This window comes from Sminthopsis crassicaudata, chromosome 3 (assembly GCF_048593235.1).
Source record: "Sminthopsis crassicaudata isolate SCR6 chromosome 3, ASM4859323v1, whole genome shotgun sequence".
NCBI lineage: Eukaryota > Metazoa > Chordata > Mammalia > Dasyuromorphia > Dasyuridae > Sminthopsis > Sminthopsis crassicaudata.
This window is the reverse complement of record NC_133619.1, coordinates 315,899,127-315,971,215: the sequence shown is the minus strand read 5'-3', so window position 1 is coordinate 315,971,215 and position 72,089 is coordinate 315,899,127.

Below are 72,089 nucleotides of genomic sequence, written 5' to 3'. Positions count from 1 at the left end.
GCCTATCTGCCACTGATCTATTGCTACTAGAATGTGCCAAGCACATTATTGGGTCCTGGACCTGGCAGATTGCACATAATTTGGGGCCTTCCTTGAGCACATAGAATTTTTGCTGGATTATTCAATCCATTGTACTACCTAAATTTGTTCTTCAAAATTTGCATCCTGTTGCTTGGCCATACATTATTGCATTCCCTTCTTTTCAGCTAGATATCTTGTGAGAAGGATATAGCAATAGAAGAGAAACAGAAAAATGTCACAACATACCATGGATTTTATTTTTGAAGAAATAATTCTTCTCTTTGCTTGGGTAGTAGTAGTTTGAAAGTTAACCAGGAGAAGTATGAATGAAAACAAGTCTAGGGCAGCTTTCTGCCTAAGGAGAATGCTTCTTAATTGTTTATTCAAGTAGCATTAATTACTTAATTCAGATAGAAAGCCCTCCTGTGGAGTATTATAGCTTTGGGTGAAAATACAATCAAAGACTTTAATGATAAAAGAACACAAATTTACTAAGAAAAACAGTCCTATAAAACTAAGGAGCTCATTTCATGGATTTAGAGCTAGAAGCCACCTATTGTAACTCATGTGAGGAATTGAGGATGAGAGAGTTTAAGTGATTTAAGTGATTTATCCAAGATCACATATTCAGAGCTTCATAAAACCCTGAGTCTTCCAATTCTAAATCCCAGGCTCTTTTCACTGTACTAGACAACTGTTTACCCATCATATCTCACTATGTGAGACATATCAACTGATGCTGAGTGAAATGAGCAGAACTAGGAGATCATTATACACTTCATCAATGATACTATATGAGGATGTATTCTGATGGAAGTGGATATCTTCAACATAGAGAAGAGCTAATTCAATTCCAATTGTTCAATGATGGACAGAATCAGCTATACCCAGAAAAGGAATACTGGGAAATTAGTGTAAACTGTGAGCATTGTTTTGTTTTTCTCCCCAGATTATTTTTACCTTCCAAATCCAATTCTTCCTTTACAACAACAACAACAACAAAATTCTGCACATAAATATTGGATCTAGGATATACTATAACATATTTAATATGCATGGGAATGCCTGCCATCTAGGGGAGGGTGTGGAGGGAAGGAGGGGAAAAATTCAGAACAGAAGGGAGTACAAGGGATAATGTTGTAAAAAATTACCTATGCATATGTAATGTCAAAAATGTTATAATTTTAAAATTGATAAAATAAGAAAGAAATGGTAAATCACTCACAATATCTTTGCCAAGAAAATCCCTAATGGAATTACATATATTTGGACACAGCTGAAACTGAATAACTGGAGAAATAGATATGAAGCAAGTTAGTCCATAAAGACATTTTAAACCAGGTACCTTCCCTCCAAAGGGCTTAAATATTTCTTTCTGTATATTCTTATCAGAATCAGAAAATGGTAGTAAAAATCTTCACTGTATTATTATTTAGGGGACAGAATAGGGTGCTCTGGGATATCTTGTCTGCCTTTCTTTTGATTTGTTATGATAAAAATGATCATCATTATTACAACATTAATCACAATTATATTATAATCTTATCACTAGGCTTGTAGCTGAGCAAGTTAATTGAAAACTTGGAGAGAGCTAATTGTGGGTGTTCATAATTTTTCTTGTGTGCCATTTGTATTCTCCTGTGAGCATCAGGGAAAATACAGTTAGTGTATCATCCTGAAATGACAACTATAATAAAAAAAAACAAACCCACAAACTACACATAAGTGATGGAGGCTCTTTTATTTCATGATGTTTTTAAGATAAGTACTTTTTTAAAAAAAATTATGCACCTATGTGTCAATTATTTACTGCAATATGGTATTGCTTCCTGGGGGCCACTAACCCAAATCTGTTTTCAAGATCATTGTTCTAAGATCAGGACATTAAATCTAGAGCTGGAGAGAAATCTGAGACCATTTAGCTTAATAATATAATAATAAACTATAGCAAACACTTATTAAGCATCTATTGAGTCACTGGGGATATAAACAAGAAAAAAAGAGAGAATTCCTGTTCTCAAAGGGACATGTAACCTAATGGGGGAAGACAACACATAAAAGAAAACTGGGGAGAGAGTGAGGGTTAACCAAGAAGGGACATAAGGATAATCAAATTAAATTCAGGCTTCTCAGTTTTGTTTTATTGAGGGTTTTGAGAGGTTTTTTTTTCTATTTCTTAGTTCTCCAGTCCAAGATATAGAAGAAACTGTAGGCCCTGATGAGGTGTGAGTATCAAAGCTGATGAAACCTATGTCATGATAAGTTTCCTCTTTGTGAGCTTTTCCTTGAGTTAGGGATTAGTTTGGAGGGGGCATGATAATGGTAGAACTCAAAACAGGCAGTAAAAATGGTAGAAATAAATCCCTGTTTATAGTTTTTAGCTGAGGAAACTAAGGCCCATAGACGTGATGAATTTGCCCAAGATGCATGGATTCCTAGTTATGATACTGACAGTTATTTGCAACTATAAGACTCATGCTGTGGGGATCTTAGCAGTTCTCAAAATTTAATGTCTAGTATAGGTTGAGCCCTGATCCAGGTTGGTCTGATGCTATTGATTTGGAATTGGAATTGGAATGAGACATTCACAGATTTTCTGATACTGAACTAAAGGAGATTTACTTAGCAATAGCAAGGATATAACATTAGGTCAGTGAGTCACAACTATTATGTTCATCTAAAAGTCTGAAATCTGAGAAAGGAGTTGATGAATCCTTGTGCACTAGTTCTTTTATACTTAGGCCACTAGGAAGTTATATTAGTAATAAGGTATTATTTCTTGAGCTTATAAAATATCAAGGATGGTTTTTTAATACCTTTTAAGGAAAAAATTAAACTAGCCTTTCTATAAGATATTGCTCCTAGTATACTAAAATTCTCTCTTTCTTGCTTCCTTCATTTTGTTCATATATTATCACTTGTCAATTTACTTATTTACTTGTTCTTCTATTAATTTATTTCATCTATCTATATCCATCCATTTCTTTTTCTTTCTCTCTCTCTCTCTCTCTCTCTCTCTCTCTCTCTCTCTCTCTCTCTCTCTCTCTCTCTCTCTCTCTCTCTCTCTCGTCTGATTTTGGAAGTTCAGTGGCCTATTCACTACCAAGGTCACTGTCAAATGGTATGGAATAACTTAAGCTATTCTAAGTAATTTAATATCTTTCTAGTTTCAAGGACCAAACCATATTGATACTAGACTTACTACAGAGACTCAATCAACTTTAGCTTAACTGTAGTTCAGGAACTTCTGAGCTCAAATAATCTACCAACCTCAGTATTTTTTGTGTAAATTGTAGAAGGAATTATAGTCGAGTGAACGATATCTCTTGAAAATTAATAATTAATACACTAAAATTTTTTTATTCATTTTTCCAAATTATCCCCCTCCCTCTCTCCTCCACTCCTTCCCCCCCGATTGGCAGGTAATCCCATACATTTACATGTGTTACAATATAACCTAGATACAATATATGTGTATAAATACCATTTTCTTGTTGCACATTAATTATTAGCTTCCGAAGGTATAAGTAGCCTGGGTAGATAGACAGTAGTGCTAACAATTTACATTCGCTTCCCAGTGTTCCTTCTCTGGGTATAGTTATTTCTGTCCATCATTGATCAACTGGAAGTGAGTTGGCTTTTCTTTATGTTGAAGATTTCCACTTCCATCAGAATACATCCTCATACAGTATTGTTGTTGAAGTGTATAGTGATCTCCTGGTTCTGCTCATTTCACTCAGCAACAGTTGATTTAAGTCTCTCCAAGCCTCTCTGTATTCCTCCTGCTGGTCATTTCTTACAGAGCAATAATATTCCATAACCTTCATATACCACAATTTACCCAACCATTCTCCAATTGATGGACATCCATTCAACTTCCAGTTTCTAGCTACAACAAAAAGGGCTGCCACAAACATTTTGGCACATACAGGTCCCTTTCCGCTCTTTAGTATTTCTTTGGGATATAAGCCCAATAACAGCAATGCTGGATCAAAGGGTATGCACAGTTTGACAACTTTTTGGGCATAGTTCCAAATTGCTCTCCAGAATGGCTGGAATTAATACACTAAATTAATAAATTGAAAAAAAAAAACACAACTGACCACTTCCTTAAAAGCATGCAAAAGCAATTTATTAGATACCTTCTTTATGTAGTATGCTGTGGTGGGTATTGGGGAAGATGACCCTGGGCAAATCACTTAACACTGTTTGCCTCAGTTTCCTCATCTGAAAAATGAGACATAAAAGGAGATAGTGAATAACTTAAATATATTTCCCAAGAAAACCCTACATGGTGTTACAAAGAGTGAGACATGAATAAAAAAAACTGAGCTATAATTTACCTCTTGGTTTGTATTTATATTGACAAAGACAAATTATATTACCTTTAAAATGTACCTCAGATTGAAGGCCTAGAAGCAAAAGATAAATAATGTTATCTTGTTGTAAAAGCCGAAAAGGAACGACTGTGGGTTATAAAAAAGACATCCAAAGTTTTTCAGGTAGTAAGGCTGAAAAATCACTTTGGCAAATTATGTAGGATTGATTGCTGGGAAATATTGTTGTACTGGAAGACAAGTGTCATAACAAGCCAAAGATGACAAAGACCAGAAACACAGATTTGGTTTTGTGGGTCAAGAAGTATCAAAAGTATTGTGAAAGAAGAGAAACATTGACATGGTATGTGATACTCGGGCCACCAAAAGAGTCAAAATTGAGTGTTTAGCCTAGGGAGGTGGAAGAGAATGAGGGAGTAGATTAAATTGTTTTGCTTCTAAGAACCTTTGGAGCAAAATGGAGAAGTTGTATGATTTGGCCATCGAAACTCAGAGTCAATTTGGATTCCTGGAAAGAACAGAGAAAAATGAGTGTCAGACATCCATATGCAGATGGTCACTGAGGTTTGGGAATGGAACCAAATCATTAAATGTAGAGACAGAAGGGAAGGAGGCCTTAGAACACTGGCTCAGAGTCATATACCATAAGGTGACCACATGCCCCAGTTTGGCTGAGATGGTCTTGGTTTATGATAATCTATGCTTGTATAGCACATAGAGAGTTTTTTTGGAGGGGTAATTTTTGAGGAGAATGAGAACGAGAGTGAGTGAGACAGAATTATAGAGACAGAGTCAGGGAGGGGGAGAGGGAGAGGGAGAGGGAGAGGGAGAGGGAGAGGGAGATGGAGAGGGAGAGGGAGAGGGAGAGGGAGAGGGAGAGGGAGAGGAAGAGAGGGAGAGGGAGAGAGGGAGAGGGAGAGGGAGAGGGAGAGGGAGAGAGGGAGAGGAAGAGGGAGAGGGAGAGGGAGAGGGAGAGGGAGAGGGAGAGGGAGAGGGAGAGGAAGAGAGGGAGAGGAAGAGAGGGAGAGGGAGAGGGAGAGAGGGAGAGGGAGAGGGAGAGGGAGAGGGAGAGGGAGAGGGAGAGGGAGAGGGAGAGGGAGAGAGGGAGAGGGAGAGGGAGAGGGAGAGGGAGAGGGAGAGGGAGAGGGAGAGGGAGAGGGAGAGGGAGAGGGAGAGGGAGAGGAAGAGAGAGAGGGAGAGGGAGAGGGAGAGGGAGAGGGAGAGGGAGAGGGAGAGGGAGAGGAAGAGGGAGAGGGAGAGAGAAAAGAACATTTTGAAGTGTTATTAATTACTCTCTGCATTACTTTACCTAAATTTCCCCACCACCAGCCCCTTTCTTGGAGCTAACAGTAGGATGGTAGGATGTCTACAAAGTAAATATCAGTACTTAAAATCATTGAACCACAAAATCTTAGAGGTGGAAAGAACTTTAAATCTGAAGTATCAAGCACTGTAAGCCTCTTGAGAAGTACAACACACTTTACAGTGAACCAGAATCAGTTTAAAATGTAATTAGGAATTTTTAAAAATAAATAAATAAATAGCATGTAAGTAATATTAATCTGTGGTTTTCTAAATCAATAAGTGGTTGTCAGAAATCTTTAAATATGCTTGTTGAGCAGTTGTTTCTGACTCTATGTGACCCCATAGACTTTTATTATGGGATTTTCTTGGCAAAGATATTGGAATGATTTGTCATTTCTGTCTCTAGTATGTCCCCATTTTAGATATGAAAAACTGAGACAAATAGGAGTTAAGTGACTTGCTCAGGGTCACACATCTAGTAAGTGTATGAGGTCTGATTTGAACTTAAGTTTTAGAAAAAAATGTTTTGAAAGAATTTATATTATCTTCCTATCCAAGCACTCATTACATCTATTATCACACATTACAGTTTTGTATAATTCTAATTTTAGGAAGATCTTTATACTAGGCTGAAATCTACCTTCTTGTTATTTTTATTCCTTGGAACAAATTTGCACTAATGCCCAGAGAAAAGCTAAAAAAGAATCATCTTTTTCCCCATTCAAATGACATTCCTTGAAATATTTGAAGACTGCTATCATATTCCCTGAAGTCTCACCTTCTCTTGGTTAATCCACAATTCCTTCAACTAATCCTTGTATGGAAGGCATTGTTGGTGCACCCAGTTATTGGCTGATAAAAAAATATGACCACCTAAGTTTTCCATCACAGTGTCTTAAGGAAGAAGTGTATCTCAAGGAGGAATTAGATCAATACTTTTAAAGTCAGGAAGAATAAGAATATTACAACAAGGCAAGTGCACGGCCCGTCTTTTGTCCAGAAGAGCAAGGAAGGAAAAGATAATCTATTTCCTACATAATACTTTCACTGACTGATTCATGCATTCTGCAAATAATTATGCAATAATTTATCATATTCAGGTACTGTGAAGGAGAGATAAAAACAAAAGGGAGAGAGTCCTTGACCTCAAGTACCTTACATTCTATTAGGGGAATGATGTAATACTTGCACACATAAATAAACACAAAATAAAAGCAAAGTAATTTGGGGTGAAAGTACTAGTAAATGGGAGAGTAGATAAGAATATGCCTTGTGTCAAATTTGAGCTAAGCCTTTAAGGCTGAGGGATTCTAAGGGATTCTAAGAAGTGGAGCAAATGATTGTATTTCAAGAATTAGAGCAGTGGAATTTATAGGATATGATTGATATTTGCAGAAAAAGAAAGTGTGCATTTAACTGAAAATGAAGGATTCTGAAAAAGGGAATCATTGTGACTTTTTATTCCAGTTTTTGGTATGGAAACCATAGTAACATGCATGCATGCATGTGTGAACATATATATTTATGTGTATATTATACATATAATTATATATGTATAATATACACATACATGTGTATGTTTGTATATATGATGAGGTCAGGGTAACAATTCCTAATTCAAAATAAACATGGGAAATTCACAATGACCATTCTCTTTTTGTCAAAGGGGACATTTATTTAGAAAAAGTTACAGACAAAATTAAGAGACAAAATAGGCACCAGGAGCGATAAACGTGAAATAGATTTGGGAGAGCAATAGGGTTATCAAGGAAAGGAGTTTGAAAAGATCCAGTAAAGGAATACTCCATGAGATGTGAATGTGCTTTAACTGGCAGGCTAAATCCAAGAGGAGTTTAGCACCCTAGAAGAGTTAGTTAGTTGTAACAAGGAGAAAGACATAATGATGGAAATGATGATGGGACCCAAAAGAGCTTCATGGTTTAGATCGTGGGCAGATTTATAAGGGAAATATAATCTCAGGGGAGTAGGGGAAGTATTGGGAAAGAATCTGGTAGCTCAGAAGGAGGGATCAAGGAAGAGCCAGATGGAGTGCACCTGGTAGATCAGATCCCAGACTTGCCCAAACATATGCTAATCAATATCTCAAAGATTATTTAAAGATGCCCAGAAGTTGGAGGCTGATAAAGCATCCCAGTCTTACAATAACTCTATACAAACAGGATAGACTGGGACTTGGTTATATGGCATCATAGCCAGATAGGAAGAGAATAAGCTCAAAATCCAAATCATTTGTAAGTCATATACATATTCACAATACACATATGTATATATACACCTATACACAATACATATAAACATATATTCACTACACATACATATACAATACACTAATATACATATATGTGTGGATATATAGAGACATGTTACAGTTTATAAAGTCCTTTTCTAAAAACCATCCGTGTGAGGTAGATAGGGAAAATTTTACTGTTCCCATTTGATAAACTGAGGTTGTAAAAGGTGAACAGTAATTTGATATAATTAGTCAGAGTTGGAATCATGATTTGAATCCCTATTCAGTGCTATTTTCATTACATCAAGACACCTTCCTAGTCCATTTTTTTTAAAGGATGGGTTGTAAGTCTAGAAAGAATGATCTGTTGGACTCATTAATAACTGCTTTATTTCACTTAAATTTATGTTATACCTATGTCACTTCTTAGTAAAATATATTTTATTCAGCACTATGCTTTAATGAAGTAACAGAAAGAAGGTACTTCATTCAAGTTTAATCACTAAAGAAAAAAGAAAATGACCATATTCTTGCATAAAGTTTACCATGATGAAACTCGAAGCAGTTACTTTATTTAGCTTGCTAAATTAGTTGTAACTCTAAACACTTTAATTGTCTCCCCTAGGGGCTACCTCTCCATAGGGAATAAGCTCAGTGGTATTCATTGGCAAAAAAACAAAAAACTAACAACCAAAAACAACAACAACACAATACTCACATTTCCAGCTCTTCCCCCTTAGACTCACTTATTAACAAGTGAAAAGGAGGAGTATAGTAAGTGAGGAATCTATGTTAGCTGACACCAGGTGAGTCACCACAGAGGAATGCTGAGAAGGTGTTCATGGTGAGCCATGTGTACCTAATGGAGAGACAGGTGGCCTTGATTCCATTGATGGCTATAAATATACAAAGGGGAGGCTAGTTGATCTCAAGTGCTTCATTGTGAAGCATTAAGAAATCTAATAAACACAGGCGTACTCTCAAAAAGGCACCAAGCTTAAGCTAGCTAGTTAGAGGTTACCATGATCTATATATAAAGATACACTTTCATCTACTCTACACTGGGATGTGAAATGATAAAAGATGATTGTATTCATTGGGAATTCATAACATACATTATCCTAGTCCTTCCAGAAAAAAAAATGTCATGAGCTTAGAGTTGTTTTTTTTTTTTTCCTGCCACTGTCCAGGATAAAATATATATATATATATATATATATATATATATATATATATATATTATATAGTTTGCTGGGATTTGAATGAGGAAAACTTGGTTTGAAATCTTGTTTCTCAAGTTTATATAAACTGTGTTATCTGTTTATACCATTTTACTACCAATGGGCAAAATACTTAACCTCTCCAGAACTTCAGTTTCCTCTTCTAAAAAATGGGAATAATTCTGTAGTTCCTACATCATAAGAATGTAGAGAAATTCAAATGCTATAATATATGTAAGGCATTTTACAAATCTCTAAGTTCCATGGGATTACAATTATTAGTTTAACATTTTAGATTATATTCAATTTAGTCTAGTTCAACACTATTCTACAACGTATTACATTTTGTTGTTCAGTCTTTCAGTCCTATCTGACTCTGTGGCCTGATTTAGCATTTTCTTGGCAAAGATACTGGGGTGGTTTGCCATTTCCTTCTCCATCTCATTTTATAGATGAGGAAAAAGAGTTAAATGATTTGCTTAGAGTCACATAGCTAATAAGTGTTTGAGGCCAGAATTTCAACTCAGGAAGATGAGTCTTCCTGACTTCAGCCTAGGCACTTTATTCACTGTTCCATCAAACTGTCTATAGAACATTATTGCATTGTATTATAGTATAACGTAAGATATTATAAAAGTCTAAGGCAAGTAGATGGTGTATTAGAGTGCTAGGACTGTGATCTGAAATTTTAAATTCAAATCCCATGTCAGGTACTTAATAGCTGCATCATCCTAGTTAAGTCATTACCTCTGTCTGCCTCAGTTTTCTGAAATGTAAAAGAGATAATAATAAACCTACTCTCCAAGGATACCTGTATGAATCCTGTGACAAAATGTTTGTCTCAGATTAGGTATTTACTGCTTGCTTCTTTCTTATTATGAAATGTGACAATATTTGTGAAATACTTTGGCAGTCTTAAAATGCAATATAAATACTAGCCATTTCTATAGGGATCATGTTATCAAAACTTTGAGGAAAGAAATCAGCATCATCATCACATATTGTAGGTAGAGTAAAACATGACTTTGTTGGTTCATTTTTAAGAGATATCAAGAAAGCCTCTATTACTTAAGGTGGAAGAACTGAGCATTTGTTCTTCCCTTGCTTTTTTCATAATACTATAATCATGTAGAGGAAAATATTGTGGTATGGATGAATAAATCAAGTGTGGGGAAATAACAGATGCAAAACTTAATGTATCCAATGTTAGAATAAAATAACATTATAACTCTACAAGATGAGTGAAGGTGGTGAGGAAGGTCTCAGAAAGGAAAGCTGAATTCTAGCTGAAAGCCAGTTAGGGAAGGTTTCATGAGAGAGGGAATATTTGAATTGGTTCATAAAGGAAACTCATATTCTTCTTTAATACTCTGGCTATCTTATCACCAGATCTTTTCTGCCTCCCTGTCTTAGAGAATTTTTTTCCGGATAAAGTAATTTTTATTTTCTAGATGATCCAGAAGGATATTTGTTATATATTCATTAGTACTTAACAACTGTTTATGGACAAAAAAAATTACCAAAAATATGTCCCTGGCTAGATGCAGGTTCTAGAGATTCTACCATAAGATTCACTTTCCTGGGTTAAACTGGAGTCACCTCTTTTTGGTTTTCTTTAATTTGCTAATGGTCTTTACATTGCTAAGAGGATTAACGTTTAAAATTGTAAATCATTCCTAACACCTACAAAAATACTGCAGTAAATATTTTATTTTGTTGTAGAAGTGATTTGGATTTTTGAAATCTATCCTGGAGAGTGCAAACTTTGATATGCTCTATCCTCCTGTATAAAGTTTGGTTAGGGCCTCTTTTTTGGGTCTTCATTAGTAGTTTTAATGAGGGAAAGGAAAAGAGGAACCCCATTTCTCCGCACATAGATAATCCCATGAGGCACAGTGTCCCCTGTAAAATGAATTTATAGGCCCAAAAAACCTAGACTGATAAATAAAAGGTTTATTGTAGGAATTTGGAAGTAAAGCTCAGTTAGAAAGACGCCAGGGCCAAAGGTGGTCTCTGGGGGGCAGGGACCCTTACATGGCTGGAAGGATACCATGTGTTGGCTGGGAGGGCTCCTGCAATGAGGGTGTTCCAGCTCACCTCTTTTATACCCAAAAGATGATGGGTGGTACCCCTAAGTTCTCGGAGGGCTTTTCAGTTAGCTCAGATCAGGTGAGAGCTGGGGGAAGCTGATCTGATGATGATGGTGGGAGCTGGGCCCAGATATTCAAAGGGTGGCTTTGACCAGGATTTGTGAATCAAGGTCAGCCATGGCTTGGGCAATTAGAAAGGAATCTTAAAGGGACCCCAACCCTCATCAGTTTAACTAATAGGTGATAAAATATTTGGTCACAGCAATTGATGAAGCAAATATATAGTGTTGTTAAGGGTATCCTCTCTTGGATGACCAGAGAAACTGCTGATCCTTCCTGACAAGAAAGATGATTGATGAAAGAAAATCAAGAGAATGGATTCATGTTAATAGGATCTGCCCTATATTTGGGCCACATGAAAGAGCAGTCTCCTTTGGACTCTTTAAGTATAAAATACATTGAGAAGAAGGTTCTCTCCAATTTTTTTCTCTCTTCCTAGGAATAACAATGGCAATTTTCAGCAGAAAGCACATGGCAGCTGGAGCCATATTCTTACATAGTTAATATTGGACTGGACCTTGGCTTACTGATTGCCTTCTCCTGATTATTTCATTCAGAAAATATGTTAGAGACTTGAGGTATTGAAAAATAGAGATGCCTCATGTAATTACTTTACTGTAATTACTGAATACAAAAGTTGGCCACTTGCTACCCAGTAGATGATTTTTTTTTTTTAACAGGAGGGTTTTTAGAAGAGACCAATAGAAGGATGATCTTATATCTGGTAGATTAATATAATACTGTGGTTACAGAGGAAATCTGGACTTTGCCAGACTTCCAGGATAATGATGGATGTTTACTTAGATAATGCATATCCTAAATCAATACAAATATCTGTTCAACATAATGTATGTAAGGCTTCTATAATGCATGTAAAAATATTTGGTTCCTAGGGGAATGATATAAGGAGTATAATCTTCTTTTTGAATGGTTTGTGTTTTCTATATCTGTCCACAAATGTCTTTGAGTCATTTTTTAACATACATATTTTCCATAAAATGAAATACCCCACAATGGTACTATACATTGAAAATCTTTATGGGAAGAGGCTTTATTACTCTCATTTAAGTAGCTCTTAGACAAGAGATACTTAAACTTTATTTTAGTTCTTTTCCTCAAATCCAGAAAGGAGCAGGGCCAGAGTTTGACCCTGACCCTGTTTGAAAGTCAAGTACTTAAGAATGGCCCTAAGATCAATGTGAACTCATAGCCTCATGTGAGGTCCCCAAGGCTGAAGAGTACACAAAGAAAACCCATTATGAAGGTGGTAAGCTTAAGAAAATAGAAGCAAAAGATGCTAAAAAACACATAGTTTTTAGTCTACCTGTAAATATTAACTGATGGGAATAGAAATGAGATTCTTTTCCAATGACTAATATGTCAATATGCTATGAGTAGACTCACAGTGAAATAATATTGACATTCTCTTTATAAATTAAACTTGAAGATATAATGAAGTTCAATTCAACAACAAACATTCAATTGCAGTTGTGGATTGATGAGGAATGGTTCTCATATCCTCTTTGGAATAGCAAATAAAGGATTTGGTTTTATTGTGCATCCAACAGCAATAAGAAGCATCAATTCATGGATCATTTAGTCATCTTGATGTAGTGATGAACCTAATGAAAGCTTATGTGTCAAATCTCTTGCAAAGAAATAGTAAGGAAATAAATCATATGAAGCCCCTCTCCCCACTTATTTGGTTTAATGTTCAGTGATTTCAAGGAAAGGAATGAGAGCACTAATTTTCATCAGTCTCCTTTGAGTCCCCCTTAGGGGAACTTTCTAGACATCTAATTTTCCAATTTTTTCAGTTTTCAGCTTTTAGAAAAAAAATGGAAGAGACCAACTCCTACCTCATGTATAAAGAAAAGATTGGGAAAATATGAGTGGGTCTGACAATCTTTCACATCTTTCTCCCCAACTTGATATTCTAGAGATTCCAGAGGTTTTCCATTTAGGTGAGATCTGTAACTCTCTTGTCTGAGCTGAGTTGCCATACTCTAAATGGAAGAGTTTTGGTTATTTTTTGTTGTTGTTGTTGTTGTTTTTTTTTTAATTTTCAGTTGTCTTCAGGATACTGCAAGTGACAAACTGATATTTACTAGCCACACACTTCCACTATCAATATACAGTACAAAGGCTTACAAAAGGAGAGAAGTTAGAAGCTATTGAAAATCCATCACAGGAACTCCATTTGTTCAACTTTTGTGCTGGATTTTGGGATATATAACTTTGGTGATTCTCTGGTATTATAAAAGTGGAAAGAAAAGTTGAGGTTGTAACTTTGAAAGAAGATAAGCACTGTTCTCCTTCAGAAGCAGGATGTGCTTAAGGGACAACCCAAAAAATTTTTTTCCTGATTCCTGATCATTGAAAGAAAGAAGGATTTTTCTGTTTTTGATGAAGTTACTAAGAAATCATCTCAAAGAAATGCCGGTTAATGGCATCATCATAGAATTTAGTAACCCATATGCTTCACGCCCTTAGTGGTAGTATGTACAGCTTTTAAAAATAAAGATGTGTGTTGATTATTGAACTTTGAACAAAAGGACTAGGTAGACCACTATTCTATAGCCCAGGTAAAAATATACCCATGCTTGTGTGGTAGCACATAAGTGACCTTCATGACTTATGAAGTATATATCACCAGATTGCTATGTCTGAAGAAGACAAGAGAAAAACTGCTTTTGTCAAGGTACTTGACAGCTAACTGTTGGCAAGGTAAGTTATATAAAATAACTGTTATTGAACAACTCTTCTGTTTACAAAATAATCTCAGGAAATGGCAGAAGCCCTATCATGACTTGCCCATAGGAGAATTAGTTGGACTTTCTAAAGAGTAGATGAAAAGAACTGATGAAGATTCATCTAGGAAAATGCTGAGAAAAAGAGACTGTTCAATAACTGAACAAAGATTTACTGATGCAAATTTGGGCTCTGAAAATCATGTATTCCATGAAGGAAATTGTGTATTATTACAAAGGAGTGCTCAACTCAGAAATACTTCCTTTCATGCTTAAAACTTATTCAGAGGTTCATAGTGTACAGATTCAACCCACATTACTTGAAAATATTAATGAACAATCTAAATTTTGCTAGCTCAGGAATAGACACACAAGTTTAAAATAATCTGAGTTGGATAAGCTATATCAAGTACTAAGTCTGATATTGGAGCAATCAGTGCAAAGGGAACTTCTAGGTCTATTCAAATAGCAAATAGGGTAAGTTCTGATATTATAAATAAACCTGAAGACACAGTTACATGCATATCTAAGTGTCAGTGCTAGAGATTTTTGTGTTTGAAAAGTGCCTTGTATATAATGATATATTCACTGCTGTATATTTAATTATTACTTATTTACTTATTTTTCTTGTTCATATTGATGAGATTTAGATTTTGGGATTCCTTGTCAGGGAACTGAAGAATAATTAGATTCAGGGAACCAAAATGATGAGATTGGGATTCCTGGTGGTCAGGGAGTTAAATGATGAGGTTAGTGACAGGTTTGAGGTCAGGGAACCAAATGAAGAGGTTTGGTTCCCTTAAACCTCCTTAGCTAAGATTCAGCACAAGGTAGGGAGTTGTGGGAACCCCTTTCTGGTGGCAAGGAAGTCCTTTGTAAAGGACTTTACCAACCCAAAAAGCTAGACAGATAAAAAGAAGTTTATTATTGGCATTGAGAAGTCAGCCCTTGCTATGCATGAATAGAAAGACTGAATTTCTTAGTGACAAGGTCCCGGTAGAGAAGTAAAGTTTCTAGTGGAGAAATCTAGACAGAAAGATATAAAGTCTTGTTTGGGAAATAGGTGAGTATAATGAGAGGGTAGCTCTGAAAGAGAGTATCATTTCAGTGGGCAGAGGTTTGCTGTTATGACAAGGATGGCATATTAGATCCTCTGTAAGGACTGAGCCCTAAGTTGGGTCTTTTTATCTACAAGCTGTTCTTGATGGGGCTAAGTATAGCTTGAGCTGAATTGAACAGAATTTAATGATTGTCTCTAGGCTTGAGCTTTAATTCAATGAGAAGCTTATTCAGTAGTGAGTATTATCAATGGGGGGGAACATTAAAGCTGTTAGGATGTTTCTCTCAGGCTGGGTCCCTTAGAGAGGTAAGATTCAAGGAGACTTTCTCCTTGAAGGTGTTTTAGAGAGTTTAGGGGCTCCCTCATCAATATATTCATATGAATGTTTGGTTATGTTTCTGCTACAGCACTATCTGTTCATTGTTTAGCAAAATTTTCTATCTAACGTTAAATTGTATTTTATATATAGAACTATTGTTATTGTTGAAACTAGATAGCTTTTTAAAAATTATTATTACAGATTTTGATTGATTGTTGTATATTGTGGATCTGCCTGAACTTCTGAAATCAAACACGCAAACGTGTTGTATATCTTGTATCTAGTTAGGAATGTTGTCACTGTAGTATCCTTGCATCTGATGATATGATATCAAATCTACTGCATATTTTTTTGATATTTTTTAAAATATTGAATTCCAAGTTTTCTTCCTCTATTTAGTCCCTCCCCCAACCATAGAGAAGCAAAATAATATGATACTTAATTAATACTTGTGAAATCATACTGTATGTTTTATTAATGGGCTTTTTTCTGTCTTCTTTCAGTTTCAGTGATTACCAAAGGTTGATTACTTGGAATGTCAGGATAATCATTCTTGTTTTTTTTTAAACACCAATGTTTATGTTTATGTTGTACATTTACAGGTTTTAGAGTGGCACTTAATGCATTTTGCAAGGAATTGCTAAGAGTTACAACCCAGGGAAGAAATAAAATCCCTGTCCCAAAATTAATTATTATGGGACTCGTTCCTTATTGGTTGAGATAAAATCTCTGCTTTACATGAGGGGCTGAACAGAATTAAAAAGAATTAAGAGAGCTCAGACTTTTACCATTTCTCTTCTAGTTTCCTTTAGGAAGAACTCTTCTAGTATGACATTTTCTTTAAGTATTGAACTGCCTTCCAGTTTCAACAGAGAAGATAGAAAAAGCCAACCACATTTCAAGTAATTTGAGGAAAAGATTTTAGGAAGACATGAGTGTATTTGCCAGTTTTTATTATGTCCCTATCCCAAAATTGCTGATCTGTAAACTTCAAGGAATTTCCTCTTGAGTAAGATCCATGACAATTTTCTCTTGATTGAACTGAGTTACTTCACTCCTAAAAGAACTTCATTTTGAATTGGCTGACATATATTCTAATATGTATACCATCTCTGATTTCCATTTGATTATGATTTGGATAAATATGTTTCTTTGAAAAAATACTCATGACTTCAGTTTAACTTTAGAATTGGGGATCAGAGTAAAAACATTGGCTCAATTTCAAGAAATGGAAACAGGCTCTAGGGACTATGCAGAAGTCCCAAATCTATGTATCATGAATACTTTTGTTTAGAAGAGTTGATAATTACTGGATAGACAGAGCACCAAATAACAATATAGAAAATGAAATTTATTCCAGGCAATTTTGAACTCAAAATTTGTGCCTTGGACTCTGTTATCGTAAGACATCCACTTCAGAAGAACCTAGTACTCCAGTGACTGTAGTTCCTGACCAAGAATGGAATACAAATTATGCAAAACAAATTAGAAATAGAGATGATCAGCAAACACTTCACAAACTCTATTCTACCCTATAAACCAGGTTTTATATGTGATTTTCTGTAGGGCAAATATCCACAGTAATAATCTTCCTGGGTTTATAACTGCCTGGAATAAAAAGGGCTTACAACTGCCTGGAATAAAAGTTGAGTCATTAATCAATTTAGTAGCTCCTCACTGAGAGATGATTTTTCCCCCCTGAGGTTTCATTATTATCCATCAATAGAGGGAATAGAATTGTGATATATGGAGGTGGAGTGAGAGACTTACTGTCATACTTAGAATTTTGACCTTTCCCCTTTTATATATCTTATGCTGCTTCTTGCACCCTCAATACCCTCAACAGCAAAACATGTGCTATCAGTCACACTTTATCTTACAGCAATATATGAAGATATTCTGAGGGTATTTATTCATTACTCAAACTTAAAAGATGGCTCCAGTTAATTCTTAATTGACCTTTAGGTCTTGTCCTGGAGTTTAGTCTTTAGAGTTTGATCTAATTTCTCTAGAAACAACTTTTCCCTAAACTCTTCATTTCTATCTTTCTTTTTCCAGATTCCTTTTGTGTCTTCACAACTTGAAATATAAGCTTTTTAAGGCAGGACCTAATTGTTTTCTTTTGCTTATATTTACATCTCTTATGCTTAGTATAGTGCTTGAAACATACTAAGCTTTTAATAAATGTTTATTTCTGTCATTCTAGCTTATAATTCCTTTTTTTTTTCTGAATCCCTGCTTCTCTACTCAGTTTCTGCATTTATTTATTTATATCAATTCCTCCCACCCCACCAAAAAAATCAAACCTAAAACTAAAATCTTCTACCTCAATGTCACACTCAATGACACACAATGTCACACACAATGTCACACTTTCTGATTTCCTTTGCTGATTTAATACATTTATTCTTAAGGCTACCATGTGAATATTTCATTCAATGTCCACTCAAAACCAAAATATTTTAAGCCTCTTGTTTACATTTCCATTTCTCTTGCTTTAGACCAAAAGATTAATTCTCTAGCCCACTTAAATTTGGTTGATGACATAAACACAGCAGCAGCAACAGTGGCTAGTATTTATAGAGCTCTTCATGCTAACAAATCTCTGTGACATAGGTGCTATAATTACCTTTATTTCATTGATAAAGAAACTAAGATTGAAAGGTTAAGTGGACTCATCCAGGATTATTCATCTAGTAAATGTCTGAGAGATCTTCCAGAGCCTATATTTAGTACTCTTTCTATTAGCATTTTTATGTGAGAAATGTTTGATAAATAACTTGAATAATTGATTTTGTTGGGAGTGAATGTCTTTCTTAGTCAACGATGTAGAACTACCAGATTGTGTCCCATTCCTTACAGTTAGGGAAGGGTAGACAGAAATACATAGAATAGCTGAAATATTCCTAAATATAGCCTCCTCCTCCCATCTCAACATAACCTACATCTAGATAGAGCTCCATCTAACTTCCTTATGACTTTATTCAAAAGGTGGCCTGAATCTTTGGATCCTCTTCATAGAAATTCCAGATATTGTTAGCCTCCTAAGCATAAAGCTGTGTAACTCCCAATTAGCTGTATTATAAGCATGTCTGGTATTAGACAGATATACCAGATATATCAAATAGGATGCAAAATGAATAGTTGAGAATTAACAAAAAGATCTGACAGGAACACCGATTTTTTGCATTCTTTTTGTGTGTATTATTCAGGATGATCCCAAATTATAGTGCAATTTTAATCTTTAATGGTTAAAAGTGTGTTTAAGACTTTTGGTCTACTCTATATATTGATAATTTGTATATGTACCATAAACCTTATAAGGATTGTATTTTTATACCTATCCCATTGGATCCAGAACTAGACTAATTCTCTCTGACTCTGATTTACTCTGTTATTTTTACATACTCCCCAAAATGATTGGGCTCAAAGGAGTAATTGACTTTTAATATGGAGAGACATTGATTGTCAAACTATATACATAATTTTAAGTGATTTACCTATAACTTTAAAGCAGCAACTCTTAACTTGGGACCTATAATTGGAATTGATTTCAGGTTATCTGTGGGATAGGAATCTGGATGGGGGAAAAAGAGTTGCATTTAGTGTGGCTGATTCCTAACTGAAGTTAAGCAATTTTCTTCCTTAAAAACATCATTCTGAGAATAAATTTTACCAGAGTGCTAAAATAGTACACACACACACACACACACACACACACACACACACACACAGAGCTAGATATAGCAGTGGATAAAGGACAGGCCCTGAGTGTGTCAGGAAAACCTGAATTCAAATCTGTTCTCAGACTCTTATTAGCTGTATGACCATAGGAAAGTCACTTGACCCTGATCTCCTCCATTCCCTCATCTGTAAAGTGAGCTGGAGAAGGAAATTGCAAACCACTTTCCCAAGAAAATCCTAAATGGGATTACTAACAGTCAGACATGATTAACATACATAAAAATAACATATATGTGTATTAAATATGCTATATGTATTATATATGCATGTGTGATATATGTGTATATGGGAGGAGGTAAGAGAAAGAGAGAGATCTAAGAGAGAGAAGAGGGGAAACAAGCACAAATAAAAAAAAACCCTGCTTTAGAAGTACTTTTAAAAGTATTTAATAAAGAGCACTGTGACATTTAAAAAAGGTTTAAGAATCATAATTTAATCATTTTATTAATAAGGCCAGCACTTTAATAAAAAGATGACTGTCTTTCTTAGACTAAAAATGGGCTCATGGAATTGGGCTCAAGGCTTATATGGATTTTTAGAAGAGAGGTTCCAGGGTGACAATCAATATTTATTGCTTTAAAATTAATAAGAAAATAAATATTACAATGAGGGGCTAGACCTGAATTTTGCTTATAGTCATTTAGTTTTTATGTTACCCCCAGCTTTGGGCAATCTTATCCTCACACAAACCTGAGTAGAACATAATAGCTGGCTTTTATTAGCATAACTTTTAAAATCAGGACTTTAGAAAAAAAAGTAGGAAAAGGGAAAGTGGATTTATCCAAATCATTGGTTATTAATAATCATTTCTCTCAGCACTGAATTTCTAATCCAAAGACTTGGGTTCAAATTCCTGTTCTGTAACCTTGAACAATTCAAAATCTTTCTCAGATCTTAATTTCCCATCTGTAGAAATCTGAAGGGGGATTGAGATGGAAATGATTTTAGCACTTCTGTACTATGATCCTTAATGTGTTTTGTTTATATGAGTTGTATTCTGCTATATTAGGCATATTTTTTAGTTTCTCTGACCTATAATTTCTTTTTCCCCCTCAATAGTATTGTATTTTTTCAAATACATGTAAAGATAGTTTTCAGCATTCATTTCAGTAAAATTTTGTGTTCCATTTTTTTTTCTCTTCTCTTCCTCAATTTCCCCCCTTCCCCAAGATAGTGAGCAATCTGATAATAGGTTAAATATGTGCTATCCCTTTAAACATATATCCATATTTGTCAAGTTGTGCAAGAAAAATCAGACCAAAAGGGAAAAAAAATGAGAAAGAAACAAACAAACAGAAAGGTGAAGATACTATGTTTCAATCCATATTCATTCTCTATAGGTTTTTTTTTCCCTCTGGATGTAATTGACATATTCAGTACTAAGTCTGTTGAAAAGATCCAAGTCTGTTATAACTGATCATCACATAATCTTGTTGCTGTGCACAATGTTCTCCTGGTTCTGCTTACTTTACTCAGCATCAGTTCAAATATGACTTTCCAATCTTCAACATAAAGAAAAGCCAACTCACTTCCAGTTGATCAATGATGGACAGAGGTAGCTACACCCAGAGAAGAAACACTGGGAAGTGAATGTAAATTGTTAGCACTAATATCTGTCTGCCCAGGTTGCATGTCCCTTCAGAATCTAATGTTTATTGTGCAACAAGAAAATGATATTCACACACATGTATTGTATCTAGACTATATTGTAACACATGTAAAATGTATGGGATTGCCTGTCATCAGGGGGAGGGAATAGAGGGAGGGGGGATAATTTGGAAAAATGAATACAAGGGATAATATTATAAAAATATATATATAATAAAAATTATTAATAAAAAAAAAGAAATTCAATTAAAAAAATGTGACTTTCCAGACTTTTGTGAAATCAGACTGCTCATCATTCTTATAGAACAATAATATCTTTTGCCTTGTTATATAATAACTTATTCATCTATTTCCCAATTGGTGTGGCTCATAATTTTTTTATCTGTAACTTGGATATAATTATAGTACTTTATACATAAAACTGTGAGGCTTAAGTGAGATAATATGATATGGAAACCATAAAGCTCTCTATAATTATGAACTGTTATTATTTAAGATCATAAATTTTGAACTAAAAGGAACTTGGAGATTATTTATTTCAACCCCTCATTTTACAGATGAGGAAACCAAGGAACATAGAGGATCAATATTAACACAAGCTAGTGACTCTTTGAAGCAGCATTTGAGCTCAGTTCTTTTTGATTTCAAGTTCAGTTCTTTATCCACTGTGTCATCTAGTTTCCTCTATTTACAAAAATTACCTTATTCTATTTTAATTTAAGAGTTTGAAATATATCTTAAAACTTTCTACTTATCCATTTATTCAATTAGCCAAACCTAATTCTAGACCTAGCATCTCAGGTTGAATGTTAATGAAATCCCTAGTTAATCTATTGGAGTTCCTTCAATATCTGGACCTTGCTCATTTTTGTGGGTCAGCTTAGGTGGTCACTCCCTCCTTTTTTGGTGAAGCTTTGTTTTGTCAGTGGTAAATAGCATTGTCGTTTAAATGGTTTCTCTGGAAAGAAAGAAAAGTGAGCTCCTAAGATCATTAGGATTTAAAACCAGGAGATACAGGCTATGACTTATTTCTGCTGTCAGAGGAGCCTTATTCCAGACCAATCTGTCTCTGCTTGATTGTTTGAATCATGCTTATATTCTGTTTGAGGTCAGGTGAGCTCCCTGCAACAGTAGCCAATTTGGAGGAGTTCATCTAGTAAGAGTATTAAAGTTTATGGTGCCACAGAACATCTTACTGCTTTTCCTGACCTGACAACATAAAACAATGTGATAGTGTTATTATTATTATTTAGTGCTTTGCTTTGTTCCAGGGAATCCACTGCTTTGCACAGTGGCTATGTTACTAATTTTTCCAGAGGCTCCAGCTTAATAGGGATCATTGCATTTTACAGGTTGAAGAATCCCAGGCATTGAATAGTTAAGGGATTATCCCAAGGTCATTCAATGAATCAGTGACAAAGTTATGAATTAGCTTCCAAGATCTTTTAGCACTTGTCTCTTAGCTTGCATGATTTCTCATCCTTTTGCTGTCAGTGTGTTTTACTGAGAGCTTCATCGCGCATTTTAAAACCCACCAGAATAATGCTTAGAGAATTTTTGCTTTTGTACAATTGTGGGTTTTCTGCAAATGAAATATTTTTACAATTACATTTTTCCCCTTCCCAAATCTCCCAATGCTCTAGTCTCCAATGGACTACAAACATTTTACAACAACCACTTACACCTATAAGTCTCTCAGTATTATTTCAGCCTAGCAATTGCACAGAGTGGAATACTGTTTGTCCTCATCTGCTGAAAATTAAACTGTATGACAGGAACATTGAAAAGATTTGGTAATTTAACATATTCTACTCATGAAATCCATATAAATCTCAGCAAGTAGAAGTTGTGGTGTTAGCACTTTTGAATCAATAAACTTAGTTTAAAGAACTATTTCAGGGAAAAAAAAAAACAATACAGAAGAAAAAATGAGCTTTATCAAAAGGATGAAGATAAAGCCATAGCAGAAATGCTAGCATTACTGTTGCTGCCCTTCTCTCTTATACTTCTGGTTTTCTTTTGACAACAGTGTCTTGTCTAATATTTCATTATTCTTTAAATCGTCTTTTCATTTAAGTAGCTATTTCTACTCAATGTCTCCTAACTTGATTCAATAGACATTTATTGAAAACTTGCTCTAGGTTGAGAGGTTATATGGCATAATAGCTGTAGATCTGAATTTTGAACCAGGAAAATCTGGATTCATGTCCTGCCTCTGATATATACTGGCTCTCTCACCCCGAGCTCAGTGCTTTGGGCAAATTATCTAAGACTGAAAATTTTGGAGAAGGTAGTGGGATCTGCAGTACAGGAGAAAATTTCCTTTTCTAGTAATAGAATGCACAAAATAAAAATGAATGAAATCAGAACTCCATCCTACTGTATACAAAGTTCCATGCTATATATTTGAGTTAAAAGATAAAAATAACAGACTATTACTTTCATGAGACTTACAGTTTAGTAAACTTCAGGGATTAATATATCTATATTTACCTATCTATTTATACAGCTATCTTTTTATCTATCTATATAAATATAATTTTTTTTTTCTCTCTTAAGACTGGAATGAACATTCTGTTCTGTGCAGCCATGACATGACTGAGCTAATGGCAAGACAGTTCTGTCTATTTGTAGGGTTGATATTAAGCATGCCATAATAGTTTTTGAAAATTTTATCTGTGTATGCACATATATGTTTATATATTTATAAGAAACATAACTCTTTGTGGACAATGACTGTATGGCTTACTCACCATTGTCCTACACAATGTCCTTTATTATATAATAGATGTCAATTCAATTAAATATGATATGTCCATGTAAGGGCAGATAGGTTGTACATTAGATACAGTACTGGCGTTGGAACTGAGAGGACCTGAGTTAAAATCTAGCCTCAAACACTTAGTAATTATGTGATCCTGGGAAAGTCATATAACAATGTTCCCTTATATTTAAAATGAGCTGCAGAAAGAAATGGTAAAGATGTACATTTCATTGTATTTTCATTTATTTTTAATGAAAAGACCAGAGATGAATGGAAAATTTGATCTTCAAATACAGAACTAAAGAGAAGCATAAAAAAGTAAAAAGGGAAGAAAAACTATGTTTTTTAAAGGTTAAAATGTTTACATCCTTATATGAGAAGATGACATGTTTAACTCTTGGGAATAACATCTTTGTAAGGAGTATACATAGAGGGCATAGGTATAATTTGACTTTACTGTAATGATATAAAAATGAAGTTATGGATGAAAAAGTCCTTGCACTGGAAGAAGAGAGAAGAAGAGATAAAATGGGGTAAATTACATCACATGAAGAGGCAAAAGACCTATTACAGTTGAGGGAAAGAAGAGATGAAAATGGCCATTATGTGAACCATAATTTCATGGGATTTGACTCAAAGAGAATATCAGACATATTAAGGTTGATAAAGAAACTTGCCTCATCCTATAGAGAAATAGGAGGAGAAAGGGGAAAGAAAAAGAGGAAGTAATAAAAGGGAGAACAGAAATAGAAAGGGAAAGAGATAAGAAATTGGGGAGGGGCTATAAAGGTGGAGGGGAAACTGAGGGAGGTTGTGGTCAGAAGCAAAACACTGGTAAAAAGGGAAAGGGGGAAAGAAAAGAGAAAATATAATTTGGGGAAAATAAAATAGAGAGAAAAATAGAGTTAATAATTTTAACTGTGAATGTGAATGGAATGAACTCTCCCGTAAAATAGAAACATATAGCAGATTGCATTAAAGTCAGAGTCCTACAATATGTTTTTTATAAGAAATATATTATTTCTTCTTTTTTTTTCTTTATAAGTTTTCTTTTTTTTTTTTGCTGGATTATTGAAGTTTATTTTGTTTTATTATTTATTTATTGCTTTTTATTTACAAGATATATGCATGGGTAATTTTTCAGCATTGACAATTACAAAACCTTTTGTTCCAATTTTCCCCTCCTTCCCCCCACCCCTTCCCCAGATGGCAGGTTGATCAATACATGTTAAATATGTTAAAGTATAAGCCAAATACAATATATGTATACATGTCCATACATTTATTTTGCTGTACAAAAAGAATTGGACTTTGAAATAGTGTACAATTAACCTGTGAAGAAAATAAAAAATGCAGGTGGACAAAAATAGAGGCATTGGAAATTCTATGAAGTGGTTCATACTAATTTCCCAGAGTTCTTTTGCTGGGTGTAGTTGGTTCTCTTCATTATTGAACAAATGGAACTGATTTGGTTCATGTCATTGTTGAAGAGACCACATCCATGAGAATTGATCATTATATAGTACTGTTGTTGAAGTATGTAATGATCTCTTTGGCCTGCTCATTTCACTCAGCATCAGATCATGTAAGTCTCTCTAGGCCTTTCTGAAATTGTCCTTTTGTTATTTCTTACAGAACAATAATATTCCATAATATTCATATATCATAGTTTATTCAGCTATTCTTCAGTTGTTGGGAATCCACTCAGTTTCCAGATTCTGGCCACTAAAAAGAGGGGTGCCACAAACATTCTTGCAATACAGGTCCCTTTCCCTTCTTTAAGATCTCTTTGGGATATAAGCCCAGTAGTAACACTGATCAAAGGGTATTCACAGTCATAACTTTTTGAGCATATTTAGCCATAAATGTGAATGGGATGAACTCTCCCATTAAGCAGAGGCAGATAGCAGATTGGATCAAATGTCAGAACCCTACAAAATGTTGTTTACAGGAAACACATTTAAACCAGGAAGATACATACAGAGTAAAGGTAAAAGGCTAGAGCAAAATCTATTATGCTTCAGGTGAAGTCAAAAAAACAGAGGTAGCCATTCTTATCTCAGATCAAGCAAAAGCAAAAATTGATCTAATTAAAAGAGATAAGGAAGGAAACAACTATATCTTGCTAAAGGTTAGCACAGACAACTGACGAATGGCTTGATTTCTCATAAATTAGAGTCAATTCTTTATATATTTTGGAAATGAGGCCTTTATCAGAACCTTTGACTATAAAAACTGTTTTCCCAGTTTATTGCTTCCCTTTTAATCTCTTAATATGGTTAAAATGACTAATTCTATATTTCCTGCCATCTTATTATCCCCAGATTATGCTTATCTTTTTCTTGTCCTCCCTTAACCCCCTTTCCCAGTACTAAACTTATGGCCACTACTTGCCTCATGCAGCTCTCCTTCTTTAGAATCCCTCCCACTCTATTTGAAATACTTTGCCTTTCTTGTACCATTCCCTTATTGCTCTTTTCCTTTTCCCTTTTCCTTTCCCACTTTTTAATGAGGTGAGATAAGTTTTTCTGTAGACCAAATATGTCAATTATTTTCTCTTTGAGACAACTCTGATGAGAGTAAGATTCACACAATATTCCTCTCCCTCTCTAAATTCCCTCAGATATCATAAGTTTCCTTTGCCTCTTCGTGGGATGTAGTTTCCCTCTTTTTATCTACCCTTTTCCCTTTTTCTGATATCATTCCCTTTCCATTTCTACTTCCCTTTATACATGTACTCTATATGTATATCCATAATAGAAATACAGCTCTCAAGAGTTCTTTTTACCTTTTTCTGCTTCTCTTGAGTCCTATGGTTGGAGATCAATTTTTTTGCTTTGTTCTGATTTTTTTCTTAGAAAGAAATGTAATTCATCTGTTTCATTAAATATCCATCTTCTTCCTTGGAAGAAAATGCTCAGTTTAGCTGGGTAATTTATTCTTGTCTGCATTCCAAGTTCTTTTGCATTTCAGAATATCACATTCCAGGCCCTTCAATCTTTTAATGTGGAAGCAGCCAGATCTTGAATGATCCTTATTGTGGTTCCTCGGTATCTGAATTGCTTTTTTCCTAGCTGCTTGTAATATTTTTTCCTTTATCTGATAGTTCTGAAATTTAGCCACTATATTCTTTGGAGTTTTTATTTTAGGGTCTTTTTCAGAAGGTGTTTGATGAATCCATTCAATGCCTTTACCTACCTTCTGATTCTATGACATCTGGGCAGTTCTCTTTGATGATTTCCTATAAAATAGTATCTAGGATCTTTGTTTCATCATATTTTTCATAAAGTCCAATAACCTTAGATTATCTCTCCTAGATCTATTTTCCAGTTTACTGTTTTTCCAAGTAGATATGTAACATTTTTTCCTAATTTTTAATTAATTATTATTATTATTATTATTTGGTTTTGCTTGTCTGATTCTTGATGTCTCAATGAATCATTCATTTCTATTTGTTCAGTTCTAATTTTAATGAGTTATTTTCTTCATTGGATTTTTTTAAACTTTTTGTATATGTCCAATTGAGTTTTTAAATAAGTTATTTTGCTCTATGGAATTTTTTTTCCATTTCACTATTTTTTTGTAACAGTTATTTTATTTTTCCAATTCACAAATTCTTTTTTTTCAGAATTTCTTTATCTTTTCCAGTTCAAAAATTCTGTTTCCACTGCACAACTGTATTATGGTCTGTGTTGAGTCACTCACTTCTGGGTTTGGGTGGGTATAGCCAGATCCTGTTAGGTTCTGGCATTTTTTAGAATACTCTCTATCTTTGGCTTGAATTTCTCTCCTGGTCTACAGCTTTGCAACCAAAGCAGAGCAGCCAACCTATGGTAGAGTCTTCTGTAAATTTTCCAACCATGGAGACCTTTCCCCCGCCCCCATCCTCTCTGTTTGCTAGCCTCTCCTATTTCCCTTCTTGCAATGGTCTGCTCCCACTGCTCATGACAAACCTTTTCTGGAGATCTTCCAGATTCTCTTCACCTGGTAAGTTGTACTTACATTCTTTGTGAATTTTACCAGTCAAGTACTATTTTTGAGACTGATTTTAAAAATTGGTAATGAGGGTATGAGAGGAGCTTAGAAAATCAAGTGTACCTTCTCCATCATCTTGGCTCCACCCCAAAAAAACATTTTTTAAAGCAGAGTGATACATACAAAGTAAAGGTAAAAAGCTGTAGCAGAATCTATTATATTTTAATTGAAGTAAAAATGCAGGGCTAGAGATCCTGATCTCAGATAAAGCAAAATAAAAATCAGATTTAATTAACAGATTATAATCTTCATCTTGCTATAAGGTACCATAGTTAATAAAGTAATATCAATCCTAAAAATATATGTACCAAGTGACATGACATCTAAGTTCTTAGAGAAGTTAAGGGAGCTGCAAGAAGAAATAGACAGCAAAACAAATCATAGACACAATGGAAAATTTCATCCAAGAGAATGACAACAATGGGACAATATACCACAACTTATGGGATGCGGCCAAAGCAGTTCTTATGGGAAGTTGTACATCTCTAGATGCTTACTTACATAAAATAGAGAAAGAGAAGATCAATGAGTTGAGCATGTGACTAAAAAAGCTAGAAAAATAACAAATTAAAAACACCAATGAAATACCAAATTTGAAATTTTGAAAATAAAAAGGGAGATTAATAAAATCAAAACTAATAAACAAAGCTAAAAGTTGCTTTCATGGAAAAACCAACAAAATAAACTTGTTTATTTGATTAGAAAAAAGGAAAGAAGAAAATAAAATTGTTAGTTTCAAAAATGAAAAAGGTAAATTTTCCACCAATGAACAGGCAATTAGAGCAACAATTGGGAGCTATTTTGCTAACCTGAATACCAATAAATCTGATCATTTAAGTGAAATGTAGGAATGCCAGATTAACAGAAGAGAAAATAAATTACTTAAATAGACCCATTTTGGAAAATGAAAATAAACTTTCTAAGAAAAAATTTCCAGGGCCAGGTTGATTTACATGTGAATTCTCAAACATTTAAAGAAAAATTGATTTCAATATTATGCAAACTATTTGGGAAAATAGGGAAAGAAGCCGTCCTACCAAATTTCTTTTATGACACAGATATGCAACTTATACTTAACCCAGGTAGTGTCAAAACAGAGAAATATAATTATAGATCAATTTTTCTAATGAATATTGCTGCAGAAATCTTAAAAAAATATTAGCAAAGAGATTACAACAAATTATCACCAAGTTAATACACCATGACCAAGTAGGATTTATACTAGGAATGCAGGACTAGTTCAATATTAGGAAAATTATTAGCATAATTGGCTATGTCAATATGTAAACTAACAGAAATCATATAATTATCTCAATAGATACAGAAAAAATTTTGATAAAATCCAACATCTATTGCTAGTAACATTAGAAAGTAGAGGAATAAATGGACTTTTACTTAAAATGATCAGTTGCATCTATGTAAAACCATCAGCAAGCATCATATATAATGGGGATAAACTAAAACCATTCCCAGTAAGATCAGGGAGGAACCAAAGATGTCCCAAATCACAAATATTTTTCGATATTGTATTAGAAATATTAAGTTTAATAATGATGAATGTTGGAAGGATTGTGAGAAAACTGGGACATTAACACATTGTTGGTGGAGTTGTGAACTGATCCATCAATTCTGGAGAATAATTTGAACCTATGCCCAAAGTGTGTATGCCCTTTGAGCCAGAAGTGTCTCTATTGGTCTTATACCTTAAAGAAATGTAAAGGAAGGGAAGAAACGTATATGTGCAAAAATGTTTGTGGCAGCTCTTTTTGTAATGGCAAAGGTTGGATAATCAGTTGAATAAGTTATGGAATATGAAGGCTATGGGTTATTATTATTCTATAAGAAATTATGAGCAGAATTATTTCAGAGATACCTAGAGAAACTTATATCAACTGACACTAAGTGAATGAGAAGAACTAAGAGATCATTGTACATGGCAATAGCAAGATTATATGATGATCAATTCTGATGGACATGGCTGTTTTCAACAATGAGATAATTCGGGTCAGTTTCAATGGTCTTGCGATGAAGAGAGCCATCTATGATGAAGAGAGGAAGGACTATAGGAACTGAGTGTGGATCACAACATAGTATTTTCACTCTTTTGTTGTTTGTTTGCATTTTGTTTTCTTTTTAATTTTTTTTTCTCTTTTTGGTTTGATTTTTCTTATGTAGCATGGTGATTGTGGAAATATATATAGTAGAATTGCACATGTTTAACATATATTGAACTACTTGCTATCTAGTGAAGGGAGTGGAGAAGGTAGGGAAAAATGGAAGCAAGATTTTGCAAAGGTGAATGTTGAAAATTAGCTATGCATATGTTTTGAGAATAAAAAGGTTTGTTTTTTTTTTTTTTTTTTTTTTGTTTGTTTGTTTTTTTTGAATTAGGAAATGATAAATCACTCCAGTATCTTTGCCAAGAAAACCGCAAAAGAGGTCATAGGGAATTACACATGACTGAAACAACTCAATAACAAAAGCAACAATCCCAATATGTATCATGTATAAAATATTGCAAAATCTCTGTTAGAAAGAACTTCTGTTCCAAAACTGCTTCACAATTCTCTCTGCAATATGTCTAACTAGTATATTTCTTATCTGAAAGCCTTCATTGAGAAGAAAATCACTGACACCCAAGGAATTATATGGTTCAAAAGATAGATGTAAATACACACACACACACACACACACACACACACACACACACACACACACACTACTTCAATTGAACCTGACCTCATCAGTGTAGATGTTATTGATACTGGTATGACTCCCTGATGTTCCCTATTTTCTAAAATACATAATAAGAGGTTTCTTTCCACAAAGTTGATGTGGATGATGATAATTTATCCATGAATAGGTAAATGAATCACTTAGTGTATCTCTTATTTTTATTGTTATTTTAGTATTGCCCATATACCCATCTGGAAAGATTATATTTATACTATTCTTTGCATTCAAGTTATTTTTGGTCATATTCTTGATTTTTCAGTTCACTCTATGATTCCATCAATTAAGGAATCCTGTATAAACTTAATTCATTCTTGGAAAAAAAGATTTCTGAAGAAAACCTTTTAAAAATGTTTTGTTTTGATACATTCATTTGTGTGTGTGTGTGTGTGTGTGTGTGTGTGTGTGTGGGAAGGCGGGGAAAATCAATAAATAAGCATATCAGGATTTGTATTTTCTGAACCTTTCAGTCACTGTAATTATGAAAGTATGACTTTGTATAGAAAATGTTCTTCTAAAGCCAGCCTCTTTGCTTTTCATATTTTCATCAAGGACAATCTATACTTAGTATAAATCATTCTTATAAATCTTTTATATTGATAAGAAAGCATATAGTTAATGATGCCTTCCAATTTTGGTTATAATATCATCTGTGGTTTTCTTTCCTTTTCTTTTGAAATATTTAAAAGATAAATCCCTTAGCAATTCAAACTATTTTGTTTCTAGGTCTAATTTTTTTTTTCAGTGTATTGAATTGGCCTGCTTCCATTGATCTTCCTGTCTATATTTTAAGTGACTTTCCATTCCCTAAAATACACATTGAAATGTTTAGAGACTAAATTCCATTCCACTATCATAAATGAGAATATATCACTATAGAAATACTGAAAAATCTGTTCCTTCAGCATGTATTTGCTATTCCATTTCCTATTTAGTTACAAATTCTCTTGGAATAATCTGGCTTAATTTTGCTTTCTAAAATATATAAAATATATTATTCCTTCTACTACATTTTCTGCTTTTTTTTCTCTCTCTCTAATGTTTATATATGTGTGAAATGCAGGGATATTTCTTTATCTCTTTGCAAAATGAAGATCATTTCAATCCATTTCAAGAATGTTTTACAAATAAGTTTACTAAAAACAAATGTTGATCTCAGTTTTCATTTCTCTCTCTCTCTCTCTCTCTCTCTCTCTCTCTCTCTCTCTCTCTCTCTCTCTCTCTCTCTCTTTTTAAACAAGGATATCAAGTATTTGCTGTCTATATTGGTTTCTAGATTCTTTTTTGCCTTCTCATTGTAGTGAGTACTTCATGACATTTATACTCCAATAAGAAAAGGTGATTATCTGAATCAGTGTCTACTTTTGCCTATTTCCCATTTTTCATTGTCAACAATTTGTTGAATAGATAAGGATGGAGCTGTTGCAACTGCAGACAGTATCTTCTTTTGCTTATCTTTTCAAGAAATTTAATGCTGAATTTTGACCTTTGCTCTAACTAGTTTATAGTTTGCCTGAATACAGATAAAACTGATTTAGAAATTATGTCTGCTCCACCAACCAGCTGTTTCTTGTCTGGAAAGATATAGTCAACCTTATTTTGTGCAATGCTTTCCCATGTTTTTTTGTCTTTCTCTTTGTCTCTCTGTTTCTTTGTCTCTGTCTCTATCTGTCCCTCACATGCACACATATATGCATACATACATACACACACTTACCTAAGTTATCACAGTGTTACCTGTACTGTACAAATACAACATGTATTTTCTATTTTATTTTGACTCTCTGTCCCCCTGTCTCTTTCTCCTTCTTATCTCTCCCTCCTCTTTTTACTTGTGACTTTTAAAAAAGTTAAATTTTTAATTTAAGGAATAAAACAAGTAATTTGTTACAGTAGCATACAAATGATGATTACACCTGAAACTACAAATCTACTATGCACAACTTGCTATTTCTTTCAAATATTCAACAATATTATAATTAAAAAAAACTTTTTTTCTCTCCTTTTTCCTTTCCTTTTTAACTTTTTCCTTGACTTTCTACAGAGAGGACTAGGGTTCCCTCTTGTTTTCCTTAAAAAGGCAGACAAGCTATCTCAGGGGCTTGAGAGGTCCTAGTCTGCTTTGATACTTCTAGATTCTGGTTATTTAAGGACATAAAATAATTCATCTGCATGAATGTGGACACCTTCCAACTTGTGATTGATGTCCATTGATGGTTGCATAAGGCCATTAAAGGGACAATATGTGCCCTATGGACTAGACTTGTCTTCCTATGGAAATGAAAGGGAACTATGTTTATAGAAGCTAGATATTCTTCCTATGTTATGGAAAAGTTCCAGTTCAAGATTTATCTTTATTTCAAGATTATTTATCTTTATTATAACATCAAACCTTAACTAATAGGATGTCCAATGTCTGTAGGACAGTCCCTAACACCTACTACTTATCTATTTTAATGCTCCTTAAGTTTTTGTGACCACTCAACCCATCAGTAAAAATATTTTGTGAATACATTTTCATTATTTTATTTACTATGTTTACAAATCATACACACATATTATAAAAATTTGAAATAGACATGAATAAGATAAAATATAAAGTATTATGAAATATTTAAAATATTATTTTAGTGGTACAAAATATTTTTGATTTCACTTAAATATCAAAAATACCATTGCAATGAGAACAATGTGATTGAATATATTATATAAATTACATGCCATTTAAATAAAATTTTAAAAAAGCTAAAAATTAATCAAATATTTCTAGTGAATAGGGCAGGCACAAATAATGTGTTTTTTATTAGTACATAGTCATGTATTTGTTTTAGACTATAGGTTCCTGGAAAGAAAAGAAAACACACCTCTCTACTAAAAACGATACTTAGAAATAACATCAATTGGATGCTATTTAATAAGTGATTTTTTGATAGTAATAGTTTTTCTTTATGATTCTATCTTTGCCTTTGTTTTCCCCTTACATGGGCACTGACTTCATAATTTTCATTTGCTTCTTTGATCAGTACTTTCTATTGAATTTTGTGCCTTCTCAGTGTTCTAGATGATTATTCATTTTTTTTTTTGCACATGGAAAAGATAATCTGGTTGAAAAAAAGATAGCTTCTCATTTTTCTTGTTTGTAGAATGAAATTAAGAGCCTTGTTGTATAAAAAAAAAGTAGCACTGATGTAGTCCCGATAAGAGATGAATAAAATTCAATTTTATTCAGTCCAAGATAGTCATTTCAGAATTAATGACAAGCAGAACTATTAAAGATTGATTTTATTAGACATCATCACTATAGATTACTCACCAGCTCAAGGATAGCTTGAACATTTTACTGCTTTCTGCAGATGATGCCTGGTGGAAAATGATTTTTCTAATGCAGTGCATCAGGTGATATGGTATAAAGCTTGTCAGCCAATATATAGAAATTGATATTCTGGATGCTACCAGAAATGGAAAGAAATATGTTTTAATTTTTACTTCCTTTGAGGAAAAAAAGGATGGGATTTTGATTGGCATGATCCCTGGAAATATTTCTGCTGAATCTTTACTTGGATCATGTGTTCCCAATGTGACAAAGTGTAGTTTGAAATCCCTAATGGACATATGCTAACTTTTGTGCTTGGAAATCCCTGTGGATGGGTTTAACTGAAAGATTAAAAAAAACAAAAAAACTGATTGACTTTCTAAGATGAATGAAGGAAAAAAGAGTCAAGGAAGAGGAGAAACTAGTATATAAAATAAGAAATAGTATCTACTACTCAATTTGAAAGTGTAAAAACTAGGAGTAGAGATGAAAGGAAGGATATTTATGATAAAGGGGGGAAAACTCAATTAAAAGAAACACATATATTTTCTAAATAAAAACAAAAAAAGGAAAATAATTAATAGAACTTTACCATTATTTCTTCAACTGATTGAAAAAAAAATTGTATGAAAAAAGTGATAAGCTAACTTGACTTGTTGCCCTCAACTAAAAGACAAACCAAAAATTTATTGAGGGATATGAAAGTCATTTCAACTTTTCCAAATGGTTTAAATTTCATATCTTTGGTCCTTTGCCTGTCTGCTAATTTTAGAATAGCCTACAAAGGAAACATTTCATCATTTGGAGGAAATAAGAATAGGTCAATTCATTTCACATAATTTCCTAATTGCTATGGACTTGGTCCAGAAACTACTATAGCTTTTGAGAAGTGCTAGAATGAATAAGGAAAGAAGAACATAGTGAGGGTAAAGAAAGGAAAAAATAGGTGTGAATAAAAAAGAGGAGACCCTGGAAGTAGGTGTCACTAGAGCTCAGGAGAATAGTAAAAGGCGACTGATTTTTACCAAAAGTAGAGAGCTATATTAGGCTCCAAGGAATTATAAAATCTATTTGTAAGACCTTTTCTAATGTATTGCAGTGATATGAAAACTGGACTTGGAGATTAAAATTTGGGTATGATTTATGCATCAGCTGTTTACTGGCCAGGTTTTTTTTTTGTAGTAACTTATTTCACTAAAACTCAGTTTCTCCATCTACAATATTTGAGGTTTGATTTTAGTTATACCTCAAGTTTCTTCTACCACTAATATTTTATAAGATTGTATGAATGCAGGCACTCCAGCTCCCATATATTTACTCTAGTAAAATAAATTAATGGGTAAATAAACAAATAAAGCATAAAATTCTACCAGAATGAAGAATAAGAAATAAATTGTAATGACTTCTTCCATCTATAAATGCACATAAAGCCAGCCAAAAATCCATAGAAAAACACCAAAATCAGTGCCAGCACAAGTAAATAAGGAAAAACCTCCAAGAAAGATATGATACCTCTGAAATATGCGGCCTACAAGGCTCTGAATGAAGAGTAAGAGTTCCCTGAGAAAACTCCCAAGGAGGGGTATTATTAACTAATGATAGGGAACTTGTCAGCAACTGAAAGTAACAGCACCCTGTCTGAAAGTTGCATTGATGAGACCAGAAAATTCCAGGCTCATGGACTCTGAGGTCCTTAGCACTCTATCCTGTGATGTCATAGAGGGCCCTGATTTAATTCAGCAGTTTGAATTTAAGAAATGAGTAATTAAGACCAATCATCTGAAAGCTCAGAATGAGACAGAACTGACCTTGACACAAAGCCCCCATCTGGGGACTAAGGCTAGAGAGATAAGCAAATACAAAAAGGTACAGACCATTATAAAGACTTATAATTGATTCTGACTTGCTCAAGAATTCTAAATAGAAGAATGATTCAATAATAACTATGACTACAGAAGAAGGGGAAAATTAGATTTTTTTTTCTCAAGGTTTATGTGAATAGCTAGAAAAAATGAAGCAAAAGATAAAACAATGCAATAAAATCTTTGGAGGAAAGAATGAGAGGAGAATAAATAACTTTAAAGAGACTCCCTAATATTAGGATGGACCAAGAAGAAATCAGTGACAATAATATAGCAAAACTATTGGAAAAATAAGACATTTGATATAAAAATAACTAACTTGGAAAACAGCAAAGAAAGAGAATTGAAGAATCACTGAAATTTATAAAAAATAAATTTTAAAAAATTGGACATTATAATTTATCTTTTAGAACTAATAGGCAAAATGAAGAATGAAAACAATATACTTATTTTCTCTTAAAAGGAACCCCAAAAGGAAATGTCTCAGGACTATTATAGATAACCAAATCTAAGGTGTCTATATCAAAGAAAAATATTGCCAATATCTAGAAATAAGTCAACAGCACTTGCTAAATACCTACTATGTGCCAGTTCCTCTGCTAACTATTGGATGCAAAGACAAAAATATTGCTGTCAAGGAGATCACAACATAATGGTGTAAGTGACATGCAAACACCTATGTGAAAACTAGATATACATAGGATAAATTGGAAGAAAAATTTCTTATAAAAGATTGAATTTCAGCTTGGCCTTGAAGAAAAGTCAAGGAAACTAGAAGATAGACATGATAAGGAAAAGAACCCTAGAGATGAGGGTGAGCCATGGAAAATTCATGGACTGAGGAAATGGAATGCAAATAACAATAGAAACTTGTGTTACAAAATAACAGAATATAGGAAATAAGTGAGTTTTAAGATTCTCCTATGTAGGAAAGGACCAAGTTATGAAGGACTTAAAAAAAAAAAAAGATTTTATATTGATTCAGGAAGCAATATTGAACTTATTGAATAAATGCTTGATATGTCAGAGATAGAAGTTCAAATAACAAGAAACCACAATCAAGGTCACACAATACTTAACTCTGTCATAACTAACCCAGATTTGTGAAGAGACACCTAAAATTTTCTCATTTTTTTTCTGGAAACAACAACAAAAGCTGTAGAAAAGAGAGAAACATTTAATTTTTTAACCTTATCCCTAAATCCGATCTCAATATTGTGTGTAGAAAAAGATTTCAAAGATGTCGTTTTCAAAATTAAAATTGCCAACCAAAGCAATACCTCTTACTGGTTTGTGTAAAATCTTTTAGATAAAACCTGGAATTTCTCTCTTATCTCCTCTCCAGGCCTAGTGAACAACAGAAGAGTAATGTAAACCTTTAAGTATTTCCAGAATGTAGAATATTAGCCATGTCAGCTCAGGATTCTAAACATTAGATTTATTGCTTGTAATATGTTGGTGCAGTACAATGGGAGATATCCTGAATCATATATAAGAGTTACTAAGAGAATAAAATGAGAATTCCTTTTTTAACTATTTTTAAGAAGCGATATAAAGAGGAATATATGAACATATTCACTTCTCACTTTCCTTACATTTGCCAGACACCAAGCAACCATCTCTGTTTTATTTATTTTTTTACCTAGCATGGCACCTGGCACTTACAGAAACTTAATAAATGTGTTAAATGGATGAATGAATTAATCTCTTTGTTCTCTTATATTCTATCACACTAACCTTGCAAACAAATGCCATAAGGTGCCTAGTTTATACAAATATTTTTATCAACCTTTTGTCTGGATTTGGAATCAGAAATATATGAGATGAAGTACAGGTCTTGATAACTTTTAGCAAGTTACTTAACAATTCTAAAGCTTAAAAGTCCTCATTTGAAAAAATAGATATATTATTTGGACTACTGCCTTCACACTCAAATGACAATTTTTGAGGAAAATGTTCTTCAATCTTAAATCATCTCCAAAGAGTCACATTGAACTGGGTGTTGCTGATAGAAATATATAGTTTATTTCTACATGGAAGCAAAGAAGAATATTTACTTGTGTTTATTCACATATTCCCTTCCCAACAAGTAACATAACCACTGCCTAACTGAGAAAATCTCTGAGAATGATACTCCAAATTTAAGAAAAAAATAATCTGCTCTATGCACTGCTAGCACAGTGTCTTCTCTCTGTTCACATACCAGATGATAGGTGAAAACTAGAAAGAGAGAGGTTGGGATGATATAGCTAGTTGCCTTCATCAAAGGAAAGAAAAAAATATCTTGAAATTAGATAGGAAAGTGTTGCAACAGCTGGTCAGCTATTTTTATTGAAGAAAAAAGTTTCCATTTGTACTATGAGAGAAGTATCTTGGGTATGCCATCACTATTTATACATGACCTCAAGACTTGAGATACTTAGTCTTCAGTGTAAATTTGCAGTTTTAAAATCCGTAGCAAATGCAGACTTGATTTATTTGACTCAACCTGTATAGTCAGACTGTCACTAGGTGATATCACTAGGTAACCAAAGAAGAGTATATAAAAGTTTTTCCTTTCTCTCTCTCTATAAAAACACACTAATTATTCTGGTCTTCTGTTCCTTAAAATGCAGTGAATTAGAAAAAAAAAACTTTGAGTTTGTTTTTTACCACTCATTTTAGTAGCTAAACAATATTGTGTATTGTTAATACTGCCATGAAATAAATGATCCTTCAGAAAGTCAGCTTATCTCATATGTGGTGAATATAAAATAATATTTGTAGAAAGCTGTTTTATATCTCTTGTGATACTTTGATTCACATACTTAATTGTAACCATTTTGCAGCATCACCTAGGATTTGAAGTATATTTTAAAAATGGATAGAATCATATCTAATACTGCTTGGTCAGGTGTAAAAATTTTCTTGAAGTCCATAAATCATACATGTATAAGCAAGCTAGACTTTCCTTTCAGAGGAGTCAGGATCTTTGGTGGGAGCTCTGTGACATAAAGGAAGGAGCACACAATCTCTAGGCAGAAATCATAGACCCTATTCAACTTCTATTTAATCCTCATTACTGTGTAAGTTACTTCACCTCTCTATCTTCTCATCTTATCCAGCTGGGCTGGATGATCGCTTAGGTTTTTTCCAACTTTCAAAATCCTGAGTTGTGATGAACCAATTTATTGGGATTTGGATGTTCTGGGCATGATTTTATCAAAAGAACAGATTATTTTTTGTGGTTCAGATTAGATTAAATCCAATAGAAAAATCTTTAAATGAAGGATGTGTCCACACACACACAACCACATCCACACACACATCCACATGCATGCGCAACACATAATTGATGGCATATATCAGGGCTTCTTTAATTTTTTAAATTAACAACTCCTTCTCAACTAAGAAATTTTTACATGACCCTGGGTATATAGTATAGAAAATAGGTACAAAAATCTAACATTTGCTCATAATAAATCATAAAGAAATTTAGTTTAAGAAAATTTTTGGTATACATATAATTTTACTTTTAATTAAATATATAAGCAAATTTGCATCCTTATAAAATATATGTATTTGCTTATTTTTTATATAAAGAATTAAATCTTTGTGGAATATTTGATGCCTTTTCTGTTGCTAAATTTTTCAGGTCCCCTATATTGTAATGCAACTTTATATGGAGTTGTGACCAACAGTTTAAGAAGCTTTGCCATATATAATTGCAGCCTGCTAATCTAGACACTAAGCCAGATTTCTCTGCTGGTATTGTGTTCATAGCTAGATTATACTCTGGATTGGATCTCAGCCTGGGGAACCCAGAAAGGACAGTTCGACTAAAGTAGCTGTTAAATTCAATTGCAGGAAAGTCAATTGCCACCCAAAGGTTCCTGTAACACAGTGTGCTTCACAAATTGTGCTGAAGTGACAGCAAAGCAGCCCATTACGTCCTACAGAGGCAAAAGACTTTATTTTATTTTAGCACTGCATAGTCATTTATATTGTGAAGACCTTATATGCATCAATAGTTTAATTCCATTCCAAAGCCAATGGGAATTCACTTTGGTATTTCAATCTCACTTATGTCACAGGGAATTTTCTTTCCTTGCATGACTTTGGTTTGGTAACCCTTTCCTACATTAGTGATAGATAGAAACTGTAAAAAAAAAAAAAAAAAAAAAAAAGACTAATTAAAGCCTAAACATATCACCCATCAGCTTCTTGTTTACTCTTTTCTAAGAGGGAAAATGATATAATTCCTTGGCTACTACCTAGAAGATGGAATGTTTTCCTTTTTCTTGATATATACAATTCAGGAAAAAGGAGAAGAATGACAGAACCAAGGAGGAAACATGAGTGGAGAGCATTCCCTATCTCAGTAATACCTACTAAACATATTTCCCTAGGGAGTGAAAGAGAAAGAACGATTTCACATCGACAATAAAAGTAGGTTTAGAAGTATCTTTTGTATGAGCAAAAAATTATACACAAAGTGTCTACCAGTTAAGAAGAGCCTCAATAATTATAGGCATATAATAGTATAATAGTATAAAATAGGCATAAAATAGTATAAAAATATAAATGTGAAAAATCCAAAGAAATTTTGGAAAATACAAGAACAGGATTCAGAACAAAGTAAATGGAATGAGAAAACTTTATATAATTGCTGCAACAGTATAAAGGAAAACAATGTTGCAAAAAGTTCCCTCAAGGAGAGGTAACTCACTATAGGTGTGGAATGATGCACTTGGTATTGTCAGACATAGTCACTGTGAGGTTTTGTTTTGTCCAATGACTTTTCTACTTCTGTGGAATGATTGCTTGAAAATAAAAGTGGGTCATTGGGAAATAATACTGATATACTTTTAAAAACATCCATAACACATTTATTTTATTTTATTTTGTGAGACTATCTAGGTTAAGCGACAGGCCCAGAGTCACACAGCTTGTAAATGTCAAATGTCTGAGGCCAGATTTCAGTTCAGATCCTCCTGACTCCAGAGCTGATGCTCTATCTACTGTGTGATCTAGCTGTTCCTCATAAAGCATTTATTAAAAAGGAAAAAGAAAAGTTAAAAGAAAAGATACTGAGTTTTTGTACTATAAAAGCTTTGCTATGCTTGGTCAGGACTGCTGTGCTTTTTAGCTATTAAATTATACTTATCTGATAATGTCCTTCCCTCTCAATAATGCAGTGAAATATCCCAGGCCAACTAGTTTGGGCATCCATGAACATTTTCCATGAGAAAGCTATAAACCAGTATGTTTTTTAAAGAACCTCTCTCTCTCTCTCTCTCTCTCTCTCTCTCTCTCTCTCTCTCTCTCTCTCTCTCTCTCTCTCTCTCTCTCTCTCTCTCTCTCTCTCTCCTCTCTGCCTTGGTCTATCTTTCTCTCTGTCTCTTCTCTCTGTCTTGGTCTCTCTTTTTCCATCTCTCTCTTTTTCTATCTTTTACTCTCGCTCTCACTCTCCCCCCATCTGTCTTGCTCTCCCCCTCTTTCCCTTCCTCTCCTCTTCCTTTTTGTATCTCTTTTTCTGTCTCTGTATCTCTCTTTCTCTCTGTGTCTCTATCTCTGCCCCCCCCATCATGTCACCCTTTTTAGATTGATAGTTTCTGAGTGGACTATTGAGAATGAAAACTTGGATAAAAGCATGCCCAACAGAAACATCATTGTCTGGGGACAAGATGTCTCAAAGGATTAGTAATAGGATACAGTACCTTTCATCTCAAGGTCAATAGTTCAAATCCACCTCAGCTTCTAAAAGGGCTGTCAAAAGTTTAGAATAGGACAGGGAAGACATTAGGATGTGAAAATCGTACAATGATCTGAATGAAATGAAGAAATTGGTTTTGGGTTTTTTTATTTGCTTTTAGAGGGAAAATATTGTTCTATCATTTGCAAATTTTAATGACCCAAGGGAACATGGGCAAGCCAAATGACATGGGAAAAATATTTTTATCTCAGTTCTAAGTACTGAAGTATATTTTCAGTGAATAAAACATTTTATTCTTTCAGTTTAGCTTTCTTATAGTACTTGAAAAAAATATATTGTTTTCCTTAGGTCTTCTCTCTCAAAACTTTATTCAAAAATTTCTCAATGAAACCATTCTATGCTTTATCTAATTTCTCTTCCATGTCTTTTATATTTTATATCTGTTTGATTATTCAGCATATATTAGCTACAATATGTCTAGAAGAGTAAAAATTGTATTACTTTCAAGTGATCACCAATAGTTATAAAATTATTTTATCCTATCAGTTATTGTACCAAATATTTGGGCCACTACCTTAGAATCTTCAGTTAGTATCTACAATAATGCAACAATTCAAACTACAGAATTTAAATGTTGCATAATTATTTTGACCCATCTTGACACCACAGATTGTTGAAATTTCTGACCTTCTTTCCTAGTAATCTTGAGTACAAGTGGTTGTGGAATGTTGGAAATAACTCTCAGAATCAGTCTGTTGTGTTTTTGTGGACAAAAAGTATTCTTACCTTCTATTTTTATATTTTCCCTATATTGGTTATATGCTTTTCATACACATAGCTATATAATATCTATATATAGATATATAGATATAGATATATAGATAGATAGATATAGGTCAGCTTATAATATATTTATATATTTATTTGTGTATATATATTATGTATAATATATAGCATATTATATTATATATTAATGCACACATATACGTATTATATGTTCATAATATAATATATAGATATATGTGTGTATTAATATTGATTGGGGAGCTATTAGCATAGAGGCAGCAGTTAATACTATGAGACTAGATATATTCTCAATGGAAGAAAGTATAGAGAGGAAAGGACAAAGGACTATAGCCTGTATAATGGGGAAAGCTAATAAAAGATACAATCAATAGACAAATATAGGAGTGGATTAATCACTTTGGAAACCTTCATAATCTTTCTGCTTGAAGGAATTCATAAAAGTTTCCAAAACATAGAGGGTCAATGGGGAATATTGTATGGATCTTCCACTGTGTATTTGTATGAAAGTAAAGCTAATTTATGCTGTATGTATGAATCCCCTCAGGGCTATAGAATCAGCAGTATAATTAGGAAAAAAAATTCCCCCCAAACAAAACACCTTTTCCCCCAAAAAAAACTTTCAAACTTTTTCCATTGAATTACCTTGCCCTTCTGAGGCAGAGCCTTCTTATACTTCAACTGTACTGAGGATCTCACACTGCCCTTCTTTAGCAGCTGTCCCTGTCTTATCTTCCCTATAGACCTGTTAGTGAATTCCCATTTACTTGACCTTACTGAGTTGACAACAGGTGGTGTCAAAGATATGGCATGTGTGACTATTCAGTGAAAATTTATTCCCTTCAAATCTACCCAAGTCCTTACAAATTCAAAAATAGATGCAGTGACAGTCTCTTTACATATTATGCCCTAAGTTAGAGTCAAGAAGTTTTACTTCCCTTCCTGTACCTGTAGCCTGCATGTTGTTCATCTATAAATGGAAGGGTTACCCCTGATCTTTGATAATAGGATAGAAGAGAAAAGAATTATATAAAGACTAACTTTTTCTTATTACCTTTTGAATATAATGAATGTATATTCTATGTTTTTTTTTTTAATTTAAGTTTTTTTTTCCCCTAAAGTTTGATCCCACATCTGAAAAATTTCAGGTGATTTTTCTCATATTTCTGTGTACAATGCAGAAAATTTCAATCCAAAATGGTCTTCTGCATATGGATTAGCAAGGCAGGTATAACCTTTTTATTGGTATTGATATTTTTTGAACTGAAATATTTCTGTAGTCAGGTAGATTCATCCTCTTATGATCAGATCCAACCTCAAATAGATACTAATTGTGTAATCCTGAGCAAGTTTCTTAATCCTGATTTGCTTCAGTTTCTCAATTGTAAAATGAATTAGAGAAGGAAATGGCAAACCACCAGTATTTTTCCCAAGAAAACTCCAACAATAATTCAATATTTAGATGAGGAAGGTGAAGCCTGCAGAAGGAAATGACATGTACAGGATCTGTTTTTATAAAAGGCACTTCTTAAAAAGCAGTTATGTACCAGGCACTATATAAAGCACTTTATAAATAGTATCTCATTTGATTCTCCCAACAAGCCTGGGAAGTAGATGCTATTTTGAGCTCCATCTTATAAGAGAAGAAACAGAGGCAGACAAGTTAATTGACTTGCCCATGGCCAAATACCTCACTATAGTCATTATATGAGGTTAGATTTGATTCTAGCCTGTCATGCTATCCACTGATCTCTCTACTTGGCTCTCTTATCTCACATGTCCAACCTTCTCTTTAAAACAAACAAACAAACAAACAAAAACAGAAACAAAAACAAAATGAAAACGAAACAAAACAAACAAACAAAAAAAACACCTCTGCCAGTTCTCTTCCAATCATATCATTAAACTACATTACCTCTCTTTAAATTCAATTCTAAAATCCCTCTTTTGTAGCCTTCCATATTGTTGAGCACTATTCTTGATAATCTCTTCTCTCTAAATTCTTAGGATACTCTCCCCTCCTTGGCCTCCACTTCTCTTTCGGAATATCTGACCACTCCTCAAACTCCTGTGCTATACTTTCATTCAGGTCATATCGATACCATGACTATCCATCCCGTAAGGTAACTGACTTTCTATATGAACCTTATACTTAGTAATTGCCTGATCCCAGATTTAAATCCAGATCATCTTAGGTGATTTCCAAGAGCTCTTTCTGCTACTTTTTTTTGCTCTTATTAGCTAAGTATGTAAGTACAAGAGGAATAAATTACATTGCCACTGACTCAATCAGTGTAGGCTTTTTTGGGAGTCAAAAAAGATATCATCATTCATCTGGAAACTATGGCATTCATGACTGACACTACCAATTATCACTGGTCTGCACTTTCATTCCTATATCACATATTTTATTCTCTTCCTTTTCCTTCACAGCTATTATATTTTCATTGATTTCATATTATAGTCATAGAATCTTTGGAAGAAATTTCAATTTCTGTATGTCTCAAACATTCTTATTCCCTTTGGAATAAATTATCAAGTTGTTATTGATTTGATTTGTCTTTGTCAAGTGCTTCCTCTAAGAAAAGAGCAAACATTTATTTTAAGAATTATGCTTTATATCATTTGATCTATTCTTATGAATCTATTTTCTCACTTGAGGAAATTATATTTTAAGAAATAATAATGTGGGTTTCATGGAGTGAGTGGGAAACTGTTTGACTTGAAATCAGCTGAAAAATTGTCCAAAAAAAGATTTGCTATGTTGAGCAGTCCTTGTCCTTAGTCAACAAAAATCAAACATGTACAACATCATTCAGTTGCTATTACCTTGTAAATTATATTACTTACTTAAAGAGAAATAATAGATGTAACATTTTGATTTCATGTGCTCTGGTCTAGGAGCTAGTCTGTTTTCCAGACAGTCTTATGTACTTATTCCTGATTATACCAGATTATTGTATACTATTTTATTGTAATATAAAATATTATAATATACCAGATTATATTAGACCCTGATAATATCAAGGAAGCACTAATGAGGATAGGCCTAGCTTGCTGGAATTATATCCATTTTTGATAGGTTTATTTCTTTAGCAGTTAGTTCTTTCCTTAAAAACAAAACCAAAAAGAACACTGCTTTATTTATTTTGTGTTTATATTTTATATCCTTACATGTTTTGATGCTTCCTACCCTGATAATGATAATTTCCATGAGGGCCTATTGTCATCCAAACCCTGAAGGAAAAACAAACAAAACAAAACAAACAAACAAACAAAAACAAAACAGGCAGTGAAGGGCTTATTGACAAAAGTGTAATGACTTGTTCTCTGGGAGAAAATTTTACATATGACAATAAATTTAATTTAAATAAATTTATCTATATATGTATAAATCTAATTTAATTCTTATTTAATAATTAAATAATTGTTTAATCTATAATTTTAATCTATGTTATGAACATTTTCTCCATAACTTTCTTAGGTCTAGACAATAAACAGAATAATAAATCAGTATTAACCTGTGGCATTTGCTGATTTTTTTTTTTTGAGGGATAAATGCTCAAATTAAAAAATTAAACAACTGATTCTCATGAACTGAAACAAGCTGGTTCCAGCACACTCCAAGTTACTATATTATTTTCCTTAAAAGCCATCAAAGCAAGACATATGTAGGTCAATTTTGTCTATCATTGGAGCCAAACTGAGCAGTGTCTTCAAAGAGATGGTTACCAATGGACAATAACCTTGTATATTATCTTTGGTGTATTTAGTAAGTGGTAACCTATAATCAACATCTGCATTACAGTTGGCCTCACTTACATAGGAGTTGCCTAAAATATGATCAATTTGCTAGATATATACATAGTTAAGCCTGAGGAAGTATTATGTGGATAGCTCTCTAAAAACAATTGAGATCCAACCATGTCTTTGGAGTTATAACCATGAAGTTAACACTAAATCTACTTTGTTTTCATGGTAAACATGTTCTATCCTCTTGACCCACACTTTTCATTCACTATATTGGATTACCTGAAAAACATATATGATGTAAATGAGCTGAATACTATTCCTATTGCTATTATCAATTAATAAATTTGCTTACAAATTCCTTCCAGCAATCATGCAGCTCATCTCCATTATGCTTTTTCTTCAAAGTTTTATGTCATATACACAGGCAAGAAGTATGTTATTAAATTTAAAAAAAGAATTATTACCAAGAGACAACTCCAATTAATATTGGTATAATTTTAAGCCCTCAACATACCATTCATCTCCTCTTGAAGAGAGTATAAGTAATTTAATGTGAAATTAGAACACTGTACATCAATAAAACAAGCAGGAGCTTCATTTCTGGTGCAAATGATGTATTAATAAGTAAAGGAAATGGATCTGGGAGGATGTGAATATGAATGTGTATATAAGTATATGATATATATATATATGTATATATATATATATATATATATATATATATATATATATATATATATGTTATCTATTTGACTGTGGGTATGAGTGCAATCATAAGCTTGGGATTTGAGTTTGGAATATAGTAGATAATCCATTTTAAAGGTTATGGAATCTCAGAATAACCTCTGAAGCCTTTTCTGACTGTTGGCTGTGAGAGTATTTATTTTTCCACTGAAATCTCAAGAGGGACAGATAGGGTATGGGGTCACACCTGTTGCTTCAGGCAAATTATGTGATTTATGCCCATATGACCTCTGAGGTCATGCTATGGAGAACTGAGATCCCCAAAGTGTAGGGGGAACAACCCTAATCCTTTCATCTGTGAGTCTCTTAAACTTATGCTGGCACCTGTTGGACCATCTGTGGGATCTTCACAAGGCACTATGCTCAAAAAGAACAAGAAAACCCAACCAAATTTGTGCTGCTTCTGTGTCAAGGATTTCTACATCATCTTATTATGGTATTCATCCTTTTATGAAACTCTGTCTGTAGATGTGTCTGTACACATGCACACATAAACTATATGTCATCTACTCAATTATATTCAAATGTGGAATAAATCTATAATTTATATCATATAGAGAAATTAAAATGTAGACATTTCTTTCATTTAGATCACAATCCTTCAACGACCTAGTAAAAAATAAAAATAATAGCTAGCATTTACACAATGTTTTAAGGTTTATAAAACATCTCATACAAATTATCTCATTTGATCCTCTCACAACAATTTTGTGATAAAGTTACTATCATCAGAATTTTATAGATGAGCAGGTTGAGACTGACATAGGTGAAGTGACTTGCTAAGAATCACATAGCTGGTAAGGGTTTGTCAAGCTTAGAACTTCCTAGTACAGCCACAGTGCTCTGGCCTCTGTGCCAAAGGAAGTAAGTAAGTTAGCACCTCTGAGTGCAGAGTTAGCATGGGGAGATGACTGCTACCTGCTGAAACTCAGTTTTAATTGAATGAGTAAGTGAATTCAAAACCATTTCATCTATTCTTGAGTGCAGAGCAAGCCACTTTGTGTAGCATCCATGAGACAAGCTGTAGGCTCTCTAGTGTAATTTATAGTGCACTAAGTAAAGAGTGTAATTAGTATCTTTTGAACCTGCTCACAATGGATCTAGAAAGTATGTGTGTTTTTGTGTGTTTGTGTATGTGTTTGTGTGAGTGTGTTTGTGTCTGTGTGTGTGTATGAAAGATAGGAAAAGAAGGGAGGAAACAGAGAGAGAGAGGACCATGGCAACTTAATTTTATATCTTTTGGATCATTTGAAGAAATACTTTTTCAAGAATCTAGTATTACATTCTATGTATGTTGGCACATAAAAAATGTTATGTATATATGTAAATATGTATATGTAGTGTATTTATTATCTGTCAACATATAGAACACAATACTAAACTACCAATAAATGCATATTAACTGTGGGAAATGCTTTGGGGAATATGAACCAATCATATGATTTTGATTGTTGGGCTAGAAGAAGCCTCAGGGACCATGTAGTTCAATTACCTATATATTTTTTTACATGATAAAGCTGAGAAGACCCAGAATGGTTAAGCATCTAGTTCAAAAATCAAACAGATCTAAGAAAAGATTCCTTGAATTCATCCTGTGGTCTCTGATTTTAAACACAGGCTCTTTCCAGGATATAGAGATAAGATTCCTGGGTAAGTAAAGTAATATGAGAATGAGGGTCTTACTGCTTATGATTCTTATTTTGATGAAAATTAGACTTATAAATAAAAGCAAAAATAGATATTATACTATATATATATTTGATCTGGAACCATCTGATCTTGAAAGAATCTCTGCTTAAATGAATGATGAAAGGAAATCTAAAAAAGAAAAAAAAATTGTGTCAATAATAATTTTGGATATCTAAAAGGAAATACAGGGGAAAATAACGGTCCTGTGATGATCTGTTTGAGTTAGTTTTCAGAAAAAAAATGGATCAATAAATCAATAATATCTTGTGACCATATCTATTAAGAAATTTAAAAATTAAAAAAAAATCTAGATATTAAAATTATGCAACAAAAAAACCCAAAATTTTCTGTACCTTTTGATGTAGAAATCTCACTCTAGCCTTATACTCTAATGAAATCAAACAGAAACAAAGGTTCATACCTTAGTACAATTCCAGTGTACCATCTCCTTGTATGATACCAAATAGCAATGTACTTATAACAGTAATTTTTGTAGTACCAAAACATTGGGGAAAAAATTTGAATGCTTATTGATTGGGAAATGACTGAAAAATGTGACACATTAATATATTGAGGTATAATATGAAGTGATATAGGAGGAATTCAGAGAAACATACAAAGATTGAGAGGCGGAGCCAAGATGGCGGAGAAGAAAAACACGACTCTGTGAACGTCCTCACTCCCTCACAACCAATTAGATAAAACAGCCTCAGAAATAGCCCTGGACTGATAGATACCACAAGGACTGGAAGCACGACTTACCAGCTGAAGAGAATCTGGAGTTTCAACAGAAAAGGTCAGTTCCCAGGGGAGGAAGAAGAGAGGCCAGCACAGACGGCTGGGTGCTAGCATACTGCACTGATCACGCTGGGAAGGGCTCTGGGATCAGAGAAGCCACTGAGATAAAGGAATCTGGTGCAGGCTGTTAGCTCTTATCTGCTTATAATATAGCAGTTCAGAGGAGAAAGCTAAAATACTTTAAAAATTCAGATAGATTAGATTTTCCAGGACCCTGGGGATGACTCAGCAGATCTCAGCACCAGGGGGTGTGGCCTCAGCTCCCACCTGAGAATAGTTAAGAGATTGACAAGTGGGTGGATACGGCCCAAGGCAACACACACTGCCTAGCTTAGCTGGAGGGAGTGGAACTCAGATCCGGAAGTCCCAGAGAAGCAGAACCTTTGAACTAGGGACCACGGTTTCTGGCAGACACTTCCAGTTTGAGCACAAGGGCTTCTCACATCACCTGCTGCAGACATCCACTCCCCACCGGGACCCATAGGCTAGGATTTGTGCCGTCTTTACTGTTCAATCTCAACCTCAGGGAAGCCACTAAAACACAGCACCCTCGGGGCACAGCAGTGCTAGTCACCTCTGAGGCACTTCCAGGGAGGGGGTGGGGAACTCTCTCCCAGAGCTCTATCTTAGCTCAGGCGCTAGAGCGGCTGCATCCATCCAGTCTGGGAGGAAGCTGGTAAAGAAGCAAATAAATAATTTCCTACCCCAGGGACAGACCCCAAAAGATTTTTTAAGTATGAACAAAAAAGCCAGAAAAACTATAGATTCCTTCTACACAGAGAAAGAGCGGGTATCCAACCCCGAGGAAGTTAACAGCAGAGAGTCAGCAGATAACAACCTAAAGGGGAACGATTCCTGCCTCCCCCCATCACATACCTCTCTCCTAGAAGAGACTATTAAAAAGTTAAGTGAGTTTGAAGAAAAATGGGGAAAGGAAAGGGAAGCTATGATAGAGAATAACAACGTCCTGAAATTGGAGTTGGAAAAAATAAAGAATTCACAGGAGATGCAGGGAAACAAAATTTGTGAATTAGAAAAGGTTAAAAAATCACAGGAAAGTAGGATTTCTGAATTGGAAAAGATAAAAAAGTCTCAAGAAAATAGAATTTCTGAATTGGAAAAAGAAAATAATTCTCAAAAAAAATTAGGGAAATGGAAAAAAATTCAATAGAGCAAAATAAATCATTTAAAAATGAAATTGGGCATTTAAAAAAGAACTAAAAACTGTGAAAGAAGAAAATAACTCCTTAAAAGTCAGGATGGAACAAATAGAAATGAATGATTCACAGAGAACCCAAGAATCACTCAAACAAAACAAAAAAAAAATGAAAAGCTGGAGAATAACGTCAAATACTTACTGGGGAAATCTATAGACCTGGAAAATAGATCTAGGAGAGATAATCTGCGGATCATTGGACTTCCCGAAAACTATGACCAAAAAAAGAGCCTAGATTCTATTTTACAGGAAATTATCAAAGAGAACTGTCCAGAGATAATAGAAACAGAAGGGAAAGTAGATGTGGAAAGAATTCATCGAACTCCTTCTGAAATAGACACTAAAAAAAGAACACCACGGAATATTGTGGGTAAGCTGCAGAATTACCACACAAAGGAGAAAATCCTGCAAGCAGCTAGAAAAAAACAATTTAAATACCAAGGTGAGACAATAAGGGTCACTCAAGATCTGGCTGCCTCCACATTAAAAGAGAGAAGGGCCTGGAACCTGATATTCTGTAAGGCAAAAGGACTGCAACCAAGAATGAACTACCCAGCTAAGTTTAGCATCTTTTTCCATGGAAGAAGATGGTCATTCAATGAAACAGAGGAATTCTATATGTTTCTAAGAAAAAAAACAGACTTAAACAAAAAATTTGATCTACATCCACAAGACTGAAGAGAAACAGAAAAAGGTACACAGAACCCTTGAGAACTGTAACTCTGTTGTGGGTATATAAAAAGTACTCAAGGATAATTTGATTTTACTGATATAAAAGAAAAAAGGGGGGGTGTAGTAAAGGGAAGGAGGTCGTTTCAGAAAAAGGGGAAGGAATGATAAAAAGAGGGAAACTACATCCCAGGAAGAGGCATAGAAAATACACCATATCTGAGGGAACTTATTGAGGGGGAGAATCATTGTGTGAATCTTACTCTCATCAGGAGAAGCTCAAAGAGTAAATAATTAGCATATTTGTTTTTCAGAGAATTTTCTCTCACCTCATAAAAAGTGGGGAGAGGAAAAGGGAAAAGGAAAAGGAGAATAAGTGAAGGGACTTGGAGGGAGGGGGGAGGGATCCTAAAAAAAAAGGGAGGGTTGCGCGTCACAAGGGGGGTCTGTAAATTAAATATCGGGGAGGGGGATCAGGGGGGTCAAGGGAAAAAGCATAATCTGGGGATAATATGAGGCCAGGAAATACAGAATTAGTAATTTTAACTGTAAATGTGAATGGGATGAACGATCCCATCAAACGGAGATGGATAGCAGATTGGATCAAAAATCAGAACCCTACAATATGTTGTCTGCAGGAAACACACTTAAAGCAGGGAGATACATACAGAGTAAAGGTAAAAGGTTGGAGCAGAATCTATTATGCTTCAGGTAAAGCCAAAAAAGCAGGGGTAGCTATCCTTATCTCAGATCAAGCAAAAGCAGAAGTAGATCTAGTTAAAAAAGATAAGGAAGGAAACTATATCCTGCTGAAAGGTAGCATAAATAATGAAGCCATACCAATACTAAACATATATGCACCAAGTGGTATAGCATCTAACTTTCTAAAGGAAAAGTTAAGAGAATTGCAAGAAGAAATAGACAGTAAAACTATAATAGTGGGAGATCTCAACCTTGCACTCTCAGATTTAGACAAATCAATCCACAAAACAAACAAGAAAGAAATTAAAAAAGTAAATAGAACATTAGAAAAACTAGGTATGATAGACCTTTGGAGAAAACTGAATGGCAATAGAAAGGAATATACTTTCTTCTCAGCAGTTCATGGATCCTATACAAAAATAGACCATATATTCGAGAACATAAAGATCTCAAAATTAAATGTAGGAAGGCAGAAATAGTAAATTCCTTCTTCTCAGATCACAATGCAATAAAAGCTACACTCAGTAAAAAGTTAGGGGTAAATAGACCAAAAAGTAATTGGAAACTGAATAATCTCATCTTAAAGAATGACTGCGTGAAAGAGCAAATTATAGAAACAATTAATAATTTCACCCAAGATAATGATAATGATGAGACATCATAACAAAATCTTTGGGATGCAGCTAAAGCAGTAATAAGGGGAAATTTTATATCTTTAGAGGCTTATTTGAAGAAAATAGAGAAAGAGAAGATTAACGAATTGGGCTTACAACTTAAAAGGCTAGAAAAAGACCAAATTATAAACCCCCAACCAAAAATTAAACTTGATATACAAAAATTAAAAGGAGAAATCAATAATATTGAAAGTAAAAAAAAAAAAAACTATTGAATTAATAAATAAAACCAAGAGTTGGTTTTATGAAAAAGCCAATAAAATAGATAAACCTTTGGTAAATTTGATCAAAAAAAAAGAAAGAGGAAAATCAAATTGATAGTCTTACAAATGAAAAGAGGGATCTTTCCACCAATGAAGAGGAAATTAGAGAAATAATAAGGAGTTACTTTGCCCAACTTTATGCCAATAAATTTGATAACTTAAGTGAAATGGATGACTTCCTCCAAAAATATAGGCTCCCTAGATTAACAGAGGAGGAGATAAATTGCTTAAATAGTCCCATTTCAGAAAAAGAAATAGAACAAGCTATTAATCAACTCCCCAGGAAAAAACCCCCAGGGCCAGATGGATTCACATGTGAATTCTACCAAACATTTAAAAACAATTAGCCCCAATGTTATATAAATTATTTGAAAAAATAGGGGATGAAGGAGTCCTACCAAATTCCTTTTATGACACAGACATGGTACTGATACCTAAACCTGGTAGATCGAAAACTGAGAAAGAAAATTATAGACCAATCTCCTTAATGAATATTGATGCTAAAATCTTAACTAAGATATTAGCAAAAAGACTTCAGAAAATCATCTCCAGGATAATACACTATGATCAAGTAGGATTTATTCCAGGAATGCAGGGCTGGTTTAATATTAGGAAAACTATTAATATAATTGACCATATTAATAATCAAATTAATAAGAACCATATGATCATCTCAATAGATGCAGAAAAAGCATTTGACAAAATCCAACATCCATTCCTACTAAAAACTCTTGAGAGTATAGGAATAAATGGATTATTCCTTAGAATAATCAGGAGTATATATTTAAGACCGTCAGTAAGCATAATATGCAATAGAAATAAACTGCAACCTTTCCCAGTAAGATCAGGAGTGAAACAAGGTTGCCCACTATCACCATTATTATTCAATATAGTACTAGAAACGCTAGCCTCGGCAATAAGAGCCGAGAAAGAGATTCAAGGAATTAGAGTAGGAAATGAGGAAATTAAACTATCACTTTTTGCAGATGACATGATGGTATACTTAGAGAACCCCAAAGACTCTGCTAAAAAGCTACTAGAAATAATTCAAAATTTCAGCAAAGTGGCAGGATACAAAATAAATCCACATAAATCCTCGGCATTTTTATATATCACTAACAAAATGCAACAGCAAGAGATACAAAGAGAAATTCCATTCCAAACAAATGTTGAGAGTATAAAATATTTGGGAATCCATCTACCAAAGAAAAGTCAGGAATTATATGAGAAAAATTACAAAACACTTGCCACAAAAATAAAATCAGATTTAAATAATTGGAAAGACATTCAGTACTCTTGGATAGGCCGAGCGAATATAATAAAGATGACAATACTCCCCAAACTAATCTATTTATTTAGTGCTATACCAATCAGACTCCCAAGAAATTATTTTAATGACCTAGAAAAAATAACAACAAAATTCATATGGAAGAATAAAAGGTCAAGAATTGCAAGGGAACTAATGAAAAAAAACTCAGAGGAAGGTGGTCTAAGTGTACCTGATCTAAAGCTATATTATATAGCAGCAGTCACCAAAACCATTTGGTATTGGCTAAGAAATAGACCAGTAGATCAGTGGAACAGATTAGATACAAAGGACAAAAAAGGGTACATCTATAGCAATCTAATCTTTGACAAACCCAAAGATTCCAACATTAGGGATAAAAATTCATTATTCGGAAAAAACTGTTGGGAAAACTGGAAATTAGTATGGCAGAAATTAGATATGGATCCACACTTAACACCATATACCAAGATAAGATCAAAATGGGTCCATGATTTAGGCATAAAGAGGGAGATAATAAATAGATTAGAGGAACAGAGGATAATCTACCTCTCAGACTTGTGGAGGAGGAAGGAATTTATGACCAGAGGAGAACTAGAGATCATTATTGATCACAAAATAGAAGATTTTGATTACATCAAACTAAAAAGTTTCTGTACAAATAATACTAATACAAACAAGATTAGAAGGGAAGTAACAAATTGGGAAAATATTTTTAAAAACAAAGGTTCTGACAAAGGTCTCATTTCCAAAATATATAGAGAACTGACCCTAATTTATAACAAACCGAACCATTCTCCAATTGATAAATGGTCAAAGAATATGAACAGACAATTCTCAGAGGAAGAAATTGAAACTATATCCACTCACATGAAAGAGTGTGCCAAATCACTACTGATCAGAGAAATGCAAATTAAGACCACTCTGAGATACCACTACACACCTATCAGATTGGCTAAGATGACAGGAACAAATAATGATGAATGTTGGAGGGGATGTGGGGAAACTGGGACACTAATACATTGCTGGTGGAGTTGTGAAAGAATCCAGCCATTCTGGAGAGCAATCTGGAATTATGCCCAAAAAGTTATCAAACTGTGCATACCCTTTGACCCAGCAGCGCTACTACTGGGATTATATCCCAAAGAAATACTAAAGAGCGGAAAGAGACATATATGTGCCAAAATGTTCGTGGCAGCTCTATTTGTTGTAGCTAGAAACTGGAAGATGAATGGATGTCCATCAGTTGGAGAATGGTTGGGTAAATTGTGGTATATGAAGGTTATGGAATATTATTGCTCGGTAAGAAATGACCAGCAGGAGGAATATAGAGAGGCCTGGAGAGACTTAAATCAACTGATGCTGAGTGAAATGAGCAGAACCAGAAGATCACTGTACACTTCAACAACAATACTGTATGAGGATGTATTCTGATGGAAGTGGAAATCTTCAACATAAAGAAGATCCAACTCACTTCCAGTTGATCAATGATGGACAGAGGTAGCTACACCCAGAGAAGAAACACTGGGAGGGGAATGTAAATTGTTAGCACTAATATCTGTCTGCCCAGGTTACATGTACCTGCGGATTCTAATGTTTATTGTGCAACAAGAAAATGATATTCACACACATGTATTGTACCTAGACTATATTGTAACACATGTAAAATGTATGGTATTGCCTGTCGTCGGGGGGAGGGAATAGAGGGAGGAGGGGTAATTTGGAAAAATGAATACAAGGGATAATATTATAAAATAAATATATATATATATATATATATATAAAAACAACAATTAAAAAAAAACTTTGTCTTTGTAGCAAACAAACAAAAAAACAAAAAAACAAAAAAAAAAAGAAACAATTAATAATTTCACCCAAGATAATGATAATGATGAGACATCATAACAAAATCTTTGGGATGCAGCTAAAGCAGTAATAAGGGGAAATTTTATATCTTTAGAGGCTTATTTGAAGAAAATAGAGAAAGAGAAGATTAACGAATTGGGCTTACAACTTAAAAGGCTAGAAAAAGACCAAATTATAAACCCCCAACCAAAAATTAAACTTGAAATACAAAAATTAAAAAGAGAAATAAATAATATTGAAAGTAAAAAGACTATTGAATTAATAAATAAAACCAAGAGTTGGTTTTATGAAAAAGCCAATAAAATAGATAAACTTTTGGTAAATTTGATCAGAAAAAAGAAAGAGGAAAATCAAATTGTTAGTCTAACAAATGAAAAGGGGGATCTTTCCACCAATGAAGACGAAATTAGAGAAATAATAAGGAGTTACTTTGCCCAACATTATGCCAAAAAATTTGATAACTTAAGTGAAATGGATGACTTCCTCCAAAAATATAGGCTCCCTAGATTAACAGAGGAGGAGATAAATTGCTTAAATAGTCCCATTTCAGAAAAAGAAATAGAACAAGCTATTAATCAACTCCCCAGGAAAAAACCCCCAGGGCCAGATGGATTCACATGTGAATTCTACCAAACATTTAAAAACAATTAGCCCCAATGTTATATAAATTATTTGAAAAAATAGGGGATGAAGGAATCCTACCAAACTCCTTTTATGACACAGACATGTTACTGATACCTAAACCAGGTAGATCGAAAACTGAGAAAGAAAATTATAGACCAATCTCCTTAATGAATATTGATGCTAAAATCTTAACTAAGATATTAGCAAAAAGACTTCAGAAAATCATCTCCAGGATAATACACTATGATCAAGTAGGATTTATTCCAGGAATGCAGGGCTGGTTTAATATTAGGAAAACTATTAATAGAATTGACCATATTAATAATCAAATTAATAAGAACCATATGATCATCTCAATAGATGCAGAAAAAGCATTTGATAAAATCCAACATCCATTCCTACTAAAAACTCTTGAGAGTATAGGAATAAATGGACTATTCCTTAGAATAATCAGGAGCATATATTTAAGACCGTCAGCAAGCATAATATGCAATAGAAATAAACTACAACCTTTCCCAGTAAGATCAGGAGTGAAACAAGGTTGCCCACTATCACCATTACTATTCAATATAGTACTAGAAACACTAGCTTCGGCAATAAGAGCCGAGAAAGAGATTCAAGGAATTAGAGTAGGAAATGAGGAAATCAAACTATCACTTTTTGCAGATGACATGATGGTATACTTAGAGAACCCCAAAGACTCTGCTAAAAAGCTACTAGAAATAATTCAAAATTTCAGCAAAGTCGCAGGATACAAAATAAATCCACATAAATCCTAAGCATTTTTATATATCACTAACAAAATGCAATAGCAAGAGATACAAAGAGAAATTCCATTTCAAAGAAATGTTGAGAGTATAAAGTATTTGGGAATCCATCTACCAAAGAGAAGTCAGGAATTGTATGAGAAAAATTACAAAACACTTGCCACAAAAATAAAATCAGATTTAAATAATTGGAAAGACATTCAGTGCTCTTGGATAGGCCGAGCAAATATAATAAAGATGACAATACTCCCCAAACTAATCTATTTATTTAGTGCTATACCAATCAGACTCCCAAGAAACTATTTCAATGACCTAGAAAAAATAACAACAAAATTCATACGGAAGAATAAAAGATTGAGAATTGCAAGGGAACTAATGAAAAAAAAGTCAGAGGAAGGTGGTCTAAGTGTACCTGATCTCAACCTATATTATATAGCAGCAGTCACCAAAACCATTTGGTATTGGCTAAGAAATAGACCGGTATATCAGTGGAACAGATTAGATACAAAGGACAAAAAAGTGTACATCTATAGCAATCTAATCTTTGACAAACCCAAAGATACCAACATTAGGGATAAAAATTCATGGGAAAACTGGAAATTAATATGACAGAAATTAGATATGCATCCACACTTAACACCATATACCAAGATAAGATCAAAATGGGTCCATGATTTAGGCATAAAGAGGGAGATAATAAAGAGATTAGAGGAACAGAGGATAGTCTACCTCTCAGAATTGTGGAGGAGGAAGGAATTTATGACCAGAGGAAAACTAGAGATCATTATTGATCACAAAATAGAAGATTTTGATTACATCAAACTAAAAAGTTTCTGTACAAATAATACTAATACAAACAAGATTAGAAGGGAAGTAACAAATTGGGAAAATATTTTTAAAAACAAAGGTTCTGACAAAGGTCTCATTTCCAAAATATATAGAGAACTGACCCTAATTTATAACAAACCGAACCATTCTCCAATTGATAAATGGTCAAAGAATATGAACAGACAATTCTCAGATGAAGAAATTGAAACTATTTCCACTCACATGAAAGAGTGTTCCAAATCACTACTGATCAGAGAAATGCAAATTAAGACAATTCTGAGATACCACTACACACTTGTCAGATTGGCTAAGATGACAGGAACAAATAATGATGAATGTTGGAGGGGATGTGGGAAACTGGGACACTAATACATTGCTGGTGGAGTTGCAAAAGAATCCAGCCATTCTGGAGAGCAATTTGGAACTATGCCCCAAAAATTATCAAACTGTGCATACCCTTTGACCCAGCAGTGCTACTACTGGGACTATATCCCAAAGAAATACTAAAGAGCGGAAAGAGACATATATGTGCCAAAATGTTTGTGGCAGTTCTTTTTGTTGTAGCTAGAAACTGGAAGATGAATGGATGTCCATCAGTTGGAGAATGGTTGGGTAAATTGTGGTATATGAAGGTTATGGAATATTATTGCTCTGTAAGAAATGACCAGCAGGAGGAATACAGAGAGGCCTGGAGAGACTTACATCAATTGATGCTGAGTGAAATGAGCAGAACCAGAAGATCACTATACACTTCAACAACAATACTGTATGAGGATGTATTCTGATGGAAGTGGAAATCTTCAACATAAAGAAAAGCCAACTCACTTCCAGTTGATCAATGATGGACAGAGGTAGCTACACCCAGAGAAGAAACACTGGGAAGTGAATGTAAATTGTTAGCACTAATATCTGTCTGCCCAGGTTACATGTACCTTCAGAATCTAATGCTTATTGTGCAACAAGAAAATGATATTTACACACATGTATTGTATCTAGGTTATATTGTAACACATGTAAATTGTATGGGATTGCCTGTCATCGGGGGGAGGGAATAGAGGGAGGGGGGGATCATTCGGAAAAATGAATACAAGGGATAATATTATAAAAATATATATAATAAAAATTATTAATAAAAAAATAAAATAAATTACCTAGAAGTAAAAAAAAGAAAAGAAACATACAAAGATTTATATGAACTAATTCATAATGAAATAAAACAATCAGTCAAGAAACATTTATTAAGTACCTAATACATGCTAGACACTATGCCAGGAATCAGGGTACAAAATGTAAATTAAACAAATGTGTGAACCAAAAATGAAGCAACCCCAATTCTTAACAAACTACTATTAAACTAACAAGTCAAAAACAAACAAACAAACAAAAACATTAAGTGCATACTATGTGTCAGGCACTGTGTTAAGTGTTAAGAATACAAATACAAGTGTTAGAGAAAGTTAATCTCTGCCTACAAGAAATTTCTATTTCATGTAGACAACACATAAAAAGGCAGTAGAAGCTTATGAGGAGGGGGTATGGCTGTATAATCTAAAGAAAGAAGATTGACTGCTGGATCCTTTGTCAAAATGGAGGTTCCAAGAGAAGCTTATCAGTGATACAAATGATCTCTAGCAATGGAGGAAGGAAACACTTTCTAATGATCTTCTGGCAAGTGAGCAGGATTTATGTGCAAAAAGTTGTGCAAGATCACTTGACTCTCTCTGCCCAAAGTCATCTGAGTCCACTGGAAAGATATAACTTAAGAAGACTTGGGAGATGGCCCTAATTTTTATGCAATACAGATTTCATCATTTTGCATCCCTTTTTGTGAACATGTCATGACTTTTTAATACCTACCACAAATCCAATACCTCTGTTTGACTTTCAAGTCCTTCCAAAATATAATTTAAAGCTACCTAGCCAACTTTCAACCCTGACTTCAGCTATTCCCCACCACATATCTTCAGCTTTAATTAGATAAGTCTGCTCCAGAGCAGGCTCAAAGAGGAAATAATTGACATATTTGTTTTTCAGAGAATTCTCTCTCACCTCATTAAAAGGGGGGAGAGGAAAAGGGAAAAGGAAAAGGGGAATAAGGCAAGGGTACAAGAAAGGGGAAGGGACTTAAAAGGAGGGCGGAGGGATACTAAAAAGGGAGGGCTGCACGTCACAAGTGGGTCTATAAATTAAATATTGGAGAAGAGGTTCAGGGGGAGTCAAGGAATAAAAAAAAAGGCTAATTAGGGGATAATATGATGGCACGAAATACAGCATTAGTAATTTTAACTGTAAATGTGAATGGGATGAACTCTCCCATTAAATGGATGCAGGATCAAAAGTCAAAACCCTACAATATGTTGTTTACAGAAAACACACTTAAAGCAGGGAGATACATACAGAGTAAAGGTAAAAGATTGGAGCAGAATTTATTATGCTTCAGGTAAAGCCAAAAAAGCAGGGGTTGCCATCCTTATCTCAGATCAAGCAAAAGCAGAAATTTATCTAATTAAAAGAGATAAGGAAGGAAATTATATCCTGCTAAAAGGGAGCATAGACAATGAAGCCATATCAATACTAAACATATATGTACCAAGTGATATACCATCTAACTTCCTAAAGGACAAGTTAAGAGAGTTGCAAGAAGAAATAGACAGCAAAACTATAATAGTGGGAGATCTCAACCTTGCACTCTCAGAATTAGATAAATCAAACCACAAAACAAATAAGAAAGAAATTAAAAAGGTAAATAGAACATTAGAAAAACTAGGTATGATAGACCTTTGGAGAAAACTAAATGGTGATAGAAAGGAGTATACTTTCTTCTCAGCAGCTCATGGAACCTATACAAAAATTGACCATATATTAGGACATAAAGATCTCAAAATTAAGTGTAGGAAGGCAGAAATAGTAAATTCCTTCTTCTCAGATCATAATGCAATAAAAAACTACATTCAATAAGAATTTAGTGGTAAATAGACCAAAAATTAATTGGAAACTGAATAATATTATCTTAAAGAATGACTGGGTAAAACAGCAAATTATAGAAACAATTAATAATTTCACCCAAGATAATGACAACGATGAGACATCATACCAAAATTTGTGGAATGCAGCTAAATCAGTAATAAGGGGAAATTTTATATCTTTAGAGCCTTATCTGAACAAAATAGAGAAAGAGAAGATTAATGAATTGGGCCTGCAGCATAAAAAAGCTAGAAAAAGACCAAATTAAAAAACCCCAACCAAATACTAAACGTGAAATACTAAAATTAAAAGGAGAAAACAATAATATTGAAAGTTAAAAAGCTATTGAATTAAAAAACAAAACCAAGAGTTGGTTTTATGAAAAAAACAATAAAATAGATAAACCTTTGATAAATCTTTTCAGAAAAAGGAAAGAGGAAAATCAAATTGTTAGTCTTACAAATGAAAAGGGGGATTTTTCCACCAATGTAGAGGAAATTAGAGAAAAAAATAAGGAGTTACTTTGCCCAACTTTATGCCAATAAATTTGATAACTTAAGTGAAATGGATGACTACCTCCAAAAATATAGGCTTCCTAGATTAACAGAGGAGGAGATAAATTGCTTAAATAGTCCCATTTCAGAAAAAAAAATAGAACAAGCTATTAATCAACTCCCCAGGAAAAAAATCCCAGGACCAGATGGATTTACATATGAATTCTACCAAACATTTAAAGAACAATTAGCCCCAATGCTATATAAACTATTTGAAAAAATAGGAGATGAAGGAGTCCTACCAAACTCTTTTTATGACACAGACATGGTATTGATACCTAAACCAGGTAGATCAAAAACTGAGAAAGAAAACTATAGACCAATTTCCTTAATGAATAGTGATGCTAAAATCTTAAATAAGATATTAGCAAAAAAACTTCAGGATAATACACTATTATCATGTAGGATTTATACCAGGAATACAGGGCTGGTTTAATATTAGGAAAACTATTAGTATAATTGACCATATTAATAATCAAATTAATAAAACACATATGATCATCTCAATAGATGCAGAAAAAGCATTTGATAAAATCCAACATCCATTCCTACTAAAAACTCTTGAGAGTATAGGAATAAATTGACTATTCCTTAGAATAATCAGGAGCATATATTTAAGACCGTCAGTAAGCATATATGTAATGGAGATAAACTGGAATCTTTCCCAGTAAGATCAGGAGTGAAACAAGGTTGCCCACTATCACCATTACTATTCAATATTGTATTAGAAATGCTAGCTTCGGCAATAAGAGTCAAGAAAGAGATTAAAGGAATAAGAGTAAGTAATGAGGAAATCAAACTGTCACTCTTTGCAGATGATATGATGGTATACTTAGAGAAGCCCAGAGATTCTAATAAAAAAGTTATTAGAAGTAATTCCCAATTTTAGTAAAGTTCCTGGTTACAAAATAAATCCACATAAATCCTCAGCATTTTTATACATCACCAACAAAATGCAACAGCAAGAGATACAAAGAGAAATTCCATTTCAAACAAATGTTGAGAGTATAAAATATTTGGGAATCCATCTACCAAAGAATAGTCAGGAATTATATGAGAAAAATTACAAAACACTTGGCACAAAAATAAAGTCAGATTTAAATAATTGGAAAGACATTCAGTGTTCTTGGATAGGCCGAGTAAATATAATAAAGATGACAATACTCCCCAAATTAATCTATTTATTTAGTGCTATACCAATTAGACTCCCAAGAAACTATTTTAATGACCTAGAAAAATAACAATAATTTAAAAAATAACAACAAAATTCATATGGAAGAATAAAAGGTCGAGAATTGCAAGGGAACTAATGAAAAAAAAGTCAGAGGAAGGTGGTCTAAGTGTACCTGATCTAAAGCTATATTATATAGCAGCAGTCACTAAAACCATTTGGTATTGGCTAAGAAATAGACCGGTAGATCAGTGGAACAGATTAGATACAAAGGACAAAAAAGTGTACATCTATAGCAATCTAATCTTTGACAAACCCAAAGATACCAACATTTGGAATAAAAATTCATTATCTGAAAAAAAAAACTGTTGGGAAAACTGGAAATTAGTAGGGCAGAAATTAGATATGGATCCACACTTAACACCATATACCAAGAGAAGATCAAAATGGGTCCATGATATAGGCATAAAGAATGAGACCATAAATAGATTAGAGGAACAGAGGATAGTCTACCTCTCAGACCTGTGGAGGAGGAAGGAATTTATGACAAGAGATCATTATTGATCACAAAATAGTAGATTTTGATTAAATTAAAATAAAAAGTTATTGTACAAATAATACTAATGCAAACAAGATTAGAAGGGAAGTAACAAATTGGGAAAATATTTTTACAGTTAAAGATTCTGATAAAGGTATCATTTCCAAAATATATAGAGAACTGACCCTAATTTATAAGAACCAAACCATTCTCCAGTTGATAAATGGGCAAAGGATATGAACAGACAATTCTCAGATGATGAAATTGAAAGTATATCCACTCATATGAAAGAGTGTTCCAAGTCACTACTGATCAGAGAAATGTAAATTAAGACAAGTCTGAGATACCACTACACACCTGTCAGATTGGCTAAGATGACAGGAACAAATAATGCTGAATGTTGGAGGGGATGTGGGAAAACTGGGACACTAATACATTGTTGGTGGAGTTGTGAAAGAATCCGGCCATTCTGGAGATCAATTTGGAACTATGCCCAAAAAGTTATCAAACTGTACCCTTTGATCCAGCAGTACTACTACTGGGCTTATATCCCAAAGAAATACTAAAGAAGGTAAAAGGACCTGTATGTGACAAAATGTTTGTGGCAGCTCTATTCGTAGTGGCTAGAAACTGGAAAAGGAATGGATGTCCATCAATTGGAGAATGGTTGAGTAAATTATGGTATATGAAGGTTATGGAATAGTATTGCTCTGTAAGAAATGACCAGCAGGATGAATTCAGAAAGGTGTGGAGAGACTTACATGAACTGATGCTGAGTGAAATGAGCAGAACCAGAAGATCACTATACACTTCAACAACAATACTGTATGAAGATATATTCTGATGGAAGTGGATATCTTCAACATAAAGAAGATCCAACTCAATTCCAATTGATTAATAATGGACAGAAACAACTACACCCAGAGAAGGAAAACTGGGAATTGAATATAAACTATTAGTACCACTGTCTATCTACCCAGGTTACTTATACCTTCAGAATCCAATACTTAACATGCAATAAGAAAATTGGATTTACACATATGTATTGTATCTAGGTTATACTGTAACTCATGTAAAATATATGGGATTGTCCTGTCATCTAGGGGAGGGAATAGAGGGAGGGAGGGGAAAATTTTGAAAAATGAATACAAGGGATAATGTTATAAAAATTACTCATGCATATGTACTGTCAAAAATTATAATTACAAAATTAATAAAAAGATGTCTCCTCATTGTGTATCATACATGTCATCTCTGTCATTTTGCTCATGTTATTTTCCTTGTCCCAGAATGACCCTCCTCTCTTTTGTATCTATTTAAATCCTATTTATACCTGAAAATTCAATTTAGCTAATAAAATCTACCTTAATCTCCGTATTCTCTGAACTTCAATTGAACTGATTTAGTCAGCCTCTACATAATAATTCTCTAACTGCTTCATACTTCTTATCTATTTTCTCTTCCCTGCTTTCCCTTTACTGTCACCAAATAGATTATAAGCTTCTTAAAGGCAGGGGTAATGTATTTCTATATGATACTTAGCATAGTACTGGGTACATAGATAGTATTGAATAAAACCTGTAACTGATTTATTAAAATGAAGAAACTAAATAACATAAAAGAGCCAAAGATGCTCTTGACAGCAATATGAGACTTTTTTTAAGGTGCAAGTTCTTTATTTCATTTTTTTTAGCTTCAAATCAAATTTCACAAAATCCAGTGAGGTTAAATGATTTGCCAAATGTCACACATTATAATCGGAATCAGAGTCAGGACTTGAACCTTTATCTCTAGATCTAACATTCTTTATTCTACTATCCTCTGCTGCCTCTTCTTTCATATCATATAAGTCATTTTCTGAAAGTTTTACCTCTATGTAGCATGAGTGTCTATAAATGGAGAATACTCATAGAAAAGGTTTATAAGGGAAAAAAAGACATCAAAGACTCATAGAATCATAGAATTTAAAATTGGAAGAGACCTTGGAGACCCTCTTCTCCAAATCCCTCATGATTCAGATTTTGAAATTAAGGTCCACAGAAGGTTGGCTTGCTGAGAACAGAACATAACTTGCTCTTTCTCTTGATGCTAAAATAAAGGATGTGGATGGAATATTAGAGAATTCGCTAAAGTGAACCTGGAAAATATATATCTCTTGAAAGAAAAAAATTCTTTTTGAAATATACTGTGCTAGTTCTAAGGAGTAGAATTGGATGTGTATGGGAAAGTAGCACCAGCACTCAGTGGACCATCAGATCAAGAGACCTGTCAGGACCCAGTGACTTCTCATCTTAGTTGCACATGAGCTCTCAATTCAGATACTTTGTTCCATTCAATTCAGAATCATCTTTGTATTTTTGGTCCCTACTTACGTTGTCTTTTCCAAACTTCTGATATTAAAATCCTACCTGCTCTTCAATGGTCAGTCTACTTTTATTATTTTATTTCTAATATGCTACATCTGATAGCTTCAGCTCATGCTTGTCTTTTGCTTATCTGCTTTGCTCTACAATTATAATCACTATCCCTCAAGTTAGTATTGCTTCATACTGTTTGCAAATTACAGCAGTATTTAGTAAGCTTCAAAAGGAGGTGAAGTCACACAGATATTTTTAAAAAGTCATAGCAATTATTTTGTAATGGTAAAAAAAAATTCCTAGAAATTTATGGATTTTGTCAACTGGGGAATGACCATACTAATAATTATAGAATATGAATATAATAATATAAAGACTGATAATAAGAATGTAAATAAAATAATCAGACTTAGAACCAATAAAAACAAATCCACTTTCTTTCCATCACTCCATGTGGCTTTTGTTTGATAATTTGAATGACTGGATCACTCCCTTCATGTAAATTACAGTCCTCTTTGGTAATCTGGTTTTAGATAACTGACATTAAGCTCAGTTACTCCTGACAGCAACTTTTGTTTCTATTAATGATGGGTTTGCTTTTGGCTATTAGCTCAGAGTTCTTGAAATATTGAGTGGATATAGTCAACTCTCAGTTTCTTTGGATGGTGTCTTTGCTTTACCCTTTTGGTTTTTATCTCTGTACTTTTCTTTTACTTCTTAGATTTAAGTTCATTCCCTCACTTAGGGAAACCATCCCAGGTTTATTCCATTAAACCAGCAGTGAACAACTGTTACCCATTTGTCCCTATCTCTTAGCTGCCCTCTAGTGGCTTCTTTCTCTACTACCACACCTTATCAGGTTGACCCTTTTCTAGATTCAGAATCACAAAATCTCAAGAGTTGGAAGGATCTTCTGGAAATTATCTAAAGTAAGGATTCTTAACATTAAGTCCATGACAAAATACCCTAATAAATCTGTGAGATCTGTGAATGTGGCCAGGAAAATTACATCTTTATTTTCAATAATCTCTAACTGAAACTGAGCATTTCCTTGAAAAATGAATATAAACAACAAAACACCCTTCTTTTAAGGTTTACATAGGCTTCATCAGATTGCCAAATAAGTCAATGATCCTTCAACACAAAGTGGAAGATTTCCAATTTAAACTAAATTCTGAACATGAATTTCCTTTATAGAATCATTGATAATTCATTATCATGTATTTGAAGACCTAAAATAATAGATGATACATTATCTCATGAAGCTACTCAGGGTACTTTGGAATAGCACTAATTTTCAGTACTTATCACTTATATTAAGCCAAAACCTGGCTTTTTATAATTCTTAGTCACCCCATGATCTTGTCATCTAGAGTAATTTTAAGAAATTGTAATCACTTCCAGATAGTAATTCTTCAAATATTCAAAGATAGTATCATATTTATCTACATAATTTTCATCCAAAATAGAAATGTGATAAAATACAGATATGGGACCTAAAGTCAGAGGATCTGATTGATTTAGATCATTGGGGGAAATATAGACAAGCCATTCTTATTATAACAAAGATTCTATTTCTCATAGGCACATTTACATATGACATGCTTAAATAGAGATGACCAAAGATGAGGAGGGACCTTTTAGCAATTTTACATATCAAAAAACAGATACATAGTTCTGTGGTAAGTAATCCCTTTAAAATGTTCAGTGACCTTTATTCCCTGACTTATTCACATAATTCCCCTACTAAAAAGCTTTGGTTATCAGAAAATAATATAAAAATATAGTTAAGAAAAGCAAAGAAATATCTGATGTGTGGTGCTCAGAGTTGTTATTGCTGGTACAAAATCAAAATTTTATAAAACTCTTTGTACTCCCTGTGTGGCAAGCCAACAAGTTCACTAAAGTCAATGTTCCACTGTGAACATTGGACATTTCCAGAAAAGGAATGCCTAGCATACAGCAAAGTTATTGGCTCCAGCCATTATTTTGATAATGCAGAATACACCTGGATTTAGATTGCTGGCACATTCTATATACCCTGGGGAATTTGATAGAAATGCAACTTGGTATTCTGCTCTGGAAGTGATTTTCTCTGGACTGTGGCTGAATTTAGCAGTTTTTGTTCATAGATTCCACAAAAACTTATTCAGTATCCCCTCCCGCTCACCCCCTCCTCAGATAACTCTGGGAGAAGAAGTTTCAACCCTGGACTTTCTTTTTTGATCTTTCCATTAGTCACTACTCTCCATCTCTGTTTTCTCTACTGTAGATAGAAAAAGTTGGACTAGTCTTCCAGATCTCAAATCAACGATCCATATAATAAGCATAACAACCTTGATTTTTCCTTTAGCAGTATTCTATAATTTAAGTGATGAGTAATTTTTTGGAGTACATTGAACCTGTGATTTCATAGGTATAAGGACTTCACAGTGAGGAAATTCCTGGCACCTGCTCTGCAACCAAGAAGGCAAGGAGGACTGTGAAGGTGGAGAGGAAAAAAAAAAAAAAAAAAAGGTCTGTAAGTAATAGAAATTTAAGCATACCCACCCCACCTCATTAATCTCTTTCACAATTTGCTCACAGCTTTCTCCTCCATTTCTGGTTCCAAATAGACCTGTTTTCTGCCTCAGACTTCATGCTCCAGGCTATTCCTATGATCATTCATTTCATCATTAATTTCCCAGTTTTGTGTCTCATTCCTAGTTAATATAATAAACCAATAGAGGATAGCACAGTGCCTTAAATTTAGTGTATTTGCAATGAGCAGTTGAAAAAAGAATGAGGGAGGAAAAGAAAGGAGGGAAAGAGGGATGGAGGGTTGGAAGGAAGAAAAGAAGGAAGAAAGGAAGGAAGGAAGAAAATTACATGGGGGAAAGGAGAGAAAAAAAGAGGGACAAAAAAGAGAGGGAGGAAAAGAACAAGAGAGATGGGTATTGTGATAATGAATTTACATCGAGCTGTAAATTATCTTTTCATGAACCATATTTAAATTTTTGTTTAAATAGGTCTTGGGACTAATACCTTAACCCAGTGTTGAGATTCTTAAATGAAATAAAAGGTTGGTAAAATATATATTCAAGAGTAAGTGATCTTTTGGACAATTAGAAAATCACACCACTAAAATTAATTAATTTAATTTCCTAGTTTTCTTATGTGGAAAAGGGAAAAGAAAGTAGAACTCTAATTTCATTGACATAGTAATTTCCAATGAGAAAACACTTTGGACCAAGGAATAATGAATATCAGCACTTTTTTTTTTAACTTCTGCTCTCAGAGGTCTGTGTTTCTAAAAAGTCCAGTTACAGACTCAGGGTTGCATATTCAGTGTGTATTAGAGATGATAACTGAAGCTGAGTGTTCCTGATTTGAGATCATCTCTCTGTTTGTTGTACTATTATTTTCTCTTTATAGTAATAGACTCAGTTCACTAGAGATTGACTAGAGTAGCTTCTGTGTGTCCAAAGGATTTGGGGGCAGTAATGTATGTTCATGAGCCAGCTAACAAAAATTAATGGCATTTATTTAGCACTTTAAAATTTATAACACCAGATTTCTGACATCGACATTCACCTTGCTTCTTCTCTCTTTTATCCCGCCTAGAAAATCAGTTGCCAAATCTTGTCATTCCTGCTTCTCTAACACTCTCTTACCTTACCCTTTCTCATTGCTGATAGTCACTACTCTAATTCAGATTCTTACCACCTTTTTTTCCTGGATTATAGCCATGTTTTAAAAATGTTTCAATCCCTTCCACACTCTAATTCATCCTTCACATTGTGGCTAGAGTAATCTTCCTTAATTACAAATCTGTTCATGGTGCTCTCTATTCAATAAACTTGTGTCACCCTGTTGACTTTAGGTCCAAACATAAACTCTGCTATTTGACTTTTGAAGCCCTTTGTGCCCTGGCCCCAGTCTATCTTGCCAGGCTAATTATCCATTACTCTCTTGCACTTTTCCCTTCAACCTAAATGGTTCTCTCTTTTTTCTCCCCTAAACCAAGCTTTCCATCTTCTGCCTCTATTCTTTTACTTGCTGCCCTGATTCTGTGACTTAAATGCAATCTTTCCTCAGTTCTATCTTAAAAAATCCCGCACTTCTTTAAATGCACACCTCACAGAACACATGAAACCTCTCCAGATCCCAAGGGCAGTTCAACATTTCTTGGAAATTGTGAGATACAATAATTCCTCCCTCTTCTCTCAAAATGAGACAATTAGAGAGTTTAAGAGGAAACCTGTAAATAGTTCCTGCCAGCATTACCTGCTGGAACAATTGGCTTTCATTTACCAAGTGTAAACAAAACTGTTTTTAATGTGCTGTGGTTTCCAAACGTGTTTCTATCAAGGCCCTTTTGTAAATGCAATGTTTTTCTTCTCTTCCTATATCTCCCCCCCAACCCTCACTCCATACACACAATTCTCTCAACAATTCTCCAAGGGATGCCAATGTTAAGTTTAGCATGAACTCAAATTTAAATTTAATTATTGGAGGTCGGTCTTGAAGTCTACACTGCACAGGAATTTAATTTTCTTCAGTTTCAATTTGCTTACAGGCATTTTGACTCAAGGAAATACAATCACTTTGCTGAATTTCTATGCAAAATGTTGAAAGGTTTCAAAGACGATTACTGAGATGGTTATTGCATTAAAGTGCAATTTGCACCTACTGGTCTGATAGCTAATTTTACATACTTACAAAGTCCTTTGTCTATTGAACTGCATATACTTGGTGAATAATAGAATCATTCAACCAGAATTGTACATTCTATATGGTTTTACTATAACATTCATGTGTTTAAATTAAAGCATACTAGATTCATTGTGATCTATATAAATTTTCTTGAAAGTTTGAGAGCTGTCTCTCTTATCTCTTTGTCTCTGTTTCTGTCTCTGTCTCTCTCATGTGCGTGTACATGTGCATTCTGTGCATGCACACACACACACACACACACACACACACACACAAGAATAATGATTAGAATTAATTTGACCTGTGCTTTCTGGGTTCTATATGTCATCAATCATGACATATAATATCAAAATTATGTTTTAGAGGAAATGGTCTAAATGTGGATTTTTATTGAGAGGAATTATTTTTGTTTTGATTCAGGCATTCTGGGTTTTTTGTTGCATCCAATTTTTCTGCATTTCAGTAAATATTTTAGGCGATATCATACAATCTTACATTTAAAGGTGAAAGGGGACTTTAGAGTTCACCAAATCTCCTGCTTTACAGTTGAAGAAATCAAAACCTATAAATATGAAATCACTTGTCCAATATCAAATAGATAATACATAATAGAATTTGAAGGCAAGACATCTTGACTTCAAATCTGGTACTTTCTACTACCTCTGTATAAGATGAATACAGAAAATAAAGCCATTTGTCAATCAGATCTAAACATTCCTTTATTTAATTTCCACTTGAATATAAGCATCTAAGATTCAACAGATTCAAAACAGAATTCTTTATCTCTGACAACTAACCAAACTCCTCCAATTTTGCCCAGGTTCATAACCTAATTTTTCCCTACATTTAATTTATTTTATTTTAATACACACTGCTTGATGAATCATATTGGGAGAGAAAAATAAGAACAAATTGGTAAAAATCATGGGAGAGGAAAAAAAAGCAGAAAAAGGAAGTGAATATAGTATATATTGATTTACATTCAATCTCTATAGTTCTTTCTCTGGTTTCAGATGATGGTTTTTATCCAAAGTTTATTAGGACTGGCTTGGATCACTGAATCACTGAGAAGAACCAAGTCTTTCATAGTTGATCATCACAATTCTTGCTGTTACTGTGCACAATGTATTCCTGGTTCTGTTTCTTTCTCTAAGCATCAGTTCATGTAAATATTTCCAGACCTTTTTGAAATCACTTGTTCATCATTTTTATAGAACGATTATATTCCATTACCTTCATATACTACAATTTATTTAGCATTTACCAATTGATGGACATTTACTCTTTGCTACCACAAAAAAAAAGCTACTATAAATATATTTGCATGTGTGGGCCCCTTTCCCTTCTTTAAAGACTTTCCCTTTCATAACCTTTTAACCTTAAATCTGTTTTCAATATATCACGTATGTTTAATCATTTGGCAATCTTAATTTCATATAATTTCACATATTCATCTCCGTCTTTCCATTCACACAATTACCATCTTAATTTAAGACCTAATCACCTTAGTATATGGACTCTGGGGCAAGGATGTGCTAGTAAATATTAATTTACTAGCTTTTCTGAAAGTACACACATTGTAAATTAAATTCTTCATTAGTAAAATTTTCCCCATCATTTTCTTAAGCCTAGAAAATCAACGAAATAATAATTCAAGCTGAGGCTCACAACCTTTGCTGAATTTCAAGGTGCCATGCTGATATAAGCTGGCTTCACTGTACCCTTGCTTTGAGGCTGGTATCTGCAAATGTAATATTTGTAAAACACTTAACACAATGTCTGAGTAAATGCTCACTTCTTCCCCTTCCCTGAACACTTACTATTCCAACTAATACATGCTAACACCAACCTAGAGAGAAAGGATTATCAACGAGGAAAGAGCAATAAACAATGATAAAGAATGCAGAGTGTTCAAGGAAAAATGAGATATGAAAAATGCTTTTTAACTAAGAGATTAATAA